Source organism: Primulina tabacum, chromosome 5, assembly GCF_025594145.1.
Source record: "Primulina tabacum isolate GXHZ01 chromosome 5, ASM2559414v2, whole genome shotgun sequence".
NCBI lineage: Eukaryota > Viridiplantae > Streptophyta > Magnoliopsida > Lamiales > Gesneriaceae > Primulina > Primulina tabacum.
The window spans coordinates 19244603-19316691 of record NC_134554.1 but is presented as its reverse complement, the minus strand read 5'-3'; the positions used below and the strand labels follow the sequence as shown (position 1 = coordinate 19316691).

Genomic DNA, 72089 nt, shown 5'->3' with positions numbered 1-72089 from the left:
GTTGGACTGGTCGGATTAGCACGGGTTGTATTCATTTAATTATTTTTAAAAATGGTCGCGATGATTTGACCATTGTGCAATGATGGGTCCCTCGTCGACCCGAACCGACTGTTCAATCGACAATTCAGAAGTAACACTAAATGTATAGGATATCTATTCCTGAAATCATGAATTTTTTAAGAGAAGCCTGAGAACTAAAGGTTATGAAACAAGAAAAATATCAATTGTCTATTATTGTCAATCGTTCATTTATTTTCCTAGTTACTCCAATTTTATTTTTATACAAATGACTGGATCAAGTCGTAGGTGGTAAGAGAAAGAGCATCATTCCTTAGTTTGAGATCGCAGTTTTCCTTGATTCAATGTTGATGAATATGATATTGATTTTTCCAATGAGGACCAACATTAAGAACAAGAGGTCCAACGAACATATCGTGTTAGGATCAAGAAATTGATTACAAAGGAGGATTGAATAAACAATATTATCACAAAATTCTCAAAATAATTTGGTTATGTTAACAACACTAAATTGTAATTCTTGTCAGTTGGGTTTCAATAAACCAGCTGTAGAACACCGCGCAAGAATAAATTCACTAAATCGGTTAGAACAATATAAATATCAATGTTAAATATAAGTTAGGCTAGAAATTTGAAATAATAAAAATGCACAAACAATTTTTTTATGGATGTTCGGAGATTTGAACAACTTTTACGTCATCCCTTCTTTCGTTTTCGAAAGAATTCAACTAAAAGGCTTTAGAGATTACAAAAATTTGCAATAACTTATTTCAACATTGTTTATCTCTAACCTAATGAAACTCTTAGCTATTATCACAACTTAACATCCTGAACATTAAGATTCTTACTATCAGTTACATGTATTTCTGAACAAAATGCAATAGCAAAAATGATCCTTAATTATATGATAATAACCGTCAAGAGTGTGCTTCAAAGTATGAACAATAGTTTGGGCTATGAAAGCTTTAATCGTAGAATAAAACTTGTGAACAAGAAAAGTGTACCAACAAGAGAGCCGTTCTAAAACAAGAAAAGACTCGGAGCATTTTATAAGCTTGCATAGAAGGCATTATTTGATCGATCTCATGAAATTTCAAGCTAACTGAGATATGTGCTAAACAAAGAACAAATTATGATCCCCAGTGCCCCACTTTCTTTGATGACATCGTTGTCATAAATTAGTTAGACATGGATTGGATGTCTCTGCAAATGAATGTGAATTTCTGGGAAGATGAGCATCACTTAGTCCTGCCAGCTGACTCAAAATATTAAAAAAAGAAGGCTACTGTGACTTTGAGTCAACTAGCCTCCGAGAACCAAGCCGAACCCTCAGCTGAGCAGTAAGGATCACAAGTCCCACCGTAAGTTCCAGAACCATCTCAGCAACCCTCTCCATCAATTCAAGAACCGATTAAAAAAGCTCCACTGTGTTGAGCCTTCAGTTAGCGTTCCATATGTTGAAATTATGTTGGATCCTTCTCCTCAACAAGAACATGATGTTGCTTCCCATCCCATTCGATATATATCTCTTGCAAATGTGGATGAATTTGTGCAATCCATTTCACAAAAACATTTTGAAGAAACCGATTAACAACCGCTTCTTTCTCCTATTGTTGAACCATTTGAAGAATTTGTTATGAAAACATCAGAAGTGGCTGTGGCAGAAGTGTTGCAAGAGGCAGTGCCAGAAGAAGTAGTAGTTGTGCCATAAGTTTCTTTAACAAAAATAGTTGTACAAGAAGAAGTACTAGAGAGCATCACAAGAAATTAAGCTCAATTCAGTTTTCAGTTTAGCATAAATATTCTTGTATTTACTTCAGTCTTAAGGCTGTTTTACGAATTCAGTTTTTTTGATAACATACATAATTGTGTCGTCACCAAAAAGAGAAAAATGTTGTACCAATTAACGTTTTGGTTATTTAACAAAAGGCTTCTAATCTAACGTGAACATTTAGAGAAGCCCGACCTAACTAAATTCTTACAGCATAACTGAATCCTCAAGCGTAACTGAGTATCAAAGGAAACTGATTAACTTAGACAACTGATTCACAAGGATGACCAAATGACATTTCAGACTAAATCAGTTAGGAAATTCAACAGGCAGACTCTGATGTATTTGCATGGCATTCTCTTGCAGAATTTGAGCCTAGCTGACTAGATCATAATGAATATCCTCCATACCATAACATCTTTTTAATCCGTTAAAATGTTGTATTTAATGCGCACTACGAGAGTGTACTTTTTTGTCAGATATGCTGATGATGTGGCATAGCAGTTACCATATTTAGACACGGCTATCAAATTCAAAAATTCGAAAGTCGGAAATCATGCTTATAAATAGATATGTTTGAAAACATTTCAATCTATCTCTAACATACCATGATCTACATTCTTTACACGAGCTCTGTACATCTTGTATATTGTGTTTTGAGATCCTAACTGATCAAGTATACTTTGAAGCACACGCTCAATGTTTAAATTAGATTATTGAGGATCAATTGTGCTAAGTGTTTTTTGTTTGAAAATACTTTGAACTAACAGTAAGAGTCTTATTGATCAGATTGTTTAAGTTGGAGATATAAGTTCTATTGAAGTGGATTATTGCAAATTATTTGTAATCTTCAAAGTCTTTTAGTGATATCTTTTCGAAATAAAAGAATGAGAGATGTATGAATGTTTAATTTTCCGAACTTCTATAAACATTTTTTTATGCATTTACTTCAGTTTTGCTTGCCTAATTGTTTTTTAGCTTGATCATTTATTGTATAAACCGATTCAGTTAGTCTTTTCTGCATAGTTTCCTAATTGTTGGTTTATTAAAGCTTGACATACAAGAATTAAAATTCAAATGTTGCTAACGCAACCGAATTTAGGAGATTTTGTGGAGATTGTTTATTCACTCCCCTCTAATCAATCTCTCAATCCAAACAAAAATATTATTTATCAACTTTATCATTTAAATAGTTTTGTAAAAGTATTCTTTAAAATCAAGCCATGTTAATTAGTTTTTGATATTTTGTGTATATCAACGTAAAATAAACATAGTAAAAATAATAGATTTATGTAATAAAAAATATGAATCTAAGCACTAGATTATATATTAAAAAATATTTCATAATAAAAGAAATTAACTGATGTGTGGATAAAAAATGAAAGTAATGAATTAGGGTAATCTTGTCAAATATTAAATTTTAAAGGTAAATTAGAGTGTATTTAACAAGAAATTGAGTATAAATATTATTTTATTTTATTATTTATAAATGATCTGAAAAAGAAAATTTAGAAGCTACTTGTTTAACATCATATTTTTCTATTTTTAAATGCCTTCACTCTTTATACTAAAATGCTAATTTTTTTTAGTTAATGTTAAGATCGAAAAAAAGTTTAGAATGGGATAAATCAACTATTTAATATCTATGAGCAGCTCAAGTGAAGTTTCCTATTAAATTAAATACATATAAGTGAATAAACAACACGATATAAAAAGATAATAAGTTATGCGCAAATATGATCAGATCAAGTAAGTAAATGACTAAAAGTAAATAAAGATGAGAGTTTTTTTTTATGGAAGTTCGAAGGAAAAGCTTCTATTTCTCTCTCTCTTTTTTTAATGTTTTCGGAAGAATTTTACTGGAAGATTTGATTGGTATAACTGTTTGTACAAACTAACTTCAACTCAATTTACTAACCCTATTGAGCTGAATTTCCTAGCAACTATTTAATCAACTCAATATGTTAAAAAATATTTTTCTGACAGTAACAATGATTCTTACAGTACAATATAGCTCATGTAACAAAGCATAAGTGAGAATAAAATTGTACACTGAATGATCCTTAAACGATCTTATAGAACTGTTCAGCGTTGCAGATCAACTTGAATAAGACTTCAAGAGACGCTGAGAATTTAGAGATGCTTGAAAATAATCGAGATTAAGAGAAGCGGTTGTTATAAATGTATCTGTTGCATTTTTTTATAGATAATGCTCCAACGTTCATAAATATGTACTATACTCACAATCATATTGGATGCCCGAAAACTTGCAGAGAATACCACGTGTCCTTGTCATCTTCCCAAATATAGTACTGGAAAATTAAATTCTTTTGGACACTAGCTGAATGAGGCAACTACCAGATCTTTTATTGTGTTATGGAGATATAATATGTGTCCTTGCTGACAAAATTCAAATTAAATTCGAAGATAATTGTTTATTATAATCAGAGAATGTTTTCATTGTACTCGGAGAATGTTTTCAGCTCAATCCAGTGATCAACACAGTTTCTCTTTGCTCATTTAATTCAGTCTTAATATATACTTTGATTATCGAATAATATCAGATTGGTACCATTGTGTTCTAAGCTTATCAGATCATTTATTGATACAAATCAATGTAGTTCAACATACTCCATTATAATACTTCTGATCAAATAAGTTCCATGAGTATCTACCTTTATGATCTTCAACTGCTTGAAACAAATGAAAAGAAATAGTGGCTAGAGATTTAGTTGGTTCAACAACTGAAGTTTGAGCAATTTCATGAGCTATGTCACTGTCTAAATATTTAACATATCGGTAGTAGAATTTAGAGGAACTTCAGGGAGCATTTCTAGAGAGGTTGGAATAGAAATTTGTTTTGGCTTTTGCATTTCCTTAGTCTGAGTAGGAATCCGAATTTCATCTTGTGGATTTTTCGCTGAGAAACTAGCTTCTATTTTAGACAGATAATGATCTGTATTTGATTGCTGAGAATGAGGTACTAGTTTGTCTGATTGATCGAGCTGATTGATATGTTATTCTAAATCCAACCGTTCCGATTCTTTTAATATCAGTGCTTTCAAAATGAGAGGCAGTTGAAGATCTTTCCTCATGACTTTAACACTCATGGACAGTCGTAGAGAAACAATTTCCAATTGACTAATCATGGTATTTCTAGGGATTCTGAGGTCTAATCAATCTTAGTTCATTCCAGGATTTGATTTTTATTTCTGCATTGGAAAAATTTTGTTATTCTTGTTCGTTTGGAAATTGAATATTCAGTCTGTTTTTCGATTCAAAATTGGTTGGTTCTGGTTCTTTATCATGATACAATAATCTTTATTCTTTGGACGTTATTGCTTCGTTTAAGAATCCTTGCAAACAAATAGAGGCACTAAAAGAAAATTAACCAATGAGAATTCAGTTGCATTATGACACAAAAGATTGGGTCATATCTCTGAAAAGAAAATAAGGCGACTTGTGTCAAAAGAAATTCTCGAACATTTAGATTACACAGATTTTAATAATTGTGTTAATTGTATAAAGGGAAAACAAACCAATAAAAGGAGATTTGAAGCCAACAGGTGTTCAGTCGTCTTAGAATTTATACATACTGGTATTTGTGGACCATTCCCTTCGGCTTCTTGGAATGGTCAACAATATTTTATAACGTTCACAGATGATTTTTCAAGATATGGCTTCATTTATATCATTCATGAAAAGTCAGAGTCATTGGATGTAACGTACCGTACTTTTAAACTATTTTAAAGTTTGCGAAAAAATAAAAATTTTCTTAAATAAAGAGTAATAATTCAAAATGCGTTAAAATAAACTGCTCAACTAAAAGTATTTGAAATAAAAACAATTACAATTGAATTTGCAAAAAGGTAAACATTTAAACCTCGTAAACAATATCCTGAAAATCAGGGTATTTAAAACATGCATAAAGTTCATAAAACATAGGCGGTCCTCGGGTTTAGCCTCCTGCGCAGTCCGAGCCGGCTTCTTGGTCGCCACGCCTCGTCTCCTGATACTCGTCCTTACTTGCATCGATCAAATCTAGTGATTCTAAATACTCAACATGTATAAACTGGAGATAACAAGTAATATATAATAACACCACATGCATATTCGAAGTAGAACGTACATACTTAAACTTAAACGTGATAATATAAACTTAGACGTGTCATCCTCATAAAACTTATCATAAACATGCTTGCATCATACATACTTGAACATGCATAAACTTCATCATATTGCGTAGATATATGTTTCAAAGCAAGTGACCCATACATAAATGTGCCTGATCAGACTAAACCACAGTACTGGGCTGGCAGGAAAAATCCACTACCACATACATGAGATCCCCGATCATGCTTTACGGGGTGGATTGGTCCCTGGTCATGCTTTACCATTTTCAAATCCTGATCTAAACCCGGTCATGCTTTACCGGGGTGGAGAGGTCCTCGGCCATGTTCACCGACTTCCAAACCCATTCATAATTGTTCACAAGACATTTAGCATACCTCAAAAAACATAAAATATTTTCTTTTGCACGTCGAACATACTTACATAGCGTTGATGGATTCATTGGGTCTCGCTTGGGGCCACTGGTGCACATACTAACATGATTACATGCACTTAATTTTTCCATAGCTTAGACGTAATAGTCGTGCTCACCACCTAAGATGACAAATTTCTTATGACATTCTAAATCACTCTGGACTTGACTTCGTTTAATTATCGTACTAAACATGACATCAACCCCCGAAACAAAATCCTAAAATGATGTGTGAACATTTCCCAACACATAGAAGACATGAGCCTAAAATAGTGATTTAAAAGTCATGGACAGGTGCCTAGGCGCTGGACAGCGCTGCACTGCGGCTAGGCGCAAGCCAGGCCGTGGGTCTAGCGATGCGACGCCACAAGGGCAGCGCCGCGACACTAGACTTGCGCAGAATGGGCGCTGCGGCGCTCCCTGGTGAGCGCTGCAGCGCTAACCCTGCGCACAACCAACCAAAAGAACACATTTTGATGCAATTCTAAAAGTCACGATCAAACGACTCGAACCGATGCAACAAGACTCATCCTAGGATGCTATAGCAATGTTCAAATCTCACACAACGCCCAAAAAAAACGACGCACAACGAACAGCACAACCCAACCCGTGAACACAACATATTGACACCAAACATTCTCTACGACTTCTAATGCAACCGAGTGCCTGTCGACACGAAATTAAGCACCAAAAATCATCTCAACCTCATACTCTAGATACCTAAACGTGACAGCGATCACCCAACGGTCCCCAACGAAGCCTGCAACAAATAAATTTCTAGAACACGTCAAGAACGCATTTTCATAAAATCACAGATTCAGCAGTCCCACGAAAACAATCAGAACTCACTCATTTTTTGACCAAAAATTACTAATTTACTATAAAATCAAAATTATCGAAAGTAATACGTTTTATAAATGAAAACTTTTCCAGAAAATCAATCAATTTTTCGCAAAAATTGAAATGACAGCAGACATGTTTTGAGATATAAAATTTTTGATCTAAAAATCATTTCAAACGATGACACGTTGGAGAAAATTACAATAAATAGTTTTCAGTGGCCCTCTGAAAGTTCATTAGTAAATAATTTAATTAGGGTCTATGCAGTTGATCCTATCACACCGCTCACTGCTCAAGTAACTACACTAATCACACAAATAATTGAGATGAACAAGAGAACTCAACTGAATGCCGAAGCAACTGCGGCCATTTTCGTTGAAGAAAGTTCTAGCATAGAAGAAGCCTAATATGTTAATAACAGAGGTTATAGAGGCTATCGGGGTAACCATGTACTCAATGTATATCCCCTAGCTTTCTTAATCATGAAATTATTTTGTATGCCAACAACAAGAATGTGTTGAATCCTCCTCCGGGGTTCAATAATAAAAAAGGTGAAGTCAAAACATCCTTCAAAGATTTGATTAGTACCTTTGTGACTAAATCTTCAAAGAGGATGAAGAGGACATATACTAGGCTTGAAAACCATGAGGCGCATATAACCAAAATTGGTGCTAAGTTTAAATTCTTGAATCAAAAATTTGTTAGATAACTAATTAGTTCACTCCTCAAACGTCTGGAATACTGCCTAATAGTGCAGGAACAAATCTTAGGGAGGTCAATGCTATTTTTGTACAACATGTAGAGAAAGAATTGACAAAGGATAAGGAGGAGAATGTCAAACCCATACCTTGCCAAGGCGAGTCAACTCAAAGAAAGAGTAGAAAAAGTAAGAAAGATAAGGAAAATAATTTAAATTTTTTTGTTGATATGTCTATTATGTTGGATCTCCGGTTTTCTCGTGCCCAAAAGCTGCAAAAGTTTTAAAATTTTTTAGATCTTGACATTCAAAATATTTTTGAGCATTCGTATAGCTTTAATAAATAAACATACATAGGATGTTTAAAAATTTTATCTTAGTGAATTTTCACTTAGCTCTAACTACGCCGATATAAGCGAACGTAGCTCTTGTTGTAAATCCTACAAACTTTCTTCAAATATTCTTTTTTCAATCTTCTAATTCGGTCCACGACTAGATTACTTGTTCTTCTTCCAACTTGCACTAGATTAATCAAACAAGAGAAGGCTCCAAACCCTTTGACAAACAAAGGTTGGAGGCCGAAAATTATGAGAGGAGGAAAGGAGGATTTTCAAAATTCCTTGCTTGTGGAGGCTAGGGTTTTCAAAAATTTATGAGTGGAATATTTAAACCCCAAACCTAATACACATATATAAGCTAATGGCCCATTAATTAAATTAAATACCTAATGGACTTAATCAATTAATTACTCTAGTCCAACTAGTTTAATTAATTAATTAATCTTTTAAAGTCCAATTAAGAACCTTAATAATTTGTATGTTGGTTTTGTACTCCTACAAGCCCATAAAAAATACACCTATTACATTTAATTTAAACTCATTATAAATTCAACATTTGAATTTAATATTTAAATTATAAATTCAACGCCTTGAATTTATCACCTCCAAAATTTAATATTTAATAAACTCAACTTTTGAATTTAATAAATTAAATTCTCAAATTTTATAAATTCAACTCATTGAATTTATTCTCTCCAAAATTTAATATTCATAAATTCAACTTCTTGAATTTACTATCTCATAAATTCAACTCTTTGAATATATTTTCTCAAAATTTAATTATCATAAATTCAACTCCTTGAATTTACTATATCATAATATAAATTCAACTTCTTGAATTTATTCTCTCAATAGAAACAAAATGATCCAGTGCTTGTGTGACCCTCAATGGTTCAAGGATACAGCTAGCCGTGAGTTCACAACTCTTTGTGATTCAGGACATAATCTTTTATTCGGGCTTACCCTAATTTTTCACATTCTATCTATCAATAATTTATCATGAGAATGTCAGAAATCATATTTATGATTTAACCCGTCGAATCATGGTAAGAGGGTCTAGTAGCATCGCCAATGATTCCCTAGGTATCACTGATAGTGTCTGCAAGAACCAGTCGATTATGATTAACGTACAGTACGGTCCTTTCATCTCATATATCCTGATCGAATCAACAACCATTGGTTCATCGAGGATTGCATAATAATTCGATAACTATGTGACACATATTTGAGAATAAATAGTGGCATCACATGTATAATTGGAGAACTGCTTCTCTAACGTACATCTCATACTCTGGCCAGAGATTCCATGCACTATTATTTCATCAGATCACGTAGGATATCCACACCCGTAGGTGAGCGGTGAATTCTCAACTACAATGCACTGGCTCCTACATGTGTCGCAACTGTATCCAATCTCGCCACCTGATGACTCTCATAGAGTCGGTAAACGAGTCAAAGCACAGCCCTATCATATACAGCCTCAGTGTTGTCTCGGATCGTAAGGACTAATGGTGTACAATAATAACCATACACTTATCCTCTCGATGAATAATAACCACTTGGAAAGTCTGATGGAGGGTAGTTCGGTATAATCATCATATAACTACCCATCTGCATGTTTGGATATCTCTATGCCCTTACCAAAAAACGCGGTACACAACATCACAAATGCTAGTATCGAGCTCAAGCGACCTTTATCCACGTTTTTGGCTACTGAATCGACTAGGAACAAATTTAGATTATACAGTGTTTACAAATGAGTTTCAACATCGAATTACGATTCATTTGTATTAAAGTATGGTCTTTATCTATGTTGATCACATGTGTATACAGATAAAGAAATAACAAACCATGAAATAATGAATTATATTAAAATAAAGATTGTTTATTACAACTGAGTCAATAAATTTTCTAGCCAACAGTTGGCTTACAAGACATCTTCTCTAACATATTCTTCCCTTTCCCAGATATTTAAGCAATTGAATTCATATTTTCAATCTAAAAAGATTCTTGAGGACTTCAAGAATATATTTGTTAACATTCAGTTTTCAGATACATTATGCCAAAGGACGAATCGTGCTAAGTTCTTGATAGGATTTTTAGCAAATAAAAAAAACAGTCTGATTCGTGGATAATGACTCTTAATGAGGAATTCTAGGCGGTGCTCCAGAACAAACTCCCAAAAAAAATTTAAGATCCAGGTAGTTCCTCTATACCTTGTGCGATTGGTAGTTTGTCCTTTGATAAGGCGTTACGTGATCTATGAGTTGATATCAGCTTAATGTCCTATTCACTTGCAAAAAAAAAATGGTTATATGAGCAATCAAACCCACACTAGTGTGTCTTAAATTTTGCTGATAGATCAATAAAAGATCCAAGGGGAATAGTGAAGAATATGTTGATCAAGGTGGATAAATTCATTTTTCCTATTAATTTTGTGAACCTTAATATGGACGATGACTGTTAAGAACCTTTAATATTAGGACATCTATTCTTAACAACTAGTAGAGCAGTAATTGATGCGGAAAAGAGAAAAACTGTACTTTATGATTAATGAAGAACACATTGTGTTTAATATGCTTGATCATGATACTCATTCACCTGAAATCAAGTCTAACCCAGAAATTGATACTCTCGATGCTTGTATTGATAAGAAAAAAACCAGGGAAGCACGAGAGTTACGTGTTTACATTCATGTCATGTGGTGGAATATTGATGACATCAAAGAAGAAAAACTCATAGTGACGGTGGATGGAAATACTAAAGAAGAAAGTCGTGGAATGGGAAGACAAATCTACGACATCAGATGATCCACCTCAAGTTTAAAGGAAGAACAGTCTGGCCGATGATTTAAAACAAAATGCTTTATGGAAGGAAACCAGTAAATATTTCTTTTTTTTTTTTGTGTCTATTATTATTTTTTAAATTATTTTGGTTAAATTTAGTATGGTCACATGTTTTCAAGTAAACTAAATTGAGTTAACATCAATTTTTGCAGGAACGAAAGATGAAAATGAGGTGTTGGGCAGAACTCCAGGCGCACCCACGCAAAATTGAAGTGTTGACATGCTACTCGATGAGACTCTTGATGTTGCATGATATAAATTGGTGCCACCCTTGCAATATGAATGCGTAGCCACTAGCCACAGAGCACTTGAAAATGCTAGCCCATGGATTAGGACGAAGAGGAAGAGATTGTTGATGCTGAGAGAGACGAGTTCTGATGTTCGTCGTGACAAGTATGTATTTTCTTAGTTCTTACATAGTTTATAAATTGAGGACAATACATATTTATAAGTTTGGGGAAGAAAGGTTTTAGAAAATTTTGCATTATTGTGATTACTAAGGCACCATGTGTTCCTATGATTCGTTCTAGTGTGTTGAGACCTAAAAATAATCTGTTTATTTAGGCATAGTTTGGTACACAAGATAGGATAAACATGTGATATATAATATAAGGATAAGTTAATGATAAATAAGATGTAGAATATTATATTTAATGTTTGGTATGATTTTAATAAGAGTGATTAAATTTATATATTAGATTGTAATAACAAAATTAACCTTATCATAATAAATTTTATAATTTCAAAGTTGTTGCTTGAGTTCATATTTTTTATCTGTTCATGCGCAGATAGTTCTTGCATGATTTATTTATTTTTACCTAATTTTATATATTATATAATATGATAATTGAGCCATTGATTTTATGAGTCAAGTCAAATATCAATTTTTAAGTTTAATCGAGTGATACTAATAATTTTATTGATATTTATAAAAATTATTTATATAATTATCATCGAATTCATTTATATAATTATCATATTATATAATATATAAAAATAAATAAAAATATTTATTTGATTTTAATTTCTACCTACTAGCATAGATTTATAAAAATCATTTATAAATTGAGGGCAATTAAGTCATTTGTAGTGTAATTTATCATTAAATTAAAATTATCACATCCTAATAGAATTGACATTTTATCCTTCTAAAAAATTATTTATCAAGAGCTCATGATATTATCATGGCTTTTTAAAAATGTACCAAACATGAGATAAGAATGATTATTTATCAAATACTCCCTTATCTCATGTACCAAACTATGCCTTAAGTGTATAATGTCCAGTTGTGGGAAAAGGAACAGGTTGACCGATTATGAGAATATTTATAAAAATCTGATTTTTAAACCAAGTTAGTGAATCTATTATGTCTATGGTTAAAATTGCTCAATAATTAACACAACTTGTGTACTTTTGCAATCATCGTTGATATGCCTAATAAAGAGAGAACATTTATTGCATGCTTTGTGATACTAAATGGATGACATATTTTTTAGATTTTTGTGATTTTTACTTGATTTTCAAATAAATTTTAAAAACACAGAGGTGATCTAGGCCGTCATTGAAATTTGTTGGGCCTGTTTTGATTTCTTATATATTATTGCTTGAATCCCCTTGAGCCTAAATGAAATTTGAATGAGATGTGTTATTTTGAAATTTCTTCTAAAAGCCATTCATTTTTTGAATTGCAGATGGCAGTCTATACTAATTGATTAGTGAATTAAAAGTAACCTAGAACTTGGTTAACACACTTCAAGAAGAAATATGGATAATGTGTGATTTAGGCATGATTTAGACTATTTTTGGATCGTTTGAGTCTTCCGAGCCTAAATAATATATCATGCTAACCCTTAGTGTCCCCATTTTGAGCTTAATGAAATCGGATAAAGTATGCCTAGGCATACAATAGCCCCCATTCGTATATTTTTCTACCCCATTCATACATTTTTCTAAGTCCTACATCAATTACAAAAATCATCAGTTTATACACTAATTCATGCCTCAACTTGAGAAGAAATAAATCCTTTCAATGCTTTGAATTTAAAAACTTCATGTGTTGATAAAAGAAAGAAGAGTGTTGGATGAGTTGTGAAAAAGAAGAAAGAAAAAGGTTATTTGAAAAAAATGTGAATGATAAAGAAAGAGGAAGAATTGTATGATGTGGAGAGTGAAAAGAAAAGAAAACAAGAAATTGAGGTTGAGGATGATGCAAAATTTAATCAAATGTGGAACATTACAGATAAAGAAGGGCGCTAAACAAGTAAATAATTTATTTTCTCTCATATTTGACTTTCTTACATTTATCGTAGCCAGAGTAATAAAAACTGGCTTGGCACAAACGACTTGAAGCTCTTTGTATATCGTTCTTCTTTTTTGTATTCTTGTTATTGAGTCTTCACTAATCTTCTTTTTATATAGGCGGGAAAACTGATCGTACAGTGAGACTCATTTATTGTATCTATTGCATCTTGAGTTCGTTTCTTGGACTTTGTGTCTTGACTTTTCGACTGCCCTTTCTGAAACGTTTTGTCTTTAATGCTCTGATGCAACGTTCATTAATGTCCTTTGACTAGACAATGGCTTTGTACATTCACGTATAGCTGGAATCCACTGAAAGAGTTTTTCTTCATCTACAACTGAAAGATTCTGACTGATGCTCCGAACTGGTCAGCTGAACTGATCTTCAGTTGGGCTGGTGAAATCAGTTGACTCGTCAGTTGAACTAATTTCACTCTCGTTCAGTTGAACTGATCAGCTGGGTTTCTTCATCAGTTGAATACTCTTTCGGCTGGCCAGGCTTCTGAGGTTCTCCTGCTGAAGCACCTATCAATTGGACAATCAGCTGGGCTGCTCAATTGTCGTAACAGTTAGACTGATTCAGTTTGTGCGATCAGTTGTGTCTTCAGCTTGCGATGTAAACAGCTCATGAATGATCCTAGCTTCTACACACTAAGGTAGATTATTATTAACACAAATTAACAAGTTTTTTTAACATCAAAAACAAGATTGCAAACTTGAAAAGTTCCAACAATCTCCCCCTTTTTGATGATTACAAAAACTTGAGAAGTTAAGCGCAATATCTTCAGTTCAAGGGTTAGTACATTCAAACATCGTTAAAAGATCCCCCTTTATAATTGAATTTAAAGAAGTTTTGAAAAACAAAAAAAAATCCCCCTCCAAAACTGAATTGAAAACCTTTTAAGAGAGATAAACAGAATTAAGAAAATATTTTTGAGTTGATGAGAAAGGAAGAATTTTTCTCAACAACTGAATTTTAAAATAGATCGAAAATAATTTCAATTTGAGAGTAAAAAGAAAAACTCCCTCTCAGAGACTGAATAAAGACCCATATTTGAAAAATATTTATTTAATCATTCATTCAGATGTTATAATTATTCAAGCAATGAAGACAAGAAATCTAGAAATATCCATTCAATCACAACGAAACACGGCTGAACAAACATGATGTTTATTTAAATAAATTTCCTTGTATTTACATCTGAGTACATACATCAGCTGAACAAGAAAAATTGCTACAACAGTAGCATATTTTAAAAAACATCAGATATCAGTTGGTTTATGCGACAGAACTTGATATACCATCAACTGGTTGCTTGACTGCTTAAAATGATGCATCTGTTGTGAGTTCAATTTGCTAGATAAATGAGTTAAACTGCTTGAACTTGACTTCTTTCCAGACTAACTGGTCGAGCAGACTCTGACTAGGCTCAACTGTAATACAGCTGGTGATTTAATCAACCAACGTCCCAGCAAGGATGAGTTTCATCTGAAGAACAGCTAACCTGATAGGCTTGCAACTGAAAACTTGTTCAACGAGCAATTTAGCTGTGCATCTTTGCAGATGATTCTCAGTCTCCTGTAGGCTGATTAAAACCCCAAAGCTAAGAATCTAGAGAAGTGGCTACAACGTTAGTTGTGGAACCAATCCTCTCAACTCTTTGCTAAAGAGCGACATATAAATATTTTCAAATAGTTTTCAAAATAGTATGAAATACTTTGAAATAGCTTTTTACACTATTTTAAAGTAGTAAATTTTAAAAACACATTTTTCTTCAAATGTTCTTCTTAGAACAACCCGCTCTGATACCAATTGAATGATCGAGTATGCTAGTGCCTTTAAAGGCATTTCAAACACTATATTCTCCAATGAGCTGCAATAGCTCGTGTTCTAAGAATGTTAACACCGATGAATTAAATCGAGTTTGGTTTAAATCAAGCGGAAGAAACTCGAAGTAATTCTTCGTGAAGAAGACTGTTATATTAGAAAATATTTTATCTCATGTCAACTGAATAACCGAAAAAGGGTAGATTAATTTTTGCATTCATCAGTTCAGTTATGGTGACAACTAAACTGACGGATACTGTAACTGAACAAGAAGTTTGAAAATCATTAGTTAATCAGTTAAATACACAATATATGTTTATGGATGTTTGGAAACTTCAACTGCTCCTACGTCACAACTTCTACCTCCTCGGGTAGGATCCACTAAAAGACTTTGATTTATACAATACTTTGTACAAACCCACTCAGCTAGGACTTACATTACTGCCTAAACTGAACTCCTAGCTACGACTGAAGGCAGCACCTTCCAGCCAACACTTCTTTAACGTCTATGTGTCAAAGACTACATACATAAGTTTAACGTCTTTGTGTAAGACTGCATTTGAGTGGTTGAGAGTGTTTGTGTGTGAGAACTGAACAAGGATGTTCTCACACACTGAGGGAAATAAGCTTCTAAACTAAGCAAATAACACGTTAAAATGTCCCTCTGGGCTGAATGCTTCTGAAAGCTGATGTGCAATATGCGTGCCCTTTCTTTAATCTCTTGTTTGCATTGAAGCTCTTTGTATATCATTCTTCTTTTTTGTATTCTTGTTATTGAGTCTTCATTGATCTTCTCTTTATATAGGCAGAAAAACTGATCGTACAGTGAGACTCATTTATTGTATCCATTGCATCTTGAATTCTTTTCTTGGACTTTATGTCTTGACTTTCCGACTACCCTTCTTAAACGTTTTGTCTTTAATGCTCTGATACAACGTCCATTATTGTCCTTTGACTGGAAAATGGCTTTGTAAATTCACGTACAGCTGGAATCCATTGAAAGAGTTTGTCTTCATCTATAACTGAAAGATTCTGACCAATGCTCCAAACTGATCAGCTGAACTGATCTTCAGTTGGGCTGGTGAAATCAGTTGACTCGTCAGTTGAACTAATTTCACTCTCGTTCAGTTGAACTAATCAGTTGGGTTTTTTCATCAGTTGAATACTCCTTCGGCTGACCAGGCTTATGAGATTCTCCTGCTGAACCACCTATCAACTGGACAATCAGCTGGACTGCTCAATTGTCGTAACAGTTAGACTGATTCAGTTTGTGCGATCAGTTGGGTCTTCAGCTTACGATGTAAACAGCTCGTGAATGATCCTAGCTTCTGCACACCAAGGTAGATTATTATTATCACAAATTAACAAGTTTTGTTAACATCAAAAACAAGATTGCGAACTTGAAAAGTGCCAACAGAATGTATATATATTTTGATGGATCATTTGCTCTTGTTGCTAGAATTGAGACTATTCGATATTTATTTCATTTTATGCATTTAAGTACTTTAAAGTATATCAAATGGATGTTAAATCAACATTATTAAATGATCTAGTAAATGAAGAAGTCTATGTTGAACAACCTCCTGATTTTATTAGTCATACTCATCGTACACTTGTATATAAATTGGATAAAACATTGTATGAATTGGAGCAAACACCTCGTGCATGGTATGACACCTTAATTAAATTTTTGCTCGAACATGACTTTGTAATTGGAACAATCGATAAAAAATTGGTTAAATTTACTAAAGTTGATCATTCATTATTTGTGCAAATATATGTTGATGATGGTATATTTTCATCCACTAATCCTAAATTATGTGAAAGTTCCTATAATATTATGCAAAAACAGTTTGAAATGAGTATGATGGGAGAATTGACATTCATCCTCGAATTACAAGTGAAGCAGCTTGGAACATACAACTTCATCAATCAGGCCAAATACACAAAAGACATACTAAAGAAATTTGACATGCAAAATTGTGCACTTCTTGTCACACCAATGAGATCATCAATAAAACTTGACAAAGATGAAAGGGAAATTTCAGTGGATATAACTATGTATAAATGATTAATTAGTTCATGCGAGGATCCAGATTTTTGAATAAATCACCTCAAAGAGCTCGATAAGTAGCTCAAATAGAATCTATGCAATGCAGAAGGAAACCTTTAGCTCACAAATTAAAACCATCAGCTCAAGGAAGCTCATTCATTCTTTGGAGAAAACCCGTAGCTCATGAGCTTAAACCCTCAGCTCAAGAAAGCTCATTGATGCTTGTCCCAAAGAATACGAAAATTCAGCCATGGGATGAGCTAAAAATTGGACAAAATCAATGTGTAAGAAGTGATCGTTTAGTGCACAAAAGTGACCTTTGGTTTTTGGACAAACTTTGACCATTTGGAGGCCACTTGGACCATCATCCTTTGGCATTTGGAAGAAATTTGGAAGGCTGAATGTGGGTAGAGGAAGAGTCATTTTTCACCTATAAATACCTCATGCGTTGAATCATATAACACACTCAAATTTCCTCTCATTTCTCTCCAAAGTTTCGGTCAAGGCAAGGAAGAAAAGGAAGCTTCGTACTGTCGTTTCAAGCCACAACAAAACATGTCGAAGTGCTGCTAAAACAACTCCAAACTCTGCCAAAAAATTCGAAAATGTGATGTCCAAGTTGTGATCAAGGCTTCATCTGATTACCAACCACGTTCAACCGCAACTTTGAACCAAGTGTAAGTAGGTTTATATGTTTTAAAGATTATATATGTTTTAAAATTCGATCGTCTACTGCATGATGTGAACAAGTGTGGATTTAGAAAATCACTAAGTTGCTTCAAAGTATTTCGTTCTGCCTATTTGTTCGTTTATGCTCCTCTATTTCGTTCTATGGAGGTGTCATTCTGTTCGAACCAATCCGTCTCTGAGTGATAAGTTATACGTTTGAATCTGATCACGATGCATCGGGAAATTCTGTTATGAAATGTTTTGATCTGAAGTTGTGATTTGTTCTGTCTGCTTTATTTCCATTCAACTCCGATATATTATGCTATGTAAAATAAAGAGAGTTTTAAAAGGATATGTATCAAATGTTTTCTGGTATTCGATCGTCCCCACTTGCAGTGTGTTTCCAAAACGCTCATCCCCCTTACATCCTTCTCCATATGAGAATGAAAAATAGATGGAAGAAAGAGAGAATGAGCAATTTTGGGGCTTGTAAAGAATCAGAAGAAGAAAGTTAAAATGCTTAACTTTCAAGCCTATCAATTCTTCTTTTTCTTTGATTCGTAAATTTTTGTATTTCTGTTGTAAAGAACCACTTCTGCAAACTCTATATTTTTCCTTATTTGTAAAGACAATGTAGTTTTATGAAATAGACTGGTATTTGGCTAATTGCTACGAGGCTTATTGTTATTTGATTAGCAATGTCGGATGTCACCGACGTCTCGGTCTCGGGGCGTGACATTTAAGTGGTATTAGAGTCGTATTCATAATCTGGCTGGGAGTTTGATAGAAAAATTTGGCGAGCATTTTATCAATCACTTTATATGCAGTATTTTGGTATTTGAAAAAAACCTAAAATGCTTCAAAAATGCATCCTAAAAGAGAAACAATAATAAGCAAATGCGATAAATAAATATGCATGAATTTGTTTATGAATATTTGGAAATTAACAACTTCTACGTCACTCCTTCCACTTAGGAAGGTTTCGCTATAAGATTTTGATTTATAAATCTCTTTGTACAAACCTATTTTGACATAGAACTTATCAATTGCCTAATCGAAACTTATAGCACACTCTTGATTGTATGCCGCAACCTCACAAGCCTCATAATATTTACCATCTCTTATGCCAAGACTATACACAATTTTTAATATCTTTGTGTAAAGACTATCACTCAATTATTATTTAAAGCTCAACTCTCATGTATATGTATTAGTGATTGTGTGTGTGAGGTTTTAATCTTTTACAGTATATTTATCTCTCAAATATATCATCACACACAGGGGATAGCTTTCACTAAGCTAATATATCTATTACAATTCTCCTTCTTGGTATCATTCTAACTTTTTTTTTTGTATAATTTTCCCATGATTTATTCTTCATAAAAAACTTGTTTATATTCAAAGTGTTGTATTTATGGCTTACAAGAATGATAAAAAAGTTGGACACAATAATATGATTGTTTGGAAATATTATATACTATTTATGACATTGAAATTTTAATATTTGACTTGGTGTTTACTTTTTAATATCAGGCTGTTGCCTGGACTTTTGGAGAGGTTCGGTCGAATTTTGACGGCTCGAAATCCATAGCAGTCCGGTTGGATTTTGAGAGGCTGGACTTTCGAAACGGTACGGTCGGATTTTGTGCGCCTGACGTTTGATCCAAGTCTACTGGTTATAATTTTTTATTAATCGATTTTTGGGCAAAGTTATGAACATACAAATTGTATCATTTTATCTTAGATTTTCATATAATAAAAAATCGCTCAATTCCGAGTTTGTACGATAGATATATGCTCGAAATATCAGAACTTCTCATGTCTAGCAGACAGCTGTATTTCCGCTACAAAGCCATCAACTACATCAGGGTTTATCAGCTGTATTTTCAAAACAAGATATTTCAAAATATACATGTGCAAATAATAACACAAAATATCCAATCTTAACTCAAATTGAAATACATATGATACATAAATATATCAAGTTGAGTAAACAAGATTCACCGAGAATCGAAAATATAAACTCAAAATTTTAAGCAACACAAAAATAACATATATTTCCCAACTTGAATTATTCATTAAACATCTAAGAAATTCTCTTATTAATCATTAAGAATAATCACAATGTTTGGAAATAGTTAAGCATGTTAACACAAAAGGAAATGCTAGCACAAGGTAGAATATCATGTTGGAAAAAAACTCAAGTAATTGTTGCAGATTAATATGAAAGTTTAAAATGAATGTACCAAGTTTTCCTGATGATTTCCGACTCAAATTGAATGTAATTGTTATTTTTTCCTTAATGAGTGCAACATATTGAGCTTCTTACAAAAAATTCAACTTTCTCCATAGCATCTATTCTTGTGGTAGCACACATGGTCAGTCTTCAACAAATAAACTAATTTTCCTCGAGCATGAACATGAGGAAAATTTTATACCGCTACGATCATCTACATGTCTATTTTGCAATGTAAAATGTTGTTCATAATTTGAACAAAATGTGAATATTTTGGTATTTAAAAGACACATAGAATACTTCAACAATGCATCTAAAAGAGAAATAATAATAAGTAAATGCGATAAATAAATATGCATGCATTTTTTATGAATATTTGGAAATTAAAAATTCCTACGTCACTCCTTCTTCCACTTGGGAAGGTATCACTATAAGATTTTGATTTATAAAACTCTTTGTACAAACCTATTTCGACTTAGGACTTATCAATTGTTTAATCGAAACTTCTAGCACATTCTTGACTGTAGACCGCAACGTCACAATCCTCATAATATTTACCATCTCTTATGCCAAGACTATAAACACAATTTTTAATATATTTGTGTAAAGACTATCACTCAATTATTATCTGAAACTCAACTCTCATGTATATGTGTTGGTGATTGTATGTGTGAGAATTTAATCTTTTACAGTATATTTATCTCTCAAATATATCATCACACACATGGGATAGCTCTCACTAAGCTAATATATCTATTACAATTCTCCTTCTTGGTCTTGCTATCATTCTAATTTTTTTTTGTATAATTTGCCCATGATTTATCTCCACAAAAAACTTGTTATTTGATATTCAAAGTGTTGTATTTATAGCTTCCAAGAATGACATAGAAGTTAGACAAAATAATATGATCATTTGGAAATGTTCTGTACTATTTCTGAGATTGAAATTTTAATATTTGACTTGGTGGTCACTTTTTAATATCGGGCTGTTGCCTGGACTTTTGGAGCGGTTCGGTCAAATTTTGACGGCTGGAAATCAAGAGCATTCCGTTGGATTTTGAGTGGCTGGACTTTCGAAGCGGTTCGGTCGGATTTTGTGCGCCTGAAGTTTGATCCAAGTCTACTGGTTATAATTCTTGATTAATCAATTTTTGAGCAAAGTGATGAACATACAAATTGTATCATTTTATCTTAGATTTTCATATAATAAAAAATCGCTCCATTCCAAGTTTGTACGATAGATATATGCCCGAAATATCATAACTGCTCATGTCTAGCCGATAGATGTATCTCCATTACAGAGCCGTCAACTTCATCGGGGTTTATCAGCTGTATTTTCAAAAGAAGATATTTCAAAATATACATGCACAAATAATAGCACAAAATATCCGATCTTAACTCAAATTGAAATACATTTGATACATAAATATATCAAGTTGAGTAAACAAGCTTCACCGAGAATCGACAATATAAACTCAAAATTTTAAGCAACACAAAAATAACATATATTTGCCAACTCGAATATTCATTAAACATTAAAAAATTCTCTTATTAATCACTAAGAATAATCACAATGTATGGAAATAGCTAAGCATGTTAACACAAAAGGAAATACTAGCACAAGATAGAATCTCACGTCAGAAAAAAAAAACTCAAGTAATTGTTACAAATTAATATGAAAGTTTAAAATGAATGTACCAAGTTTTCCTGATGATTTGCCACTCAAATTGAATGTAATTGTTATTTTTTCCTTAATGAGTGCAACATATTGAGCTTCTTGGCAAATTTTTAATCAATTAATCAGTTTACACAAGTTAAAAAGCTTTCAAACTAATTAGTTTTCTTAAAGAATGATTATTTCGAGTATTTTTCTTTTGATTTAAAACCAAACTCGATTTAATTCATCGATGTTTACATTCTTAGAACACGAGCTATTGAATCTCATGCAGAATATTGTGTTTGAGGCACCCTCTCAGGTGTCAAAACCGATCCTTCGAATTGCCTAATCGAAATTTCTAGCACACTCTTGATTGTAGGCCGCAACCTCACAAATCCTCATAATATTTACCATCTTTTATATCAAGAGTATAAACACAATTTTTAATATCTTTGTATAAAGACTATCTCTTATGCCAAGTATATAAACACAATTTTTAATATCTTTGTATAAATACTATCACTCAATTATTATTTGAAGCTCAAATCTCATATATATATATATATAATTCTCCTTCTTGTTCTTGCTCTCATTCTAACTTATTTTTTTGTATAATTTTCCCATGATTTATTCTCCATAAAAAACTTGTTATTTGATATTCAAAGTGTTGTATTTATGGCTTCCAAGAATGATATAGAAGTTAGACACAATAATATGATCGTTTGGAAATGTTATGTGCTATTTATGACATTGAAATTGTAATATTTGACGTGGTGGTCACTTTTTAATATGGGCTGTTGCCTGGACTTTTGGAGTGGTTCGGTCGAATTTTGATGGCTAGAAATCCAGAGCCGTCATGTTGGATTTTGAGTGGCTGGACTTTCAAAGCGGTCCGGTCAGATTTTGAGCGCCTGATAATTCAATCAAGTCTACTAGTTATAATTATTGATTAATCGATTTCCGGGCAAATAGAAGAACTTACAAATTGTATCATTTTCCCTTAGATTTTCATATAATAAAAAATGATCAATTTCGCATTTGTATGATAGATATATGCTCGAAATATCAGAACTGCTCATGTCTAGCCGACAACTGTATCTCTGTTACAGAGCCATCAACTTCATCGCGGTTTATCAGCTTCTTATGTCCTGATTCAGACTTCGACATTGGGAGATGATTTGTATATAATTGTCATGTTGAATCATTCCATTTAAATATTCGAGCTGAGAGGTATGACCAAAATATCAGAACTGTTCAAGTCTAGTCGTTTGCTTTATCCGTGACTTCTACCTGGATATTGTAATATCCAGTTAGCATAGATAACCTTCGAACTAACCTGACTGACCTGAGATATGATTTATGGAAAATTGAGTATCTTCCCAACCGTTTTAACCAATTGTCATTTGAATCATTAATTTGTCAGATACATCGAAATACTTAATTCCGCCTATTTTCAGCTTGACAACATTTGAGTCACAACTTTTCAAATCTTACAAATTTGACATATAACCATTATACACTTAATGAAATATGTTAACAACACAAAAACAAGTTTTATTATTATCAAAATCGAAATTGTTAGCGTTTTCGTAACCCAAAAATTTATAAAATTAAAAAAATCAAGTAATATTATAAATCAAAAAATATTTGATCGAGATTATACTTTTATGTAACCCAAGTTATGTATACTTCCATTTTCACAAAAATGAATTGTAACAAATTTCGTATTTGATTGTGCCAATAAAAATTAATATTGTTTGGTAAAGGGCAACCGAAATTAATGTAAAATGGTCCCTAATCTCCTCTAGTCGTTCAGACAACATTAACAAGCCATTGTTTCAGTGGATTGGTCGCACTCAGCGCCGTCCTACACGTCTAATAAATCATTTAAACGATATATCTATACTATTTTATTAAGATTGAGGTACTTAAAGTAACTAACTTTGGTGTTATGGTCTGTTTTAATAATTATATATATTAATAAAATGTTACAATTTAAATTTAAGTTATATGTAATTCAGCGAATAGAGCAATTGTTTCTTGGGGTTTAGTTTATAGGTTCAATTCTTAGTGAGATCATTTTTTTTATTCTTTTTATTTTTCAATTTATTTTTCAATTTATATATCAAAATTACAGTGTAGTGCCTCACTATTTCTTATAATTATATTTTGATCCTCATTTAAATATAAATCAAATCAATTATAAAAAATATTATACAAGCACGCAACGCGTGCGTCGGTGCATTAGTATTATATTATATTACAAAACACATGCAATCCAAATAATTGTTTATTTACTATTGTAACCCTACTCACTCAGTAATCAATGTCGTGTGCAGAAGAAACTTGTAAGGCCAGAGATTTTGTTACTGTAATATGAGATTAATCTGAAATGATTTATTTATTTATTTAAAGATGATTATAGACGGAACGGATCAGATCGGGACAGCCGAAAGAAGGAATCACATTAGGTGTGAAGAATATAATCGGCGCACATGCGCGGCTTGAATTCGCTCATATGCGCGGAACGTCCAGAGAGTTCGGCGCACATGCGGGACGGAAGGCGCGCATATGCGCGAGTAAGGGAATGTGCGAGACAGAACATCTCGCGCATATGCGCGAGAAATGTCGCGCATATGCGCGAGAGGATAAACCACAAGGTGCCTGGCAGAAAGCCAGGCGCATATGCGCGACCTTGTGCGCGCATATGCGCGAGGCATGCAAAACGAAAGGATGCCACTTGCCATCACCTTGCGACGTGTATATGTATATATATATATAAGCAACGTCAAATTCTCAGAAATAAGAAGAAGAGAGGAACTGAAGCTCCAAGTTCCTGATGTGCGAAAATTGAACGCCACGCAAATTCCGTCCGTCTGATTTTGAATCCGAGTACGGTATCGTGTTACTAGCGACGACAGCTACAACTGGACGTAAGTTTTGTTACGTTTAGACATGATTTGAATTTATGATATTGTCAGAATTGAATATGAATCAGATATGATGTTCCTGCTACAGTAGGCATTGTATAATTGAAGTCAGATTAAAGAATAGACTGTTTATGAAATTGTTATGAATTTCAAAGTTGATTTAGTTGAGATTCTATATCAGAGTTGTGTTATTATTCAGATTTTGAATTGTACGGATACTGGTTATGAGTTCTGGTATTATATCTGTGATGTTGAGATTGACGGGGTATCAAGACTGTATTGTTATGCTGTCGAAATATCAGTAGATTGATATTGATCAGATTCAAAATTGAATTGAGATTGATCAGATTCAGTAATGATTTCGATTGTATCGTGATATCATTGATATGAATTAGATTGTACCTTGTTCAGATATGGATCAGATTATATACCGATTTGAGTATTGATCAGAACGGGTCTTGAATTGAGTTATATACGGATATGGTATTTATGTGACTTGTCATTGCCAGACCGGGTATGGACAGATTGACATACAAGACTTCGTCTTCATCAGATCGTGAAGAGAAAAGTATAAATAAATGTTGATTCGGGATTGCACAACTCGAGTTGGTTTGACTTGAGTTTCCCAAAATCACATACTTTACTTTATTGCATTGATATTTGTAGATTATCAGATTGATATGTTTAGTCTATTGAATTATAGCAGAGCCAGAGTTTGAGTCTAGGGCAGATCAGCCTAGCTAGGGCAGAACCGCCGAGTCTTTGTCAGAACCGCGTAGACTTTAGACTTACGGTGTATCGATGAGCTTAGATGTAGATCGACGTCTATTGTATACATTCGATACAGCATACCAAAGTCTAAATTAGATCAGGCTCCCTAGATTAGAATAAGAGATGAGTCGAGTCTTAGATATCGATACTAGAACTTGATTTACAGATCCGTATTGATATATGTTTCGTAGATTACGATTCATGTTTTATTTACAGACTGGTATTGATACATGTTGTTTGATTATGCTACATGTGATAAGATATAATTCATGCTTTTATGTTAATTCAGTTAACTGCATGTATACATTATTTATACTGGGATTTATTCTCACCGGAGTATCCGGTTGTTGTCTTGTTTTGTATGTGTGCATGACAACAGGTGGAACAAGATCGGGGTCAAGAAGATGATGAGAGAATACGAGTTTAGAGTGGAGATTCCGGACTTATTGTAGACTTGGTTTAATACTTGAAATTAGTAGTTGAACCTTAGACTAGTTTGAACTAGAAGCATGTTGTACAAGATTTGTATTATTATACTGGTTTGTATAATAGATTGATTCCATTACCTTCCGCATTTAAAAAAAAAAAAATTTAGACCCCGTTTATCTTAATTGATAATTAAATCTCAAAGATGATTAAGAAGATGATTAGCGTCCGGGTCCCCACAACAGGTGGTATCAGAGCGGTAGATCCTTTAGACTGAGATAGAAGAGAATGAGCGGGGTAGATTGAGTTTTCTTTCCTTGCATGTGATTGCTAGCATGAGAATTATTTTAATGTTGAACGACATTGCGTATGCTAGCATGACATTATGCTTTACTGCTTTAAAATACATGTTATCTAATTATCTAATTTGAATTGGTAATATGTATTTGAGTATGAATCAGATCTGATTCATGATCAGCAGTAAGATGATCAGAGAAAGATTGGAACAGATTTGTAGTATTTGAGTACTAATGTTTTGATAAGCAGATATACCTCCACGGAGAATTCCAGAAAGGGGTAGTACTTCGACTGAACAGATAGATGTATCAGAAACTCAGATGGAAATACAGTTGAAAGAATTTCAGGTATTTCAGCCGCCGATCCTGAGTGGTACCGAGACGTCTGAAGATTGTGAGAACTGGTTTGATGACATAGAAATACTGTTTGATTTACTTGATTATTCAGATGAGCAGAGAATTAAACTGATATTCCACCAGTTACGAGAGACTGCCAGGAGTTGGTGGATTACAAGTAAAAGAATGTTAGAACATAGAGATACAGTGATTTCGTGGGAAATATTCAGAACTGAATTTTATCGAAGATTTTTCTCAGTTTCGTACCGAGAGGACAAGAAAGCAGAATTTGAGAATTTAAGACAATGCCAACTGAATATTGAAGAATATGTTGCGAAATTCTCTACTCTACTGCGTTTTGCTCCTCATGTAATTGGGAATGATGAAGCTGTAGCGGATCAGTTCATTAGAGGATTGAACTCGGAGATATTTGCATTGATGAATATGCAGCGACCTTATCATTTTGCTGATGCCTTGAGTAAAGCGAAGAGAGCGGAGGCGAGTCTGATTAGACAACTAAAAAGGGTGTGTGAGATGCAATCCCCAGACACAGCAATCCCCTCTCCGATTTGATCGCGGCAGCACGAGTGGAAAGCAAGATTTGCTGAAAGCTCGAAAGAAGCCATTCAAGAAGTTAGGGAGCGGACTGAGTGGTTCGTCTAGCTCCAGTAGTTCCAGCCCGAGTCATACTGGAGTATATTGCAGGATTTGCGGAGGGAGACATCCCACGGAGCAATGCCGGGGAGTGACTGGTAGTTGCCATATCTGTCGACAGCCTGGACATTTTGCTAGAGTTTGTCCTCAGAGAAGTTCCGAAGATTTTAGGGAGCAGAAGACCGAGGAACAGACATGGGACACACCTGATGATAGAGTGGCAGGTATTGTTCTTTTATGATTATATTGCATAGGTATTGATATATACTAATGCATTCCATACGATTATCTTTAACTGAGTTGCATTGAGATATGCTGTATCTGTTGAGTCTGATTGTACTGTCGTATTGATTCCCTTATCTGTTGGGGAAGAAAGATTGATATCAGAGATTTCTGTGACATATTGTATACTACAGTAAGATGAGAATGAGATTGAGTTAAATTATGATGTACTTGTGTTTTCTGATCTGATTGCATTATTGACATTAATATGCTGAACAAGTACAGAACTATTATAGATGTCTTTTAGGAGAGTATAAGATTCAAACCAGATATGGTTGAGTAAAGATTCCACAGTAAGGATTCTAGATCTAGAATTCCTTTGATATCTGTATTGTTTATGACTCGATTGTTACAGAAAGGAACAGATGGTATCCTTATGTATTCAGTAGATGTACTAAAATCGAGCCTAGCATTGGCAGATTGCCAGTGATGTACGAGTTAGCTGATAATTGCCAGATAAGATTTCAGATATACTTTATATCAGAAAGATAGATTTCAGAATTGAATTGATATCAGGTACTGTTGTTGTTTTAGAATTCAGTACAGAATGATATTAAATGTACAGAATGATACTGAATGAATTGAAAGAATTGAAATATCAGTAGAAGAGTACCGACCAGGAGTTACATCTGATTTAGTGTTTCTCTTTGGCATATTTCAGTATGTTCAGAGATATTCTGATGATTTCATGCTCGTTGTATCTATGATATTTTGATATATTCGCAGCATCTGATTGATTGAATCGAATAACTGAAGATTGAATGGGATATTCTGAGAATTGTGATTATTGTATACAGAAATTATTCAGATAAGAATCTTGCTTGAAACAGATTGTATGCAGAATGTGCGATATCTGAAGTTAGTATACCGATTGATTTTGACACAGTTGAGATCATGATCAGTAGATAAGAATAATACCGATATCAGAAAGAGCAGAAATGTCAGAAATTTATGTTTGGTCTGAATTGACAGATTTTCGTATACGATTATTGTTTCGTATCTGCCTGAGTATTGTTATATTTTTACAGTCGTATTTGATACAGATCAATGTGAACTGTTGAGATTATATACAGTTCAATCTGAATCAGAGTTGAATTCGAGAATTTCAGTAGATCAGAAATATATCAGAATGTTCAAAGCTTAATTTCAATAATCAGAACAGAGCATCGATCAGAGTGACAGATATGTGATTTTACGGTATGAGAATGATTATCTTGTGATGTCAAATGTTTCAGAATTGTACAACAGAATTTGATATCGATAATCAGAACCGAATACCAGGTAGGTATTTTTCTTTAATTTATATTATTAACTGAGTTATTTGTACCAAATAGTTCGAATCTGAAATGACAGATAGGGTCAGAAGCGCACAGTAATGAATTCAGTTTGCATTCTGGTGACTGAGAATGTATAATATTCGGACAGACAGTTTTGATATAGACAGATTAAATCAGTTATGATAGAATTGATACTGAAATGTTGGCAGGAATTGTACTGAATTGTCTGAATCGCCAATAAATGAAGATAGAAAGATAGAAATCAAAAGATTTATTACAGAATTTGTATATTCTTGACTAGACATGGGGATTATATATTTCGATGAATTTCGTAATGAGACCACTGCAATACATTCCAGATTTTGATGTAATATGATTGTGATTGACAGATTGTTCAATCTATATCTATTAGTTTGTACCAGATAACGTACAAACATGACCAAATGACACAGATCGATGTCAGAAAAGTGGTCAGAATAACTAGAATGCCGAAGTAGAGTATATCAGATTGTGATTTTGCTTGATTTTGTGCTTTTGGCAGAATGTGTAGCATGATTTTATCTATGACTTATAGATTGACGGATAGTTGGAGTGAACCATCTAGATACTGGAGGATATCCAGGAACTGCAGTGCTGAATTTTAGCACTAGTGACCTGATGTCTTGTCACTTTATGAATTACTGTATGATGATAGCTATCAAACGAGTATTGAGATATCCACAGATAAGACATTGTACAGTGAGTACTGCAGATTTTCCGCTGAATGGAAATGATATTACGGTGACATTTGAGATTGAATTTGATAACAGCTGATGATATTGATTGGGTATGAGCTGTTGATTGGTATATACAGATGTTGTATAGCCAGTATTTGCAAGTAATTTATACATTCTTCTGATATATCTGAATTGATTACTTGCGAGTTCAAGGACGAACTCCGATCTAAGAGGGGGAGAAATGTAAGGCCCGAGATTTTGTTACTGTAATCTGAGATTAATCTGAAATAATTTATTTATTTATTTAAAGATGATTATAGACGGAACGGATCAGATCGGGAGAGCCGAAAGAAGGAATCACATTAGGTGTGAAGAATATAATCGGCGCACATGCGCGGCTTGAATGCGCGCATATGCGCGGAACGTCCAGAGAGTTCGGCGCACATGCGCGGCGGAAGGCGCGCATATGCGCGAGTAAGGGAATGTGCGAGACAGAACATCTCGCGCATATGCGCGAGAGGATAAACCACAAGGTGCCGGGCAGAAAGCCAGGCGTATATGCGCGACCTTGTGCGCGCATATGCGCGAGGCATGCAAAACGAAAGGATGCCACTTGCCATCACCTTGCGACGTGTATATGTATATATATATAAAAGCAACGTCAAATTCTCAGAAATAAGAAGAAGAGAGGAACCGAAGCTCCAAGTTCCTGATGTGCGAAAATTGAACGCCACGCAAATTCCGTCCGTCTGATTTTGAATCCGAGTACGGTATCGTGTTACTAGCGACGACAGCTACAACTGGACGTAATTTTTGTTACGTTTAGACATGATTTGAATTTATGATATTGTCAGAATTGAATATGAATCAGATATGATGTTCCTGCTACAGTAGGCATTGTATAATTGAAGTCAGATTAAAGAATAGACTGTTTATGAAATTGTTATGAATTTCAAAGTTGATTTAGTTGAGATTCTATATCAGAGTTGTGTTATTATTCAGATTTTGAATTGTACGGATACTGATTATGAGTTCTGGTATTATATCTGTGATATTGAGATTGACGGGGTATCAAGACTGTATTGTTATGCTGTCGAAACATCAGTAGATTGATATTGATCAGATTCAAAATTGAATTGAGATTGATCAGATTCAGTAATGATTTCGATTGTATCGTGATATCATTGATATGAATTAGATTGTACCTTGTTCAGATATGGATCAGATTATATACCGATTTGAGTATTGATCAGAACGGGTCTTGAATTGAGTTATATACTGATATGGTATTTATGTGACTTGTCATTGCCAGATCGGGTATGGACAGATTGACATACAAGACTTCGTCTTCATCAGATCGTGAAGAGAAAAGTATAAATAAATGTTGATTCGGGATTGCACAACTCGAGTTGGTTTGACTTGAGTTTCCCAAAATCACATACTTTACTTTATTGCATTGATATTTGTAGATTATCAGATTGATATGTTTAGTCTATTGAATTATAGCAGAGCCAGAGTTTGAGTCTAGGGCAGAACCGCCGAGTCTTTGTCAGAACCGCGTAGACTCTAGACTTACGGTGTATCGATGAGCTTAGATGTAGATCGACGTCTATTGTATACATTCGATACAGCATACCAAAGTCTAAATTAGATCAGGCTCCCTAGATTAGAATAAGAGATGAGTCGAGTCTTAGATATCGAGACTAGAACTTGATTTACAGATCCGTATTGATTTATGTTTCGTAGATTACGATTCATGTTTTATTTACAGACTGGTATTGATACATGTTGTTTGATTATGCTACATGTGATAAGATATAATTCATGCTTTTATGTTAATTCAGTTAACTGCATGTATACATTATTTATACTGGGATTTATTCTCACCGGAGTATCCGGCTGTTGTCTTGTTTTGTATGTGTGCATGACAACAGGTGGGACAAGATCGAGGTCAAGAAGATGATGAGAGAATACGAGTTTAGAGTGGAGATTCCGGACTTATTGTAGACTTGGTTTAATACTTGAAATTAGTAGTTGAACCTTAGACTAGTTTGAACTAGAAGCATGTTGTACAAGATTTGTATTATTATACTGGTTTGTATAATAGATTGATTTCATTACCTTCCGCATTTTTGAAAAAAAAAAAAATTTTAGACCCCGTTTATCTTAATTGATAATTAAATCCCAAAGATGATTAAGAAGATGATTAGCGTCCGGGTCCCCACAAAACTAATACAACATATTATTATTAATTAAAAAGTGAAAGATTAATTAAGAGAAGTGTACTGTTCATTCACAAAGGAAAAAAATCTGATTTCGTCTTGACATAACAGAAGGCCAAAAAAATAGCGATCGAAAATCAGTTTTTTAATTTTTTTTTACCAATAAAAAATTCAAAAGATAAATTTATTTATCAAATATTCCGGGGGTACGTCTTTTGTAAGACGGACAATAAAAAATAATATGCTTATCATAAAAAGTAATATTTTTTTATCGATGATCCAAATAAGAGATCTATATCACAAAATATGACCCGTAAGACGGTCTCACACAAGTTTTTGCCAATCATTTTTCAAATTTTCCAATGAAGCAAACATAATATACCATACTCGAGTGGTTGCTTGATAACGTTAATTACCACAAGGTTTGGTCAACCAAATCACCTATAGCATGGAATCACATTTTCGAACAGATTAATTAATTTAATAAATAGAGATTGGGTTTACCATTCTTTCTGAATTTTTTTATTATGATTATTTCTCAGTTAACTTCGAGCACAATTGAGTGTGTGTGTGTATTGAAATTTGTAATAATTTATTTCAAAAATGTATTATCATTATTTAGATATAACAGGATTTTATAATAATTTTATTATAATTTGGCATTTGCAAATTTCTCAGAAACCCTTGCCTTCTATATACCAGTTCCTCTACACACGCGATACGTGTGTACAGTCTTTTTTATCATTATCAATGGACTAAAGTGAAACTTTATAAATTATGGAGGGGTTAAATTGATATTTGAATTGTTGAAATAAAAAAATAAAAATAAATGTGTGTGTTGAAATTTAAAAAAAAAGACAAAAAATAAAAGTGTAATATTAGTATTATATAAGGGTAAAATTGGAAGAAAAAGTTGGTGTACCCTAGGTGGTTACTATCATGTCTTCACCCTTAATAAATAGAATAGAATAGAAGAATAGATTTTGTCAAATTATTAGAATTTATCAAACGAATTTCAATATTAAACTTCTTTATTTTTTAAAAAATGAATTTTTGCAATATTTATAATTTTCATTTCTTTACTTTGTTTTTATCTATGTTATATATGTTTATTCACATAAACAACATAAAAAAAAAAGTAGATTAAAGAGGTTGAGGAAGGCCGAATCAGAATTATATCAGCTAACTCCACCCACTCCCACCAGCCTTCAACTTTCTCTGATTTATTGTAATTTTCAATATTTGGATTTCTTATTCTCTCCACACCGTTAAATCCCTTGAGAGTTGCTACTTTACAACATTTCTAAGGCGTTTTTACGGTCCACTCGTACTGTCTTTGCATGATACAGCAGAGGTATTATTGCTGCCATTCTTGGATGAGTTCTCCGAAAAGCTGAAATCTTTGGCCTTTTTTTGTGGATTTCAAGAGATTTCAGTTTCTGGGTTGTGTAATGCAGAAGGGCTTGAGTTTTCTCTGCGGGTGGGAGGCGATCGGCGAAGTGCCGCCGATTTGATGGGAACGAGGTTTTCCGCGTCAAACGCCACCGTTTCATGGAGTTAAGGATTCGGTGTAACCGATGCGTAGAGATTCCTTCGCTTCCAAGATTTCAACTGAGTTTTGTTTTCATTTGTGCCAAGGTAGTATCTATTTTGTTTTGTCTTCTTGTTCAGTTTACGGGTTCTTTGGATCGTTGTTGATTTTGTATGAAGTGAGAAGTAAAGATTAGATTTTTATTGAGGTCTTGTAGCTGTAATTGAGAATTCCGTCGATTGGGGGCTGTTGCGGAGAGGTAATGCCGGGGAATAAAAATGGAAAATCTGCTAGGATTTTGTAACCTTATACTTGTCTTCCATGATCAGTTGCAAAATCTTGGATTGTGTTCCAATTTTTTTTTTTTTTATAAATTTCGAGTTTGCGAACTTGGGTTTATTTTGGGAAGCTAATTTTGTATATATCATTTATGTGTCTTCCTGGTAAGATTTTGCTATTTGGGTTTGGCATCCCTCTCTATAAAAAATTTTTGTTCCTTGTTTTTTATTTTTTTATCATTGTGATTCCAGTCTTTGCTGAATTGACTTATGGTCATGTAAACATGCATAAACTGTTTCTTAAATTTCTGTGTTTCTACAGGTGTGTTGATTCATGTCTTTGACTCTTTGCAAATAATGGATTTGGTTAAAGTTGACATTATTTTGTTTACTTTAATAATCTAGTCTAACCTGCTCCAAGTGATTATTCCTGAATTTCTTGGGGCTTTTTGTACCTCTTTCTTCTTGGAAATACCTCATACCGATTCACACACTAGTGTAAAATGTAGTATGTAAATAGACAGTAAAGTTGTTATCTGCCTGCATTTCAGGTTCTATTGGTATTGTTGTTGCTGGATGGTGTTTATTCAGCAAACAAAGATTTTACATTGCACAGGCAAGGACCTGAACAGGGCAAGGATAACATAAAATCACATTCTTGTATTCACGATCAGATTATCAAGCAAAGGAAGAAACCTGGCCGTAAAGTTTATTCGGTTTCAGCCCAGCTTTATGACAAAGCTGATCATTCCAATTCACTTCACAGTAGGGGAAGGGCATTGCTCAGCCTATCTGAATCAGGGAAGCAGCAGAATGATGCTAAGCAACCCATTAGGATTTATTTAAATTATGATGCTGTTGGTCATTCATCTGATAGAGACTGCCGAAATGCGGGGGATATTGTTAAGGCAAGCATCTGTAAAAACCACTTTTCAATTTATCACATTTAAAATAATGTCTGGGTTCTTTTACCGTTGCCTTTATATTTTGTTTACCAGCTTGGGGAACCAACTGGTGCTTCTATTTCTGGGGCACCTTCTTGTAACCCTCATGGCGATCCTCGGGTGTATGGCGACTGCTGGTATAATTGTACGCTAGATGACATAGCTGGGGATGACAAAAAGTATCGCCTTCGCAAGGTAATGGTCTTACTCGACTATTTTTGTGTATCCTGGTTGTCAACCGTTGTCACATCGAAGGACCGAATGCTTGAAACTTACAAATGGCGATCGTTGAGTAATGGCAATTAGGTATCTATAGTAACGCCTTAATATTCGTGCAGATTAATAATAGTAGGAGATTCAGGGTGGAATTTGCACTGTTCAAGGTTGTCTCTTGAAAACACTTGACATAATATATTTTTTCAGGCTCTTGGGCAAACAGCAGATTGGTTCAGTAGAGCCTTATCTGTTGAGCCTGTGAAGGGGAATTTACGTTTGAGTGGATATTCTGCTTGTGGACAAGATGGAGGCGTGCAGCTTCCAAGGGAATACGTGGAAGGTAACATTTTTGCGCAAAGTAATCTCTGAGATGGTGAGATCATAAATCAGCCTGCCGTGAAAAGCTTCCTTTAATAATAAAAATTATAATTTTTTCAGAGGGAGTTGCTAATGCGGATTTGGTTCTTTTCGTCACAACCAGACCAACAACAGGCAATACTCTTGCATGGGCAGTGGCATGTGAACGTGACCAATGGGGTCGTGCTATTGCTGGTATTTGTTTTGCCGTACTAAATTTTGAATGAGAGAAATTATTGTCAAGGCATTTATCCTATTTATTATCTGATGGAAGAGGATCACTACTGATGTATTTTTTGGATACAGGGCATGTAAATGTTGCACCTCGCCACTTGACTGCTGAGGCCGAAACTTTACTATCAGCCACTCTAATCCATGAGGTAGTTAATTTAAGCTACTAACTTTGAGAGTTAGGTAAGTGCCTTGGTTAAGCTCTTGAGTTCATGCTTTTGTAGGTTGTGCATGTGCTTGGATTTGATCCCCATGCCTTCGGTCATTTCCGCGATGAGAGGAAAAGGAGGCGAGGTCGGGTAAGTAGTGCCATAATCTTCAGTATTTCTCGGTATTATGAAATTATGTCATTGGATGTTGTCCTTTGTGCATCTATGTTTTCAATCTTCACTATCATTCATATCCTAGAAGTGGAATTTCCCCTTGCATATGTGTCTCTGCAGAGTGATGAATTTTTATTTGTGGAACTGGAAAACATATTCTTTTTGCATAATACATTTTTCTGACTAAAATACGGAACTGAAATTACTTGACAGTGACGTTTTGTACATAGAACTGAACGAAGACAGGACACCAGAAATGTCATTTAACACCTTTAAAAATTGTGAAAAGATATTCAAACAAGCAAAAGCTTGATACATGAGGAATCAATGGAAACATTCTACTTTAACCCTTACTTTTACTCTGACTCTTTCTTCTTGAAATCTGACTGAGCAATTTTTTTGTTGAACTTCTTTGTAGGTTATTGATCAAGCTATGGATGAAAAACATGGACGGATAGTAACAAGGGTGGTGCTTCCTCGAGTCATCATGCACTCACGTCATCACTATGGGGTAGGTTATATATTTATATTTGTTTTTACAAAGCCAAGAAAGTGTACCAGTGAACATTTCTTGCAATTTTTTCATGTTTCTAGGCTTTCTCAGCGAATTTCACGGGATTGGAGCTTGAAGATGGTGGCGGGCGTGGCACGTCAGGTTGTTCTCCTTTCTTGTTTCTTATTCCTCTCAGTATCTGAGCATGCCCTTAACTTGATTATATCTTATTGCTGATTCTTATTTTGTCGTCAATTTTCCACAGGTTCCCATTGGGAGAAAAGACTTTTGATGAATGAAATTATGACTGGCTCGGTAGATACAAGATCAGTAGTTTCAAAGATGACCCTTGCTTTGCTTGAGGATAGTGGATGGTACCGAGCAAATTACAGCATGGCAGATCGCCTTGAATGGGGTCGCAACCAAGGAATTGAGTTTATTACCTCACCTTGCAGCCGTTGGAAGGGTGCGTATCACTGCAACTCAACGCAGTTTTCTGGATGTACATATAACAGAGAAGCCGAAGGATACTGTCCTATAGTAAATTACAGTGGGGATCTTCCCCAATGGGCCCGCTACTTTCCACAGGCCAACAAAGGTGTGTTCTTGAGTTGCATTTCTTGAAGTTAAAACTCTTATACTCAAACAACCATGTGTAATTTTTTGAGTGTAATTCGTTTTAAATGTTATAATGATATCAACTTGGATTATTTGATTTCATATGCCAACTGAATTCACAAATATACTCTATTAACTTTACTTGAATCGTTGAGAGTAAGAGCTTCTATTTTAACTTTCAATTTTGCTCTATCATCGTTGTTTGAATATACAAGGAGCCAACTTCCATTTTTTTCCTTAGCTGATTAACCTAATCAAATCTGCTGGACAGAAAAAAACATCATTAATTTCTCTAATGCTTCTTTAGGAATGTAAAATAATGAAAACATTAACTTGAGATAGGTTGTAACTCGTTCAAGACTTGAAGAATATCCAGGGAATTCATGCTTCACTTCGAATGCATATATATGCTCTTATTTGGTTAAGATGATTTTGACACAATGGATTCATTATATTATCGAACGAAATGATTGTAGTTGTTTCTGATTGACAATGGCTATAAATTTTATTTTGTTGTTTTTTAATGATGCGGAGAAATTATCCTAATAATTAATAGTCTGTCTAATGGGAATTTTCTTTCTCTTGCAGGTGGTCAGTCGTCGTTGGCTGATTATTGCACTTATTTTGTAGCATACTCTGATGGATCATGTATGGACACTACCAGTGCCCGGGCACCGGACAGGATGTTAGGTGAAGTCCGGGGAAGTAATTCAAGGTGAAATTTTGTTTAGAATGTTTTTATAGAATCGTGAGTGTAAATTACGAATCAATTCTTTTCATATTGTTATTGCATGTAGATGTATGGCTTCATCGTTAGTGCGCAGTGGGTTTTTCAGGGGATCCACGATCCAAGGCAATGGTTGTTATCAGCACCGGTGTATGAACAATTCACTGGAGGTATGATTTGGTAAACAAACACGTTTCTTGATGAGTTTCGAGGCTGTCAATATCATAACCTAAATATATTTATGAATGTCTTTCTAGGTTGCCGTTGATGGTGTTTGGAAAACATGTTCTGAGGCTGGTGGACCTGTTCAATTTCCAGGCTTCAGTGGTAATTACATAACTTTATATGTGTAATGGTAACTTATACATGTATGTACATATACCTATGGCATATGTGTTGTGCCTGCGTATCTCTGTTTTATTTAAAAGGGTGTTACCACTCATTTGTTTCATAACCAATCGGTTAAAATGTCCACTGCCAATGTTAGGTGAACTGATCTGCCCAGCATACCATGAGCTTTGCAATGTCGATCCATTTCCTGTCTCTGGTTGGTGTCCTAATTCATGTAATTTTAATGGCGATTGCATTGATTCGCGATGCCATTGCTTTTTGGGGTTTGAGGGTTATGATTGTAGCGAACGTAAGTGTATCAACCCTCTGATGTACTGATATTTTATATAACTATATACGGTTTACGGTATCATCTTTCTTTTTCATTTACAGGTACTTGCCCTAACAACTGTGGTGGCCATGGCAAGTGCCTTGATAGTGGTGTGTGCTATTGTGAGAACGGGTTCACTGGGACTGACTGTACTACAGGTAATATAAAATTACACAGACCGATTTCCTTCAATACTAATTTCACGCAAAGCATATAAAAGTTATTTTTGCCAAGCGTTGCTTCACATGGTACTCTTGTCATACGCAGCCATTTGCGATGAACAGTGCAGTCTACATGGTGGGGTCTGTGACGATGGTGTCTGTGAGTTCCGATGCTCAGATTATGCAGGCTACAAGTGCCAGAATAGCTCCATGCTTCTCCCCAGCCTCTCAGTATGCAAAGATGTGTTGGAGAAAGATGTGTTGGGGCAACATTGCGCACCTAGTGAGTTGAGTATCTTGCAGCAGCTCGAAGAAGTTGTTGTGATGCCGAATTACCATAGGTTGTTCCCGGGAGGTCCTCGAAAATTTCTAAATTATATTAGAGGCCGAGACTGTGATGGAGCTGCCAAACGATTGTCCTGTTGGGTAAGTATTTTCTCCCTTATTTTTCCATTTGCACCTGTTAGTGGAAAGCCACTGGGGGTGGCTTAGGTGTTTATAAGGACTCGGGTCCACAAAGTACTGTAAGTCTATAATAAGTTGTCTTCTGTTTCATTTTTGCCATATTCAAACCAGATATCTATCCAAAAGTGTGACAAAGATGGCGACAATCGTCTACGTGTATGTCATTCGGCATGCCAATCTTATAACCTAGCATGCGGCGCATCACTTGATTGCTCGGACCAGACCCTCTTCAGCAACGAGGACCACGGTGAAGGTCTGTGCACTGGATGGGGCGAATTGAATTCATGGTTGTAACGATGGTTAAGGCGGTAAACAAGCCGGGCAGCAACCGTTGTGGGACTTATGTACATTGTATGTAGGATCTAGTTTTCCTTATTTTCTTCAATGATTTGTCATTTTTGGTAGGTAAAATTATGGCACAAATTGCAGGTGCGTGATAGTGTAGAAATCTTGACCATTCCCAGCCCAAAAGTGTTTGAAAAAAAAATTGGGAGGGAATGAATGATTATTGAGGGTTTGGCTTTCGAAGAGGGAAGTCCAAATGTAGAGAAATGATATGAATTAATACAGAAAATATTGGAAAATTGTAAATGTAAATCGTTCCTGGTCTCTGGTACATATGTTGGTTTGTCCATTGAAAAGTAGTCGTGATATAGCATTTTGGCCCTTGTAATGTTGTCTTTTACATTTTTTTACCTAATTTAATTGGAATGAATGAATATAAATATAAAAACGCATAAAAATTGTAACGAGATCTCAATATCTTGACTCCATGCATGCAAAGAAATTGCAAAACATGCAACGGAAATCATAAATTAAATTTGAGAATTTTGTATAAACTGCCCTCACCAATTTCTGAAATGACTAGCACCATAGCTTGAACTAAAGTGGTGAAATTGAATTATAATAATCCATCCAAGAGTCTTGCGTTAGCGAGCATGTACTCGCCGTCAGAATACTGGCCGGTGCAACAAAATTCCGGCTTATTGAACGCCGCATAAGCACTCTTGCACGCCACCACAGTCGCTGCCGCCCTCTTCAACAACCCGCAGCTCCTTCATCCACGACGCAGCCGGCATACTTGCAGTCTCCCGAGCCACCAGAATGCCGTATGCCAAGCAGACATTGTAGGTAATCCAACAAATATAAATGTGATGTTTTATATAAAATCAGGTAATCCAACACATATAAATGTTATGTTTTATATAAAATCAGTTTTAATTACTTACTTATAAAAAAATGTACTGTATATAAAATTATACTAAAATTTAAAAGATATGCAGGCCCAGTGGCGGAGCCAGAAATATGGCTCCGCTCGGGCTGTAATTTTAAACTCTAAAATCTTTTAATATTTTAAATTGATCTACCCGGACTAATATCATATTATTCCAAATTTATACAAAATTTACATATAAATTTTTTTTAAAAAGGGTAAACAACCATGTGCCTCCGCCTCTGTGCACGCCTTGGATGGAAAAGAGCACTGATTATGTTAATTAAGAGACTATAATAACTAGTTTAGGTCTCGTGTGTAATACCCTAAATTGTGTGTGATAAATAATTTCACAATCATACCGTCTTGGCAGAAAATTTAGTTATTAAGTTAGTGTCACACAAATTTTTGTGAGACGGTATCATAGACAATTTTGTGAGACAAGTCTCCTGTTTTGGTCATCCATTAAAAATATTACTTATTATTGTAAATATGAACATGGTTGACTCATCTCACGGATAAAGATCTATTAGAATATCTGACAAAAAACCTACTAAAAAAATACATAGGTTGCCTATATTTTGTAAGTACTCGAGAATATGTTTCTATCAAACTTCTATTCTATAAAATTGTATACCAGAATATATCCTCTACTCTATTTAATTAAATGATAATAATTAAAGTTAACCATCAAATTAGTATTAGGGCATCCACGTCCGTAGTAATTAATATATGTTATTAACTTTCATCTCTTCAAAAAGTGTGGGTTCCACGAGCCACATAATCATTATATTAACACTTTCTCATTATTAATACATACTCACATTCATTTAATATCAACTTTCATTATTTATGGATCTCACTATCCACTTATTTATTTATTTTTATTTTATATTAATTAAATATCTTTCTAATTTTGTTTAAAAATGTACAATAAATATTCTTGAAAATAAATAGTATTATTAATTTGAAAATAACTTAATTTCAATATTGATTAAAATATTATTAAAAAAATGAAAAGAGCCGTTTGATATATATATATATATATATATATATATATATATATATTCAAAAGAGTCATTTGGTTTTTTTGTTTTATGTGAATTAAAGAGATTAATACTGATGAATTTTTATGCTGACATGACAGCCAAGATTAATAATGTGTATCTCCACATTGGTGCATGAATATTAATTGATGTTAATAATTACCTATTAATGCACCAATGTGAGTGCTCTTACCAACAACAAAAAAACACGTGTCTGAAGGTTATTTTCCTATCAAATTAAATTCCAAATACACTATCAATATTGATGACAACGGGATAGGTTTTGAATAAATTTGATCAAATTTGAGACCCGCTCAATCAAGAAAGTCTAGACCTACAACCCGCCCCACCCACCTGTTTTTTGAACCGTCCTGCCCGAACCAACCTTAAACGCGGGTTAAACCGTCAACTCGTCAATTAATAATATATATATATATAATATTGTTATTATTATATTTATCTATATTTTATTATAGTTATTGTTATTTTTATATTATATATAGATAAATATTATATATGTTAAAGTAGGTGTCCAGTAAGTCAACCGTGGCTCGGGTTTTTATTGACACTAATATAAAATAATCTTTATTTTAATAATATTTTATGATTTTATTCAGTTATGTCACTATGCTTTATCTGTATACCCATGCAAGCTGAATAGATAAAGTTTTTGAATATACAATAAGTTATCATGAGGTCTACCTCTTAACGTAAGATCATGAAACTCATTAGGAAGTGTTTCGTATATTCTAAACAGGTTCCTAGTCGAATCAGCCACCTAAAATAAAGATAAAGTTCGGTTGAGCTTGAGACTAATATCTGTGATGTAAACGTCGTGTTTCATTAGCAAAGACATGGAGAAGTCCATTCATACAGATGAGTGATCATATTATGAAGCACTGATTAACCCTCCCTCGGACTGTCCAAATGGTTCTCACTTATCGAGTGAAACAATCTGTGGTTATGGTTGTACATCATTAGTCATTTGACGGACAATGTAGGGGCTATATGTACAAGTATGCATTTTGATCCGTTTATCAACTTTATTGAGGATTATCAGGAGACGAGTTTGGGTGTAGTTTCGAAATACGTAGGAGCAAATGCATTGTAATCGGGGATTCATCGTTGGCCTATGGGTGAAGATATCATATGTGATCTGATGAGTTAATAGTACAAGGATTCTATGGCCAGAGCAAGAAATGTGCTTTAGGGAAAGATATTTTCCTAGTTGCACATACCATGTCACTATTAGTTTCAAAGATAAATCACATCGTTATTGAATTCATATGCAACTCTCGATATACCAATGGTTGCAGATTTGATTGAGATATATGTGTTGAAGGGACCGTAGTGTACACAAACCATGAATTAAGGTTCTTCCAGACACTATCAACGATACCTAGGAGATCATGGGACGATGCTACTAGACTCTCTTACCATGATCCGATGGATGCAATCAGAAATGAGTTCTGACATTCTTGATCAAGGAGTTGATGAAAAGAATGGGGCTAAATAGGGTAAGCCCAAAGAAGAATAAATGTTATTCTGAATCACATGGAGATGTAAACCCACGGCTAGCTGTATCCTTCAACCATTGAAGGTCACACAAGTATCAGACTCTGTGTTCTCGTTGAGAAAGTCAAAATTCCAAGAGTTGAATTTGACGACAAGATGCTTACAAAAGAGTTTATAATCTGATTCCATAGGATGTAAGAAATGGAAGTTAACATAATTACTAATTAATAAAAGAGAGTGAAACTGTCTGTTTTGGTGAAAGATTTCACTAAACTGACAGTTGCCCAATATGGTAAGTGAAGCTTTTGATATTAGAAATTTTCATTTTTCATTATATGAACAAAACTTGTATCCCTCTCTCGGATCGTCGATCAGGGTTACGACGAGTTCGGAATCATTTATTTAGTGAATTGAGAATTTACTGATTGAATGATTGTATTAGTAGTGGTGACTAATAACGTGTACAAATTCCCATAAATGTTCAAGAGGGGTCTAGAATTAAATTAACCAATGAGTTAATTATATAAATTAAATAATGGTTATTTAATTTTATTTTATATATATATGTTGGAAACTGAATTTCGGAAGTTTGACAAACTGAGCATTTAATATATTGAACTAACTGATCAAGAAGACTGGTAGAAACTGATCTAAAATACGCAAACTATTGGTTGCCCTTAACTGAAGATTAGTACGCAAATTTTCAAAGGCAACTGAATTAGCAAACTGAACTACGTAGACAACTGACTGATCTGTTGGAACTGATCATTTACTACAATCAGTTGTGAGATTATTAGCTAAATCCTATCAGCTGATCCTTCAGCAATACACGTCATCAGTTAAGGAAAAGGATGTTCAACTCACAACTACAAAAGCTGACTGCAACAAATAGTGGGATAGCCGCATTTCAGAAAAGCTGCAGTGTACGACTATCAGAAGAATTGTTGACGTGGCAAACAACGGATAGAAAGTTTCAAATTGTATTTAATATTACCGTTGGAGGCAAAGCCTATAAATAGCAGAGAAGATCAGCTGAGAGACTATCTGTAATTAACTCGATCGATATACTATTCTATCAACTGAGCTATTACTCTGCTGAAATCTTTGTTCACGCTTATTGTATACATTCATAGAATTCAAGGCCTTACTTCGAGCTTACAAAAACAAACTGTTATTGTTATTATACTCGATCTTGAAGAGATCAGTTGTGCTAAATTATTTCAGTCCAATTGAGTACTGTAAACTAGTTTGTAACTAAGAGTTTCAGTTTGGCATTGTTAAGTCCAAAACTGAAAGTGGGTCTGTACAACTCTTTATATCGATCAAAGTCTTTTAGTGAATATCGTATCATTGGGATAGAAGGGATGACGTAGGAGTGTTTGAAATCTCTGAACATCCATAAATTCTTGTGTCCTCTTATTTTAGTTTTATTCTATCTATCAATCAGTTTATTTTTTCGCACTTTTGTTGTTAACTGATTGATATCGACTTACAAGATTCCCGAGTATCAGTTTATCACTAAACTGACTCATAAATCGAAAAAAGGTTATGAAAATTGTTAGTGTTTATTCAACCCTCCCCCTCCTAAACAATCTTTCACCTTTACCCGATCCTATCAAGTGGTATTAGAGTAGTTGAATCTTGTTCCTGAATATTCCTATATAAAAACTGATTACCATGTCCTCATTCAATAAAATTCGAATGTTCTCCAGAGAAGATTTTGATGATTGGAAAATCAGAATGCAGGCTCATCTAGCTGCACAAGACGATGACATGTGGTACATTATTACAGACGGACCCATGAAAATATTGAAGGCAAACACTGATGTTGCCATAACTGATGGGGCACCACACCGCATTGAAAACCCCGAGATGAATGGACAGCTGAAGACAAGAGAAAAGCCAACTTGGACAACTGTGGCTAAAGACATTTTGTACAAAACGCTGGACAAAGTCAGTTTCAGCAAAATAAAAATGTTCAAAACTGCCAAGGAAATATTGAGAAACTGATTCAGCTCTGCGAAGGCAATGAGCAAACCAAGGAGAATAAACTATCTGTTGTTGTTCAAAAATTCGACAATATCAAGATGAAGATTGGAGAATCCATGCACGAATATGATGAAAGAATCAATAGCATATTAAACGAACTGAATGCACTCGGAAAGGTGTATTCAAATAAAGAGGTAGCACTGAAAGTAGTCAGAGGTTTCCCAAGGAATGGGATGTTAAGACCATGGCAATGCGAGAATCAAAGGACCTAAACAAGGTCGAACTTCATGATTTATTTGCTGATTTAAAACCCTATGAGTTTGAGTTGCAAACCAGAGAAGGGAAACCTTCTACACCAGCTACTACAACTGCCCTAACCACTGTCAAACTTGAACCAACTGGTTCAGTTGACAAATCTGCTGATCAGTTAAATAATGACACTATGTCGTTATTTGTCAAAAAGTTTGGAAGATTTATGAGAAGAAATCAAGGAAACTTTCAAAGATAGTATCAGATAAGTAACTCCAAGGAAGATCCTAATGCTTGCTACAACTGTGGCAAAGCTGGTCACTTTATTGCTGACTGTCCTAAGCCAAAGAAAGACAGTCGAGGCTCAACTGAAAAAGGAAAGAAATCTTACGAGCACAAGAGAAGAACTAAGAATGATAAGAAATCATACAGAAAGAAACATGAGGTGCTTCTATCAGAGGAAAGCAAGTCCAAATGGGCATAATATGACAGTGATGATTCAGAACCTGAGAGCTTGAGCTGCTCCAGTGATGATGATAAGGAGGTCAAGTGTCTGATGGCCGATGACACAGAACTAGAGTCAACCAGTCAACATGTATTCGACTTTGGTTCAACTGACTTCACACGAGATGAACTTATTTCTACACTTCATGACATGGTCAATGAGTATCACAAGTTTGCCCTATCTTTTGAGAAAGACAGAGCAAAGAAAACTGATCCCAAAGACGATAAAACTGAAACTGATTAATCAGTTGATCTGTTGAGTCTTAAACGTGAGATTGCTGAGATGAATGCTGAAAGAAACAAGAATCAATCTATGATTCAGCAGTTAATGCTTGAGAATTAAAAGAAAACTAAGCCTATTGAGACATGGAATAAATCATCTGAAATACAAGATAAGCAAAAAGCACTGATAAAATTGGTTTAGGGTTTAGCAACCAAGATGAAACTTTCACCAGTGATACTCAGCAAAACTGAACATGGACAAAGAGAAATATATTCAGTTTGTAAAATCAGTTTTGGTACAAGAAGAAGCCTGAGCCAAGTAAATCAGTTGTACAGCCTATTGAAAATAAGAATAAGGGTAGAAGGTATGGTATTGGTTATAACCCAAAAATTTCAACTGACCCACAAAATCATTCATCGAAAAGGTTTAGCAATAAACACATAAACTATTCAAATAGGCTATTCCAATTACTATAACAGTAAGACAGTTCAGAAAAGATATCGGCTGAACATCCAGTTGAACAAGGCTAAAGCTCATATTGCTTCATTTGCACACTACATATCAAGCACACACAAGCCGAGAAAAACTATTTGGTACACAGCAATTGAAAAGTCAGTTAGACTGGTCCAAGTCTGGGTTCCTAAAGGACTAATCAGTTTAGGACTCAAATAGTTGAGGGTACCAAGATTATATATTGTGTGTGATTGCAGGTGAAATGTACAAACAAAGAATCAACCTGGTATCTGGACAGTGGATGCTCACGTCATATGACAGGGGATGCAAATTTGCTAACCGATCAAATACACTGGTCCAAACATCAGTTTTGGAGACAACTCCAAAGATAAAACTGTGGGTAAGGGTAAGCTTATCCATGGTAATTTCACTATCAAAGATGTTTTACTAGTTGAAAATTTGAAATATAACTTGATTATCATCAGTCAATTATGTGACAATAAATTATCAGTTCAGCTTGACATACATACTTGCTCAGTTAGAGACTCAACTGATGAGGTCATCCTTACTGGCAATTGTTGTGGGAACACTTACAAAGTCAGTTGAACTGATCAACCTTATGCACCAGTTTGTTTTATAGCTTCCAAATATTCTAAAAACTGGTTGTTGCATAAGAGGTTGAACCACCTAAATTTTAAATCTATTGCTTATCTGAGTAACCATGATCTTGTAACTAGTTTGCCCAAAATAGATTTTTCAAAAGACAAAATTGTTCAGCATGTCAGTTTGGTAAGCAAGTAAGATCTTCATTTAAAATCAAGGGTTGTAAATCATCTTCCCGATGCTTAGAACTACTACATATTGATCTTTTTGGTCCTATACAGTCATGGGCTTAGGGGGAATGAAATACACCTTAGTCGTCGTGGATGATTTTTCAAGATTTACTTGGGTAATCTTTCTTAAATCCAAAGACCAAACTGCTGCACAACTGATTAAGTTTTTCTAAAGACTATTAAATGAAAAATCAGATAAGGTCTGATCGAGGGACTGAATTCATCAATCAAAATCTTTCACAATTTTTAGAAAATACTGGGATCAAGCATGAGCTCTCAGTAGCAAGAACTCCTCAGGAAAATGGTGTAGCTGAGAGAAGAAATCGGACCTTTAAAGAAGCTGCTAGAACAATGCTTGCTGATTCTGGTATTTCTCAGAGGTTTTAGGCAGAAGCAGTATACACTGCATGTTACACTCAGAACAGATCAATAATTAATAAGAATCATTTGAAAACACAGTATGATATCTGGCATGGACGCAAAAGTGTGGTTTCTTATTTCAAAATATTCGGCTGCAGATGTTTTATTCTTGATAATGACAAAAATCATTTAAAAGCTTTTGATGCTAAATCTGCAGAGGGAATATTTCTTGGGTATTCATCAGTTAGTAAAGCTTACACAGTTTTTAACAAATACACTTTGAATGTAGAAGAGTCTATTCATGTTGTATTTGATGAATCAGGGCTAACTGATAAGCCAACTGATCCAGTTGAGATAGTTGATCACTTTACAGATATTAGTTTGGAGGATGATAATGAAGAAGAGAATCACATTAATTGAAATATCCTTCAAACACCAGAACCAGAAGTGCTGGATCAATCAGTTGAACAAGAAATTGTTACTGATAATCAGTTGATGGAGCAAAATGACCATACTAAGTTACCAACTGATACAACATCAACTGAAACTGAAGAAAATATTCAGTTGCCAACCGAAGCAGTTGCTGAGATGCATGCAATAAATGCTGAGTACAGCTAAAAGAAATCATATCCACCAGAATTGGTAATATGTAATCCATCTGATCCGGTAAGAACTCGAATCAAATGTTTAATTTATTTATTCATTCAACTTTCATTTCCCAACTGGAACATAAGAAAACTGATGAAGCTCTTGCTGATCCTAACTGGATAAATTCCATGCAAGAAGATCTAAAGCAGTTTACTCATAACAATGTCTGGAACTTATTTCCAAGACCAGCTTCTAAACCATTATAGGTACAAAGTGGTTATACAGAAACAAACTGAACGAAGATGGTTCAGTTGTGCGCAACAAAGCGAGGCTTGTAGCACAAGGATATAGGCAAGAAGAAGGAACATATTACAATGAAAATTATGCACCAGTTGCAAGACTGGAAGCAATCAGAATGTTCCTCGCTTATGCCTCATTCAAGAACTTTAAAGTCTACCAGATGGACGTGAAGAATGCATTTCTGAACGGTCAGTTGCAGGGAGAATTATGTGTTGAACAACCACTGGGTTTTGTTAATCACTCTCTTCCTGATCATGTTTATCATTTGAACAAAACCTTATATGGTCTTAAACAAGCTTCAAGAGCTTGGTATGAAACTCTTTCAAAATTCCTAATTGATCATGATTTTACTGTTGGATCAGTTGATAAGACTATGTTCAAATTTTCAAAGAATGATCACATTTTACTTGTGCAAATATATGTTGATATTATTTTTGGGTCAACTAACCCCAAATTATGTGAGAAATTTTCCAAGTTAATGCAGGAAAAATTCGAGATGAGTATGATGGGTGAACTGACATTTTTCCTCGGTCTGCAAGTGAAGCAACTGGAAACTGGTACTTTTATCAGTCAGACCAAATATACGACGGAATTGCTTAAGAAATTTGGCATGGAAACATGTTCAGTTGCAACTACTCCCATGACTTCATCAATCAAACTAGACAATGATCAAGGGAGAATATCAGTTGAGACGACACTTTACCGAGGATTTAATAGGTTCATTATTGTACCTAACTGCTAGTCGTCCTGATATTGTATTTGTTGTTTGTATGTGTGCAATATTTCAGGTATATCCTAAGCAATCGCATTTTTCAGCTGCCAAACGCATTTTAAAATATCTTAAAGGCACACAAAATGTGGGCTTATGGTATGCTAATGACTCTTCTTTAAATTTAGTTGGATACTAAGATGCAGATTATGCAGGATGTAAGCTTGATCGTAAAAGCATCAGTGGATCATGTCAGTTTCTAGGAGACAGACTGATTTCATGGTTCAGCAAGAAGCAAACATCTATAGCAACTTCCACAACTGAAGCAGAATATCTTGTTGCTGGAAGCTTATGCGCCCAACTGCTCTGGATTCAGCAACAACTGAAAGACTATGGAGTCATTGCAAAAGAATCACCAATATTTTGTGATAATATAAACACAATTGCAATTACATACAATCAAATTTTTCACTCTAGGACCAAGCATATCGATGTTAGGCATCACTTCATCAGAGATCATGCTCTGAAGAAAGCAATAAGGCTGGAATACATACCAACTGAACAACAAGCAGCTGACATCTTCACCAAACCTCTACCAGAGACTAAGTTTTCTCATTTTTGCAATATTCTTTGTTTAATTGATTTGTCTTAATTATATCAATTTTAATGTTGTTATGACAGTTGTTGTTGATTTTTATTCAGTTAGTCAAATACCAGTTAGTAACTATTCTGTTAGCCATTATCAGTTAGTTAACTGTTAGTCAACTGATATCAGTTCATATGCAGATAAGGAAACATCAATGAATCGAAACTACAATCTTATTGATAAAATCTCATCCAGATTACATGACTAGTTCCCCTTTCAGTGGCATCTTGCCAAAGGGACATCCAATTAGATAATTCATGACAGTTAACTCTTCTGAAGCCTTCTGAAGAAGCAATCTTTTCCAGCACCTTCCAGTCCTTCACAAGGATCAGCTGAATAAGATCTTCATCAGTGGCAAGATATGAAGTATGGATGATTTCAAGACGCCTTTTATACTTTCTTGCAGTTTCCCTCTGCTTATCAGTAGCAACTAATCCATCACGTTGAATGGTCTGGAGCTCGTGTATCTTGGTCCAAGTGGACATGACCTTTAACAAGACGAGTTCTTCGATAGCTTCCTTCAAACTCTCCAAATGGCGAAGTGTTAACGCAGAAAGAAGGACGTTGGAACTACTTGAACTATCCATCAGTGTTTAACTGTTATTATCCAATGACTTTGCTCTTATTTATAGACAGACTGATATTGAAGAAATAGAAAAAATGAAGAGACACTACTCAACTGCAAGCCCTTGACTTATTCAGATTGAGTTTCTCTTACCCTTCCTTTTATTTATATGCATTTCTTGAGGGGGAATATCGAATCTAAAAGTTTAACTGAGAAGGTAATAGTCAGTTGGTCTTCAACTGAAATGACTCAGCTTTCAACTGATCACTCAGTTGCTGACCTAACTGATCTTCTCCAATAATAAGTGATGTGACTGATAATTATGCATTTAATTGATGTCTTTCATTGAATAGTGTTTTAAAACGTGTTCCCACGTAGTCCATTTAAATTCTACACATGTTTTCATCATACGTACACACGGTTTTATTCAAATTATCTTGAACTGACATGCGTCCAAAGATTTGAACAGTCACATACATATGTACTTGTTCCCGCCTCATTTCAGTTTTTCTTTACGCGCATTTAAGTTTACAGAGCAAATCAATACACATAACTCTCTCTCGCAGATAAACAATCTTTCAGCAATGGCAAATCAAATTCCGGCATACATGCTGAACGCAATGGCAATTGATTTTGATTCAGTCATGTCTGTCCAGGACGAGAATATCAAGAATGTGTTTCTCAAACTGGAGGCTGCTGGACTGAAGAAATTTATCCAAAAGAGATTCAGGATCTCTATGCCAATGGATTTATCTCTGCTGACGGCAACATCACTACCACCGTCAACAATCAGTTGCTGATAATCGACGAAGACTCCTTCAGCAACATCTTTCAGCTGCCCGCTGATGGACTGGAAAATATCTCCGAGATGAAAACGTCTGATGTCGAGGAGATGCAGACTCTCCTATCTGCTGATGGACGGAAAATTAAGGTTTACGATTCCAAGAAGGAACTGAAGCCATAAATCCAGTTAATAGTTGACATCGTGGACAAAAGGCTACTTTCCAAAGCAGGATCTTTTGCTACTCTCACACTGCAAAAATTTCAAGTCATGACTGCTATCATGGCTGGAAAAAGACCGCAATGGAAATGTATCATCTTAACCTTCTCAAAAACATGTTTCAGTCCTCGAAACAATCAAAGGGATTTGCAGTGTCGCTCAGCTATCTGCTGAAAAGCAAGGGTTTGGTGGATGACTCCTCTGAGAGGTCATCCAAGTTCAAGATTTTCAACGTCAAGAGAGTTCAGCTGCCGGAGCTCAAGCTGGACATCTCTCCTGAACAGTTCATTAAGGTGAAAAATGAGATTGGGACGCAGGAGGCTCCCAAATCAGTTAAGAAAGCCAAAAATATGATTCAAAAGAAGACAATGAAACGCAAACTGATTGTCAGTGAAACTGATTCTGAGAAGACTCCCTCTCCTAAAATCGCCAAGAAGCCCAGAACTCTGAAGACAAAACCAGCGATTATTCTGAGCACCATCCCAACTGACAGGCTAACACAATCTGGAGCTGAACAGCCGATCAAGGCTACTCTTTTGAGAGCAATACCAGTTGAATCTTCAACTGAAGATCAGTTGCCTCCTCATGCTGCTCAACTCAAAAATACTATCCCCGAGTCTGGTGATAAGAAGAAATTTGCTGGAGTTAAAGCTCCACTGATCACTATCTCTGGCCCAATTTCTTTGCCATTTGCCAGACCCAAAGGGTAGCACGTTTTCTTGTAAGAAAAAGAACGTGAATATTCAGAAATTTGCAAGGAAGAGGCTGAGATGGTGACTGCTGAAAGAAGAGCTTAGAACCCTAGCTTTTCACTTTTTTAGTGTGTGTAAAAGTGTGAGTGTGTGTGTTTGTGCGTGCGCGCGTGAGTTTTAAAGGCTCTCTTCTTTTTTTAAAAAAAATTTAATTAAATTAAATTAATTAAATGGCTAAACTACTAATTAGGCTAAATAATTCAACCCACAAAATTTATAAAATAATAAATCACAAGTTAAAGAATTAACTCCTAATTTTCAAAATTTGAAAATAAGATGTTCATCTAATAAATTAAATTTGACCTTAAAATGCTATATTTCATAAATAATTAAAAATAAATAATTTATTATTTAAGAAATACTTTTAATATGTTTTGGGATGTTTTAAGGAGTTTGGTAAAGCTTCGGGTCAAATTTTAGAAGTCTAGGGGCAAAATGGTCATTTTGAGTTTCCAGGAGCAAAATGGTCATTTTGCACCTGGGGTGAGATTTTGGTCCTGGCAACGCCCTGAGCACATTTTTCATCATATTTTAAATGTTTATGCATCATGATCATGATTTTTAAGAATTTATGATAATGTACGTTGCATGCTTGGTTTTAAGGAATATTGCATATGTGCATTATTTTTATAAGTAATGAAAATGATGATATTTCGAATGATGAGAATTAGTTGTGACTATCCAAGTATATGTAAATGCTTAAGACGCATATGTAAATGCTGATAATGAGGACTAGGCACAGTGGGTGGATAATCCTGTCACTGATATCCGACAGCCGCCGGATACCACAGTTGTTCTATGTATGATGGATTCATCGTAAATGATGATGTACGATAGTCACCTCTAATGAACTGAATTCACTAAAGGAAACGATAAACGATGAATGATATTGTACGATATTTTTCACTGATGTATGTCATGTATATGTACTTGTTATTTCTGGTATAGGCGTGTTAAGTCTTTAGACTTACAATCAAATGCATGCGCCAAAAACAAATATATAGAGACAATGTAATACAAAAATATTAAGAACGGAACAACACAAATTTCTAGTGGTTCTAAAAATGTTTCCACTCGTCGATGTTAGTTTTATAACACTCAATAGCTTCCGCCAAGAGTTCATGGAGTACCTTCACTCATAAAAATAATAATTCTTTTTTAAGGATATTTTTATTAAAATTATTAGATTGAACATCTTACTTTAATATATATATTAATATATATATATATATATATATATATTAATATTATGCAATTAAAAAAATCTTCAATAGGTTGAGTTACGCTCTTACACGAGAGTAGGTCTCTTGTGAGACGGTCTCATAAATATTTATCTATGACGGGTCTATCATACCAATATTCATAATAAAAAAATAACACTCTTAACATAAAAATAATATTTTTTTATGAATGATTCAAATAAAAAATCCGTCTCACAAAATAAGATCAATAATATCGTCACACCCGAATTTTTGCCGTAGACAATTGCCATTGCACCTTACATTCATTAAGAAGACCCCACGTGGAATAGTACGAAATATGCGAAGCCTCTAGGAAAGTCAGAACCGTCAAGCGACGTCGTCTTCTGTCCCTGTAGTTCCATTATTTCCTGTTTGGTTCTGCAGCACGATTCTTCTCTGATCTGAAGGTAATTTTTTCATTTCTCTTTTCTGTTAGTCATGTTTTTTTTTTTTTACATTTCTTCTTGTATTTGCCATTAAATTTTTCTATAGGTCAGCATAAATTCGAATTATCCGGGCCATATCTGACTCGATTTTTCGGCATGCTTGATGTTTGCTATTTGAAAAAAACTTTCATGGGTACTTTTCTTAAATTGATGAACTTAGAATTTAGGGACGGCCAGAAGTTTTGGGTGGTTTAGAATTAGATTGTTTAAGGTTGAGCAGGTGTTCGTTTAACCTGACTGATATTGTTTGCATGGCTTAAAATTTCCATCTTCACCAGAGTTGGGTATTCTGTTCATTATATTTGTGTAATTTAGGTATTAAATCCTATTCTGATATTTTTTTTGCATGTTATGGATTGAAACTTTGAACCTTTCGATTTATAAAGGACAGTGGTTATAAAAGAACTGAATTTTCTCTCTTTTGAGCGCTGATAGTTGACGGATTTTATGTTTGATCAAGGTTTTCTGATAGGTTTTGTTTTTGTAGGAAAATTAGGGTACTCACATTCGGAATATGGCAACTGGGTTTGGGGAATCCATGAGCAGGCATCCCCCAAGCCCTTCTTGTTCCGGTAGTAATAGTAACAGTGATACTGGAAATTTGAGTGTAATATATGCTTCGATTTGGCACAAGATCCAATTGTTAGCCTTTGTGGTCATCTTTTCTGATGGCCTTGTCTGTATAAGTGGCTTCATATTCACTCTCGTTCCCAAGAATGCCCTGTCTGCAAGGCCCATATCCAGGAGGAGAAGTTAGTCCCTCTATATGGCCGTGGAAACAACTCAACTGATCCTCGATCTAGATCAATTCCAGGAATGGAGATTCCGCATCGTCCCTCTGCGCAAAGACCTGAGACAGCTCCTCGGGATCCTAATGCCAATGCTTTTGCACCGCAAGGATTTTGATTTATGGGAGGATTTGGTCCATTTGGGGGTTTTGCACCAATGGCTACTGCCAATTTCGGGAACTTTACATTCTCTGCTGCATTAGGTGGCTTGCTTCCATCTTTCTTTAACATGCAAGTGCATGGATTTCCTAATGCCAACATGTATGGAGCGGGACATGGTTTCCACCATGGGTTCAACTGCATTCCATGGTGGACATGCTCAGGGTCTCCCCCGACGTGTAAATCAGGAACAGCAGACAGATTCTTTGTTGAAGATTCTCTTGTTAGTAATTGGTTTGAGTGTGTTCCTGACATTGATTTGGAGTTGAGGAGAATCTGCCCTTTGTAGCTTAATTTACCGAGAGTGTTCAATATTTTATTGGTTCCTCCATCTTCTAGTTCTTTAGCTTTGTGCCAGTTATATTTTCTTGTATTTGGTACTGTTTTGGTGGAGAAATCGTCGTATGATGTGGGCTGAAGTTAGGGGTGTCAATCGGGTGGGTTGGGTCGGGTTTCGTGTCAACCCGCGAAATTTTTTTTATTTTTTTTCAACCCGAACCCAACCCGAACCCGAAGCAACCCGAAAACCCTCAACCCGAACACGAACCCGTATAACTCGATTCAACCTGTTTAACCCGCCTAATCTGAATTTTATTTATTTTTTAAATTTTTTTAAAAAAATTAATGAAAAAAATTCAAAAAATAAAAAATAATAATATTTTAATTTAAACACATAATAACAAAATTTTCGATTTCAATCTGAAATTTTAATCGTAGAAAATTAAAAGTATATTTACTAAATCAAATAAAAAATTGTTAAAAAAATAAAAATATGCAAAATAAATATTAGATGATGAAAATTTATCATATAAATATACAATAAATTTTGTTCTAGGTATACAATATATAAATATAGGTAATATTTTCAAAGAAAAAAGTTCGCGGGTCAACCCGCGATCCAACCCGACCCAACCCGAAACCCTGCCTAACATGACACTAACCCGAATCAACCCAACCCGAACCCCAAAAACCCCAACCCTGAACCTGATTTTTTTCGTGTTGGGTCGTGTCGTATTTTGACACCCCTAGCTGAAGTTATATAATATCACTAACATGATATGTTAATGTTTTCGCTGCTCATATTGGTATTCCTCTTTGTATCTACTTGTCTCTTGCAAATGTTCACTTTATGTACAAGAAACAATGTACACGAGTTCAGTGCTGAAGTTGAACATCAATAGCATGGTGGTTGTCAAGTTAAGTTTTTTGGTTTGCTTATGTACTCAGTTATTTGTCGGTTTCGAAGCGTGGGTTGGCTTGGACTACGAGGTCATCATTTCTCCGAAAATAAACTAGACCGTTTTGATTTGTCATTCTGTTGGAACATTTCATGTTCGTAATCTTGATTTTGATGTTAACAAAACTTGTTATTTTGTTTCTAATGAATCTACCTAAGTGCGCAGAAAGCTATCGAGTCTAAATTGAAGCTATCTAGACGCAAGCTGAAAGCGCCAACTGATTGCCCAAACTGAATCAGTTCAACTGATATATCAAAGACCAGTTCAACTGATTGTCCAGCTGATAGGTACTTCAGCAGAAGATCTTCAGAAGCCCGATCAGCTGATGAAGAGTTCAACTGATGAAGAGCTCAGCCGACCAGTTCAACTAAAGCAGTGAAATCAGTTCAGCTGACGAGCCAATTGATTTCACCACATCAGTTCAAGACCAGTTCAACTAACCAGTTCAGAACATCAGTTATGATCCGATCACCTTGCAGAGCACGACAAACTTATCTAAGGGGAATCCAGCTGTGCGCATTAAGGAAAGCAAATGTCCGATCAAAGGAGAATAATGAACGTTGCAGCAGAGCTTAAAGACAAAATGTTCCAGAATGGCTATCGGAAATTACACGACAAATTTTGAGAAACGAATTTCAATAAGGAAGTGTGTGAAGATCAGAAAAGAAGAAAAAAAATAGGGCATGCCAACTGCTTAGTCTAAAAGCAAAATTCTCAGTGTGTGAAAACATTTTCGTGTTGTATTCATATATCAGTTCTCACACACAATCCTCACATATACAGAGAGTATAGCTTATCGATAAGTTGAGTGAGTCTTGCACGAAGACATTAAACTTGTGTATGTAGTCTATGACACATAGACGTTAAACAAGTTTTGGCTGAAAAGTGCTGCCTTGAGTCTAGACTAGGAGTTCAGTTAGGCAATGGTGTAAGTCCTACGCTGTACAAGGTGTATAAATCAAAGTCTTCTAGTGGATCCTACCCGAGGTGATAGAAGGGGTGATGTTGGAGCAGTTAAAATCTCCGAACATCCATAAACATATCTTGTGTATTTAACTGCTTAACTTTTGTTTTAAAGCTGATTTGATCAGTTCAGCTGAAATCAGTTCAGTTCTCAACATAACTGAACTGATACAAGCTCGAATTGATCCCCCTTATATCAGTTAATCAGTTTACACAAGTTAAAAGACTTTCAAACTAGTTAGCTTTCTTAACGAAAGATTATTTCGTGTATTTTTCGCTTGATTTAAAACCAAATTCGATCTAATTCATCGGTGTTTACATTCCTAGAACACGAGTTATTGCAGCTCATTGAGAATATTGTGTTTGAAACACTCTCGTAGGTGTTAGAACCGATCCTTCAATTGGTATCAGAGTTAGTTGTTCTAAGAAAGACATTTGAAAGCTGATATTTTAAATTTGTTTTAAAATTTTTATTTAAAATGGTTTTCAAATTCCTCTTAAAAAATTTATATGAGTTTACCGTGGGAGGAGAGAATATTATTGGATCTGCAACTAACATTGTAGTCACTTCTAATGACTCCGTAACTTTGCTATTTTAGCAGCTTGCAAGGTTTTGAGTCAAACTGACAACAGAACAGCTAAATTGAATCAGTAGACAAGATTTAAGTTGTCAGCCTACCAGTTTTCAGCTGATCAACAGACGAAACCCAACTACACTGAAATGTTGGATGATTAGGAGCTTAATCATCAGCAGTATACTGCCGCTTCATTGCCATATCAGATCAAAGTAGATGATCAATGCGGTTCAACATCAGTTGAGTCCAGTTTGAGTCAGCTCGACCAGTTAGCCATCACAGAGATCAAGTCCAAGGCAAATTAGCTGCTCTTCTAGCAAAGAAACTCAAGATCGATGCAGCATTCAAAACATTCAAGGCAACCAGTTATTGGTATATTAAGGTCTATTATGTATAAACTGAATGATATTTAGTGTTGTTTAAAATATGATATTGTAGTAGCAATTTCCTTTACACATGTTAGTGTGCTTAATATATGATATAAGTTACACTTATTTGATTCAAATAAACATCATGTTTATCAACTTAGTTTCTATGTAACTAAACTATTATCTACATATTTGTTGCCTAAACTGCTTGAATGTTAAATGTTGCTAAAATTTCTTTTTAGATCGCGTAAATGATTATATTTTAAGGGGGAGTTTTTAATTCAGTTCTTGAGGGAGCTTTCTTATCCCTCGAACTGAAAAATGTTTTAACTTGTTTTTAATTCAATTCTTGAGGGGGAGTTTTCATTAATTATCCTAGAACTGAAATTTTGTTTTAATTAAATGTTTTAAATATTTTTTATTCTTACAAATGGGGAGAATTAGTATTAAATTTTTTTCCTTAAAATTTATCGCTTTAATTGATCAAGTTTTGTGATAATAAAAAAGGGAGAGATTGTTGGAACATTTCATATTCGCAATATTGATTTTGATGTTAACAAAACTTCTTATTTTGTTTCCTAATGAATTTACATAAATAGTTTGAACTCTTCCGTTCGGGCAACTATTTGATGTTCTAACTGATCTGGATTTCTTTATTTCTTTTCTCTTTTACCAGCCGGTCTTTGATCAATTTCTATTTTTATTTCTAGTTTTATTTTTTTTTCTTTTCTCTATTTTTTTGCATGTTTATTCAAAAAAAATTAAAATTATGAAAAGTGAATAAAAAAAGAGAGAGAGAGTACGGTAGAGTGAAGTTGTTTGATCCATAAAGCATTTAGTGTTTATTCATTATCTCTCTCATTTGAATCTTGAATGCCTTTAATGCGAGTCTAAGAAAAAAAACTGATGTTTTCTTTGTGTGCAACTGTTTTTGCATTCTTACTGTTACATTTATGGGAAGTTGCTCTTGATGATGTGTTGAAATGACAATTGTACGGGGTTTAGCACACATACCTTTTTTTTTGTGAGCTTTGGGCCTATGAGCAATCATCATATCATGCTCCGTTTTTTTTATTGTGTGTTAGTCATGCATTGTTGATTTTTTAAGAACTTACATTGTTATACATTTCTTTGTTGACATCTTTTGATGGGTTAGTTGCACAAACAAAAGTAAAGGGCATTAGGTTCAAACCGTTTTCTTTCGCATCATCAGTGTCGTTCTTTTGAGCCTACCCTGATTCATTTACCCTTTAGTGAGACAAGTTTGAGCCTGAGCCTATTCTTTGGAAAATAACCACATTACAAGCTATGATAAATCTTTTTTGTTGGTTATTCCTCAATTTGAACCTTAAATTGGAGAATCATACAAACTTTTCACATTTAGCATCGCTTTGAGCCAAGAAAGTGCACATTGTTGTGACCGAGTGATTAATGCTCGAAATCGTTTTCTCAAAAACTTCTTATGCAATATATATATATATATATATATATATATATATATATATATATATACATATATGCATGTATATATGATGAAAAAGGAAAATGAAAAAAAATGGGAGTCGGAAGGAAAATAAGAGCAACAAAGAAGAAAAAAATGTTCTTGGATGTGATAATGATATTGAAGATGTTATTGTTAGTTGGATGCAATTATCTTTATGAAAAGTGTGTATGATTTCTTCAATTCCATAAACACATTGTGCCTTCTTTCCTACCTGACCTCTAGCCACGGTACAACCCATTTACAGCCCTTGTTTGTGCATTTTAATTCATTCATTTGGTGGAAGATGTGATATATTTGCAAGCTTATGGTAAAAATTTTCAGTGTTTTGACATGAGAGCTCCTTGATACATATCTAGACACTTACGAGTGAAATGAGCGAATCCTGTGAGGAGTGTTTGGACCTTATGCATTTTTATTTCTACATATTCAGATGGAAGCAGTTGTTAATAATGTTAATATGCCAGATGCTCAACAATTAAATTTCTTTGGTGCATGAAAAAATATTTTACGGACAAGTGAATGAAGCAGAAAGAGGATAATGAGTTGAGATAATGAATTGAGCTCTTTTATGCTTGAGGACAAGCATGGTTTATGTGTGAGAGATTTGATAGGCTCATAATAGTTTGCATTTTTGTTGTTATATCTCTCATTGTTATCATTATCAACGTGCTTATTGACACATTTTGTGTGATTTTATTGTAGGAGAAAGTTTTCTGCTCTTGCGATAAATCTCGGCTAAAATAGGTGATTTATATCACAATTAAAGTTGTCGATATGATCTTAGTGGAAGACGTGAAGCAGAAAAAAATTCAGAAGTAGTTTTTGGACAATGCGTGATCACACCTTGTGACTACTCATCGGCTGCCTAGTGAGAGTTGAGGAATTTTCATATCAAGGAATAAATATAAGATAGAGTTTTTTCCATAAAAAAATAATCTATATTCTTAGTGGATATTTCTTAATATCTTTTAGATTTTAGTGATTAGATTTTATTTTTAGATTATTGGGCTTTTAATATTTTTGGACCCAAAAATATTTCTTTTTTTCCTACACTATTCCATGAGCAATTAGGCGGCAGAAAAGATTTTTTCTCCAACCTCTCCAACAATTCACGGGAGAGAAGAAAAAAAATGGCGCAAGATTTCTTCTCAATTTTTGTCCACGATTCTAGTATTTTTCCTATCTTTATTTATTTTTTAGGAGATTGTAACCGAGCCATGCTTGGCTAATTTTCTAATCTGACTTAAGGGTTTTTTTTACTGTTTAATTTATCATTGTGAGGTATTTGTGCTTAGATTTAATATTCTTGTTCGTCCAAGTATTTGTCGATTTTTAATTTAATTACATGAGTATTGTATATCGATTAATCTGACAATTTAATTCGATATATGATTTTCTACTGTTATCCATGAATTCAGTGATCCGTAATTGTCATGAACGATTGGTACATGAGTAAAAATAGATAAGGTGTGTTGTGCTATCGTAGCATACTTAATCTAAATAAATCAACAAAACTTGATCTATCAATTGCAGCTATCTCGATTGTTAGATTTTAGGATTAACTATTTTTACAAAATGAAAATGCTATTTTTAATTAATATAGAATGTTATCGTGTCTAGTTAGTTATTGATAAGTTTTGACGGGATGCTGGGTTCGGTCAATTAATTTAGGAAAACACGAGAAATTTAGCGGTTGTCCTTATAATTTTAAGGTTAATTGCTTGGAACAACGTGAATAAATTATTTGTTAGACGATGAACAATGATATAATTAAATAGTAGAACTCCCTTGAATCAGATCTTTCTCATATTAAATTCTTCACTTTATTCTAGTTGTATTAATTGTCATTTAAATTTATTGTTTTCTTTTCTTGGATAAATTTAGTTTAGTATTTTATTAAATTCATATCCAAAAATTCCCCCTTTTATTTGTTTTTATTATCGAAAAAAATCATCCCCCGTTCCCTGTGGATTCGACCATGCTCACCATTACACTAATTTTATCTATAGAGTATGAATTTAAGTTTAGTGGCTCAACGACAACACACCAGCCAGCGTTTGATGGGGATGACTTTCATGAATGCACCCGACAAAGGGGGCGAAACTATAATAGGGCTGAACATAATAAAAATTGCATATTCGCATGGGATGATCGTGTCAATTTGATTGTTGAGGGTGAGTCGGCAAACGAAAATATGGGCATGAAACGTGAGTACGCAATGTGGCATGATAAAATAACTCTTCGTATCACAATCCTCGTCGATCCGCAAATAGGATATGGTTATAGGCCCGGTGGTGCGAATTTTAAGTGTGTTATGGTAAGTTTGTCATTATCTAATTCTTATTCCAATGTACATTACAATATTTTAAATGTTGACCAGTTTAATGATAATTTTTATAATTGTTTTCAGAGGAACGATGCAGAATTTTCGAGGTGATGGTTTCGTGGACTTTCGTTACAAGATCAGCCTCGTGAGGCATTGGGGCCTATTATTACAAAAACTATCCAAATTTGCGAGAGGATTTGTGTAATGCTTGATAAAACATCGAAGCCACATCGATTTCAAGAGCCGCCTCATCCTCATCCTCATCATAATCAAGAATCACCTCATTCGCCTCATTTTGAAGAGTCACCTTAACCACGTTGTGAGTTTTATAACATGGCTAGAACTTATCACACTACATATTACCATGTGTCATGACAACAAGTTCACATGGACTTGGATCATGGTTTCCAAAATCCCAATGAGCCATATATTCCTTTATATATATATATATAACATTTTGATATGGATGGAACTATATTTAGGTTGTGTCATGCACTTGCTCAATAACATTTTCGAATGCGCCCTCATTACCATCATTGTCTGAATGATCACCCGATGGTGTGTCAGGCTCGCTGTCACTATCTAGATTTTCTTGTAATGAAGAATCAGCAAACATTTGATGTGTTGCACTTCATCTGGTTTTAATGTAGCTACTATATGACCGAAACTACCAGCATCTAATATATGAACTGAAACAACCAAAATTTATATTAGCTTCATAAGTTACTTTTGATGCATTTTAATTTGTCAAATGACATATTGAAGCCTGTATTAGAATTCCATTCATGTATATTGTTCGGCCAACGACTATTATCTTTATCCTAATATCTAATAATATATTGATCCCAGTATCCAACACAATTATCCATGGATGTATAAGGTTGGTCCTCATCTTCATGAAAATTAGTCCTCGAAGTACCAACTTGCTGATCAAATCCTATCAGGCTTAGGCCTTGTGTAATACATTGCATGTACGAATCAAGAACATTTGTTATTGTATTATCTTCGATGGTCTCACGTTCAATATACAACTCTATGCGCTGCACATCGGAATTAAGACCCGACAAAAATTGTAAAGTATCATCATCAAAAACAATATGTGTTTCTACTAAACGCGACTTGTCCACATATGAATATTTGGTTAAAAGGTTCAATCTATATTTTGTGTCATCGATATCTGACTTTCGGTGAACTATTTCAATCAATTCATATAATATCGTAGATCTAGATATATGAATTAGTTCACCCCTTTAATACTATAATTGATTGTTTCATGTCTTGCAAAACATTACCATTAATATATAAAATCACTAAAACAGTTTCCATATCTCCATTTAAATATACCAAACAATAAAATAACAATTTAAATAAAATCATGTCAAGTATTACAAATAAAAATAAAACCCACATATTAAAAAATATATGATATTATGAACATAATATAATATATATATATATATATATATAGGATATCAAATAATGTAATGAATATAACATTATAATATGCGTATATATATAATATATTTTGTATATATAATTATTTATACATAAATATTATGTATATATATAGTTTTTGTATATGATTTACACATATATATAATAATTTAATGTACGTACATTTAAAAATATTATTAAATGTTTCTCTAATAATAATTAAATGAAAATTATGGTATATACTTCGATAACTAGAAAGTTATGGATGATGTGTTTCACTAGTGACCAAATCTTCCATTTCTCAAGAACTTAAAAATCATAAATGATTTCTTTGCCGATGACCAATTTCTCCTCAAATCTAACAAAAAAACAATCTATAGATTTCGCATCTAAGTTAAGAAATATAGTTCTTCATATAGATAATCAAGAGCACCGAATTCATAGATTTGTATGCATTTTAAAGAAAAATTTATGCACTCTATCTACGTAAAAAAAATCCGTGATTCAGATAACAACAAAAAAAATAAATTATTTTTACAAAATTTTCGAGATTCGCTTCAAGTTATCCTAAAAATAATGTTTTGATACATCAAATCGAAACCAAAACAATTTTAATTGGACGTCATCTATCAATAATTAAAAAAAATGATGATACATATTTAAAGAAGATGCCTAAAAAGTCTCTCTTCCCATGTGAAAAATTGAATCATGACATAAATGAAGATGTAGACTTAAGGGTTGCGTCGAATCTTTGTAATTCCCTGGTGCCACCGACGAAATAGCAACACGACGATTGGCAAAATTTAGTAAGAGTAATATTACAAAATTGGGTCGATGTTAATCTCAAAAAATAAATAAATGAAGTCAATAGTGTCACGCCCCGAAACTCGGGATTGACACCGACGTCGTTTAACAATCACACAATTGAAAACAACAAGCCTTTGTAGTACAGTTTAAACCGAAACCAGTTTATAATTCATAATTTCCACGAAACAAACATCGTCTTTACAATAAAGAAATCCAACGAAATAGTAAATAATGCGGAAGCGCCTTACAATCCTTTAAATCAGAGAATTCGAAATAAAACCTATTACTAATCTCGTGATTCACCAGCCCAAAACTGTTCGGACTCTTCGTCCTCAACCTGTTCTTCGGACTTATCTGAGAGGGGAGAGTATTTGGGAATACTCAGTAAATGGGGATATTGAACACAACATAACCAATTTAATAACATTTTCGAAACATACATATACATACAGCATGCTTTTCATAATCGTAACATCGTATTCGTAACATAACAACACTGTGATTTTTCACCTTTCAACGGTTTACTGACGTCAGTCCCTAAGTTTTAATCCTCTAAAGAGGCGAGGCCATAAAACGGTTCTATCCCACCATTGAGGGCCGTATGTTGGAATTCCACCCATTTTCTGGGAGTCCTCACAGTGCCAAACATAACGTACCAAAATTTCATAAAATCGTATAGACGGGAGACGGTGCTCGACCGAATTTTTGAAATCAAAAATCGAAAACTTCATATGCATAAAACCGAAATTTAAAACAGTCCACTTACAGTGTTTGAATGCTAAGAAAAACGTGGTGGCTCGGCTTCGGGAATGGATCGCTTCTCGCTCCTTCTTCGGACAGACTTCGGCTTGATCCTAGTCTAGCTTCGGGACGATATTCGGGCAGAATTTTGGCTTAGGGGGAGCTGCTGAATTCGAGATTTTCAGCAAGGGGAATTCGAATTGCTTGAGTGTGAGAATGAGTGGGAGTGGTGGAGTATTTATAGGTGGAGGGAAGGGTGATAATTTTGGTATTCAAATCATACCAAAAGCCATGCCAAATCTCACAATTTTACTCCAATATTTCTTGCAAATTTCGAAAATTATGCTACTTAATTAGTGAGATTATCTTCCAATTCCATGGGATTTAAATCTTTGATTATTTCCCTTATGCTTGGCTCGAAAGTGGTGAGGCTAGGTCATGGGATTTCTTTTGAGCCAACTTTGATGATATAGTTTCCAATTTACCTTGCAACTTCCATGCCTCCATGCATTGTAATACTTAGGCAAGAAATCTAGTAGAAATTCGAAAATAGACAATATTGTGCCTTAGTCTTCTAAGTCTAATATATTATCTCCAATCTTGCAACATATTCTCCCAAATTCGAAATTATGCATGATATTCATAACTTAATGACTTAATATTGTATATCCTAGAGTATCTCCATATTTCCCATATCAAATATTCTCCAATATGTAAATCTTATTTTAATCCAATAATCCAACAAGAATATCTTCTACTCTTAAATTTTATTAAATACACTATTGCAAATTTTCGGCTATCACAAATAGACTCGGTCAAGTTAGCAGCGGCAACAATAATTTTCTGGAAAAATAACTTAATCATTACATAAGTTGGATACATCAAGCAAGATGGGTATAAACTTTTAATCCAGCAAGAAAATGAAAGATGAGACTAAGCAAAATGTGCTACTTTGTTCGCAAATCTACTAACATAACCAGCGTCGATCTACCATAATCAATAAGATCCAAGAAAAATGTGCTAGATAATGAGCTACTTTGTTCGCAAATCTACTAACATAACTAGCGTCGATCTACCATAATCAATAAAATCCAAGAAAATGTGCTAGATAATGAGCTACTTTGTTCGCAAATCTGTCACGCCCCGGGACAGGGGTTGGTTGACACCGGCGTTGCTCTCAAATTCACATTCGAAAACAACAAGCCTCAAAAGTACAGAATTCAGAAACCAGTCTTTTATTCATAATACTGAATAATTCATTATCTGTTACAACTCAAATAACTAATGTTTTACAGCGGAAATGTAAAATTAGACATAACAGTGTCTTATCAAATGCAGCGGAAATAACATGAATAATAGCTGAGAACAGTAGTCTTCTTCACCAGCCCCAGAGTTGATTCTGCTCTTCTTCTTCTAACTTTTCTTCCTCGTTCTTATCTGAGATGGGTTTGGTGGGTGAGTGATGATATGGTTGTCACTCAGTAAGCAGGGGCGGGAATAACTCTCAGTTTTCGAAATCGTTTTCAACAGAAACAGTAATACAATAATATACAGAAACTCTTATTTTCGGAACAGAAATCAGAATTCAGAATTCACAGGTTTCAGAACAGAAATCAGAAATAGTAAGCACTGAGCACGTTAGTGAATTTCATGGCTAAACTGATATCAGTCCCCTATATGTTCTATCCTCTAAGGGGTGAGTCCAGAATCAGAATCAGAATTCAGAATTGTTCAGAAATATATATTCCTATCATTAGTTCACTAGAGAGTTTCAGTACTTCAAAATCATATATCAGAAATCAAACATACAGAAACTGAATCTTTAAAACAGAATTATCAAACGGATTTCAAGATATTTATATATAAGCCCACTTACTATAATTTGCTAGAATTTCGGTTGAAGTCTACTGGAATTCTGATTGCTCTTCCTACTGGATTCTACTGCTCGAAAATAAGTACTCCTTTAGCTCGAATTGTGTAACCCAATTCAGAGGTTTGAGAGTGTTATTTATAGGCCAAATTCTGACTTTTAGCCTCCCAATTAATGACCATAATCTGTCACTAACAGCCTTTATTCCATGTTAATGCTTCAGTTACAAGTCTAAGCTGAATCAGTAACTGTCTGCTGCTTTCTCAGCTCTTCTGCTGTTGGATTCTGTCTGCTGGAAAATACATGTCTGGCTGGAAAAATACCAGCTTCTGAAATATCAGTTGTTGCTGGAATTTCAGGTTCTCACAAAATCTATTAACATAACCAACGTCGATCTACCATAATCAATAAGATCCAAGATGTCGGAAACAAGAAATCCTTGATGGTTAAGAATTTCTCGTGAAGATGTCAACTCTTAGACGACATTAGCAGAATTCGACATCACCCACACATTACAAAAATCACCTTGCAAAACCAGCAGGAAGGTTTTATTTGTAAGTTAAAATTTATAAGTTAGCCTTTTTCTCTAAATCAAATATATTGGCTCTCATCATTTATGGGAAGACACGACTCAGTGTATTTGGTGACAAGACGGCCTTTTGTTTCCTAAATCGATATCAAAATGTACAATCGCCATTTTTAAATTTAATATAATTTAAAATCATTTAATTGAACAATTGCATCAGATCCTCACTTTCTTTTTCATAATATAATATTTTTCTGAAAGAAATTAAAAGGAAAGAAATGGAGCCACGTCAAAGTATAGAGTGGCCAAACATCATGTAATTTAAATTATGAATAAAAGTCAAATGACACTTGGAAATCATTGGCATTTTCGAAATATCATGATTGGAATATATAAAATATTCATAATAATAATAATAATAAACCCATTGCAATTTAATTAATTTCACAGAAGAAAAAACAACCAAACTGAAGCAGTCGGCATGATCTCATTAAGAATTTTCAGGTCAGCTTTATAATTTTTTTCATTATTTTATGTAATTTTTTGTGGGGTTATTTGATTTTAATGAACCTAAGAATTATATTTGTTGTTTCAATCGGTGATCTAAGTTCCCGAATGTGTATCACAAGCACACAAATCATGCAATTTCTTTAAAAATCAATAGCTTATGAAATTAAATTTTACCAAATATTTAATATGAAACAAAAATAATATCTTAAAACTTGGTTGGTAATAATAATAATAATTGTAATAAATCGAAAAGATTTTTGAACCAACCAAAAGTAGTTTCTTCTGTACAGCAACCGATGAATTTCATGATCAAGAAATACTAATGTTGGATTCTGTACTTTGTTCGTACAGTCTAGATCATGGATTTTATGGCTTCCTAATTACCCGAATTCACGGCTCAAAATTCAAATCCACCGTCTCTATACAGTGTCCCAGAATATATATATGTCTTCCTCAAATTCTACGAATAATAATATTTTTTTTGGAAAGTTTATGATCTGTCAAAAGTTTCAAGAATCAAATGAAAACGGAGGTTTCAACAGATCGTAAGGCGCCCAAAGTGCGTCCAATGGGCATGGCCTGTTAGCATCAAGCCTGGCCCATGGCTTCCCTTTCCCACTCCAATGCAGCAAACTGACTGGACCCGGATGCAAATCCCGGCAGAGCCCCGGGAAGTTGTCTCCGCCGAGGCCGTGTTGATTCCACCTGTGATCCACAGGCGCTATTTTTCCGGCGAAAACCAGCAAGAATGGCGGCAATGATCCAAGTTCATATATCCTCATTCTCTTCTGGAGCTCCATCCATTCTTCAATCTTTCTCGTGTAATCCCCTGCCCGCCACCGACGCAGGTCAACACCATCACTCCGGTGTTGAAATAACACGCTTTTCGATCCGCTAATGTTAAGGAAAGCGAAGGGTTTGACCAGAACGTTGGGGTGAAATAGGATGTGAAATTGGCGTTGCAGTACTCCGGAGCCGCCAGGACCTTGTCTCTGCCTAGCGGGGTGGCGGCGAGCTTCGCAATGTCATCGAAAAGGAGTAAGTCAGAGTCCAAATACACGACACTGCGGACGCAGGGAGGCAGGAGGTCAGCTAGGTAGCTTCGAGCGTAGTTAAGAGGACAGTCGAGGGCCGAACGGATGGATGTGGAGATCAGACCCGCCACAGCCGTATCGCTGAACCGGTAGAGTTGGAAGTTTATGTAAGGGAAGGACGCTTTAATCGTCTTGCGTAAATACGAGGCTGAGGTCGAGGCCGAGGCCGAGACGACGAAGTGGAAGAAGATGTTCTGAGGGCAAGAAGTGTGTTGGAGGATGGATAAGATGGCAGCCATGGAGCCTCGAATGTAGGCCAAATCCAATGTCATCGCCACATGGGTAGCTTCCATCGAGCACACCAGCTCTTTGTTGTTGTCGTCGTCATCGTCATTATCGTCGTAAAAATTCGTATTTGAATTAACAATAGAGGGGCAGCCATTGGGGGCATTGTAGAATTTGGGGGCTTCTCTAAATATTTGTGGGATTTTGGTTATTTCATTTTGTTTTGCAAGAGAAGTGGCAAGAAAGAAGCAAGTGGTGATTGTAAAAACTCGAAAGAAGAATGGCTGTGTAGGCTTCTTCATATGTTTCTAGATCTTTTTGACCATTGAGGGAGAGGTGTTTTATATGAGGAGGTTTGGTGAGTTTAAAATAATTGAAGGGCTGCAGCAATTGTACTTAATACAGCTGGATGGGTTGCCGGGCAGCACAGCACAGCCCAGTCAAAGATTTTTATGTGGATTTTCTTGGTTTCATACTATGACTTAGATTTTTCAACACTTTTGTTATGAAATTTTACAAATGGATCGGAGTTGCAAACATGATGCTTGGTCAAATTAAATCTAAAATTTTTATTAAGATGAATTATTGTATTTTTTTTTTGTAGTTAAAAATAATATTAATGACGAGCAAAACAAGAATAGAATTTGCGAAAACTCGAAGAGATGATGGCATTTACGAGTGATGGAAACTGTATGGCTAAGTGGTACAAATCATGAAATTTAAGTTACAGGTTTTTTTTTAACTTTTTGCATGGTGTTGTGGAAGGCATGTCCAAAGTAAATCTAATTTAGTTTTCTTAATTTATTATTATTATAAAGAGAAGGAAAATGTGCTTTGAGTCGGTGAATGTGATACAGCAGACCGGAGGGGGGGAGTCCAGCGATTGTCCTCTTCATTTTTAATATTATTATTACCCTTTTTCCTAACATTTTTAAAGCTGTAAATTCATTTCTCTGACCAAAAATCATAGCTACACCACCGATTTTAGCCTTGAGTTAGCAGTGGCTTTATTATTATTTTATTTTAAATTATACGTCTCAAATATAATTTTTCGATCGTTTTCTCGTTAATATCAATTTTTACACCTCAATAATGTCCACTGAAATTTTAAGTCCAAATATCTTATTTTGAATTATAATTCATATTTATGGCATGATAATATTCATTAAATACATAACTCTCACATGTCAAATACAACAATAATGAAATCTGATCAAAACGAGTGAACAATTGTACCAATTTCCTGGAAATAGAACTCGAGAATCTACTTTGGTCTCACGATTTTCAAATCTTTAGAATAAATCTTACTTATCATGGTTTGTTGATCTTAACCTCTCAATTTAAATACATTTCTTTAATTTTCTCCTTTCTTTTTCATATGATCGATCGCAAAAATGTATTTTAAAATTTTATGCATGAAAATTTTTATTTTACGAAATCGTCCATTCTTGGTAAATAGTGATAATATTGTTTGAACAAACTTAATTATGTGATGACAATTACGTTATTCTTGTATGATTTATTATTATACACCAACTTCTAGCTACTAATTCACAATATATTCACATTTTGTATCCATTTCCAAAAAAAATTTTGTTAGTTTCTGAAGTTTTTCATTAATATGTTTTTATCTCTTTCTATTGGGTACACTAATTATCTTTGTTGGATAAAAAAATCGAAATGTAGTGCTTGAACTGTTGTATATTTTAAAAGATTTGAGTTACACCGTTACCACCAGGTATATATCTTTTGACTTTGGTAAATGCTTGGTACTAATAATTGGTATCAAATTCAAGATCACAAGTTCGATTCTCATTGATCGCAAGAAGTGTAATTATTGAAATTAAGATTATTGGTTGCAATAATTGTCCTTTGTGAGTAGAGTAATCGAAACGTTGTGCTTGAGCTTCTGTAGGATTTAAAAGATTTTAGTTACGTTGTTATCACCAGGTTTATATCTTTTGACTTTGGTAAATGCTTGATCCTAATAATTGGTACCAGACGATTCAAGGTCACGTGTTCGATTCTCATTGATTGCAAGAAGTGTAATTATTGAAAAGAAGATTATTAGTTGCAATAATTGTCCTTTGTGAATAGGGTAATCGAAACGTGCTGCTTGAACTGCTGTAGGATTTAAAAGATTTTAGTTACGTCGTTACCACCATCTATAATTTTTGGTAAAATGAAAAACCTAAGTCCTACAGTTGTAATACTAATACATTAATCAAGAATATCATAAATTTAAATGTGTTATCATAATATGATCATTATTAACCTTCGGATAAAAAAATAATAATAATTCTCCATGTACCGTTATTTTTCCGACTACAAGAATATTGTAATCCACGCAAAAATATAAAAACGAACGAATTCGCATATGATCGATCACAACAATAATGTAATCCACTCAAAAATATAAACCAACAAATTCGTATAGTTCGATCGACCGCTATTATTATTTTTTGACTAATAGATAAGAAAAATGTTATATGCATAAATTGAGTTATAAAATGCCTTTCGAATCACAAAATTATGTCTACACTTTATTTGAAAAAATATTTTAATAATATATCTAAATTAATTTTATAATTTCAAATAAATTTTATAAGCCAATGTAATCACAATTAACTTGTAATCCAAGTCGTATTACATAATTCAAACTATGGAAATGATAGTGACGGTATGCATGTGTCTAGGATGAAAACTTTTCTTACGGGGAAAACCTGAAACGGGGATGGAGATTCCGATTTTTTCGGGTTTGGGTTTGGGTTCTGGGATTTTTTGGATTTTAAAGAAATCTCCGATGTAGTTCGGGACATGTATGAGATTACTATCCAAATCTCCGAACTCGCCCCGAAAATAATATCAATAATAAAATAATAGTATTATTAGGCTGCGTTTGGTTTGGAGGATAAGATAATGAAATGATTAAGAGAGAAATGATAAAAAGAATGATTGAAGTAGAAATATAATATATAATAATAAAATAATATTATGTTTGGTATGATGGATAAGAATGTGATAATTAATAATTTTTTGATGAATTGACAAAATTGCCCTTCTATTTGTGTCAGGGGGGGCGGCGGTCGGCCGGTGGCGGCAGCCGGTCGGTCGGAAGCGTCGGCGGTCGGTCGGTCGGAAGCGGTGGCGGCGGTCGGCCGGAAGCGTCGGCGGTGGTCGGTCGGAAGAGACGGCGGCGGTCGGCCGGAAGTGGCGGCGGCGGTCGGCCGGAGGTGGTGGCGATCGGTCGGAAGTGGCGACGGCGGTCGGCCGGAAGTGGCGGCAGCGGTCGGCGGTCGGCCGGCGGCAGGGGTTGGCGGTGGGCGGTCGATGGAAGGAAGTTGTGGTGAGTTTGGATTTAGGAGAAGTGTAAAATTGAAAAAATAGGATGGATTAAGAGTGAGATAAATAATCCTAGGGGGTGAGGAGGTATTATTTTAACCTACCTAATATAACCTAATCATTTATAGGAGGATTGAGTTGGTTAAATAAAAATCGTAACAAACGCTTGATTAGGTGGGTTTAATAATCATAAACCCACCTAATCCCATGAACCAAACACAGCCTTAATATCAATAATTTAATAATAATATTATTTGTTTAAATATTAATAATAATAT

The 72089-nt window shown here is 34.5% G+C and overlaps 1 protein-coding gene and 2 pseudogenes across 1 annotated transcript; 2 read left to right on the top strand and 1 right to left on the bottom strand.

The window, feature by feature from the left end:
- The first annotated feature begins 32853 nt into the window (after positions 1-32853).
- Positions 32854-39306, top strand: LOC142547232 (uncharacterized). Its single transcript, XM_075655405.1, has 18 exons — positions 32854-33058; positions 33162-33342; positions 34065-34421; positions 34512-34652; positions 34881-35013; positions 35112-35225; positions 35337-35410; positions 35486-35560; positions 36003-36095; positions 36179-36239; positions 36343-36675; positions 37284-37410; positions 37493-37592; positions 37680-37749; positions 37910-38062; positions 38146-38241; positions 38351-38670; positions 38821-39306. Exons 2-18 carry the CDS (start codon positions 33256-33258, stop codon positions 39001-39003), a joined length of 2517 nt encoding a protein of 838 aa, XP_075511520.1. The 5' UTR covers positions 32854-33058; positions 33162-33255; the 3' UTR covers positions 39004-39306.
- Positions 39307-53308: 14002 nt separating this feature from the next.
- LOC142547231 (uncharacterized) lies at positions 53309-54705 on the top strand (annotated as a pseudogene).
- Positions 54706-67414: 12709 nt separating this feature from the next.
- On the bottom strand, positions 67415-68842 carry LOC142547230 (putative galacturonosyltransferase-like 1; annotated as a pseudogene).
- Between the last annotated feature and the right edge of the window lie 3247 nt (positions 68843-72089).

Bases quoted from the DNA above. Each gene is read 5' to 3' on its own strand.
- LOC142547232 (XM_075655405.1), top strand. From the start codon at position 33,256: ATGGAGTTAAGGATTCGGTGTAACCGATGCGTAGAGATTCCTTCGCTT. The intron at 35,561-36,002 runs GTAAGTAGTGCC...ACTTCTTTGTAG, and splicing joins GGAAAAGGAGGCGAGGTCGG to GTTATTGATCAAGCTATGGA. The intron at 37,593-37,679 runs GTATGATTTGGT...ATGTCTTTCTAG, and splicing joins GTATGAACAATTCACTGGAG to GTTGCCGTTGATGGTGTTTG.